Source organism: Pinus tabuliformis, chromosome X (assembly GCF_031772625.1).
Source record: "Pinus tabuliformis cultivar Carrire ecotype Pingquan chromosome X, CPIR1, whole genome shotgun sequence".
In the NCBI taxonomy this organism is placed as follows: domain Eukaryota; kingdom Viridiplantae; phylum Streptophyta; class Pinopsida; order Pinales; family Pinaceae; genus Pinus; species Pinus tabuliformis.
In genome coordinates, this window is record NC_142308.1 from 875554978 (window position 1) to 875627066 (window position 72089).

The window sequence follows — 72089 nt, forward strand, 5'->3', positions numbered from 1 at the left end:
GTAAAATATCATTCAAGGCTCAAGGTCATACAACAACAATATACTTGATATGAGCTCAACATGTCACTTTTGAGAATTGAACATACGCTGAGAGGATCAACTACCCAAGATAAATCCAATTAACTTAAAATATCTATAACATAACCATACATTTATTAAAATTAAAATTTCTACTTCTATATATAATTAATTAATATCATAAAATTTATGTGCTACTTTTTGAACTTTTCGGTGCCGGAATCTGGCAGAAAAATTTGAGGCGAAATCTTGATTTGTGTTATTTACAATGGTGTTTTGACTGTATATATGGATTCAACACCTTGAAAAACCCCTAGGGCACTTCGATTGTGCAGGACTACCCATCAAGCTTGTGATTTCAATAAATGCCGTGAGATTTTAGAGAAATTATAGCTGAAAAACCCAATTTGACCGGACCACGGGAAAAGCTTTCAAAAAGTCCCACTAAAAACAAGTTTTCGAATTAAATCATACCTTACAATAAATTATGAATAATATTATTTTAAATATTTTCCAATAAAATCATATAAAATTTTACCTACTTATAATCAATTCTCTTAATCTTTTAATATTTATTACCTGTACAATAGAATTAAATATATCAATTCTAAAATCTCACACAAATTATACAAAATTAAATTCTTATGTATAATTATTTAAAAATAATATTGTTAAAGGTCAAATTTAAATTCCAATATAATATTTATCTTTTTTTTTTTTAATTAAAATTCTCAAATTAAATTTACATTTCCAATATACTATGTTATTTATAAAATTTAAATTTAAACTATATAAAGTTTTATCTAATTATAATATATATATTTTTAATCTTTATATTGATTTAATTTTTGTATCTCTAAATTCTTTCACCACCAATTGAATTGCCCCAAGACTGTAATTTACATATTTAACATAATATAAAATACATTATTTTATAAATTTAAAAATAAAATTATATATATATATATTTAATAAATTTTAAAGATTTTCAAATTAAATTATGATATTAGATATCATTTTTGGGATTCAACTGCTTTAAGTAAGTCATAAGTCATAAATTATGATAGTTATAAAATTTATGAGTTTGAACATTCTCAAATAATTTAGAGGAAATTGAATTCAATTGTAATTCTAAAAGTTAAAATTTCAATTTAGAAAGGTTAGAGTATGCATATTTTTATAAATTTTAATAATTATATAAAATATATTCTTTATTTAAAATTCATCATTTTAAAGATTTTCGAATTAAATTATACATAAATAATATACTCTAAGTCAAACATAATTTATATATTAAAATAACATCTTAAATATATTTTATTTGATTAATGGTATTATTATATAAATAATATTTTACCTAATTTATGTCCTAGTTAAATGTAGCTATTTCAATTTAGCTATTGTAATGATTATCTCTACTTAACTCCGTGTCATGATCTGATTCTTCATCTTAACGTGATGATGAACTGGCTCGTTCGAGAAACACGTCTACAAATGATTCTTTATGTGATTTTCACCAAATTTTTTTCTTTCTGAAAAACTAAATATAGATCACAAAAACCTAAATTCCATCATATTATAAAATATACAGATTTAAATATAATTAATCTAATTATAATTTTAAAAATTAATATATATATATTTTTAAAAATTTAAATAATTAATTTATTATACTAAACCTATTTCTTATCTAGATAATATATATTTTTTTATAAATTTAAATAATTAATTTATTATACTAAACATATTTCTTATTTATCTAAATAAATAGAAAAAATCCATATTCTAAAACTTAAAATTATATTATTATTATTATAATAAAATCAACTCGGACCATATGGCCATACTTTCCTTTTTCTAAAATAACCTCAAAAAACACAAAGTCAATTATGCCACTTATTCCACTGAATATAAATGAAATGATAATAATAAATTGGAATATATATATTTTTAAAGATTTAAGTAATTAATTTATTATATTAAAATAAATAGAAAAAAATCATACTCTAAAACTTAAAATAATATTATTATTATTATAAAATCAATTCTCTTTAGTACATGAACCATGGCCCAACCAATATATTTATTTTTCTCTAAAATTACCTCAAAAAACACAAAGTTAATTATCATATAAATATAATAAAATGAAATGATATACTTGTTTTTTTTTTGCTTTTTTCAATTATTCAAATCAATAATGATCCGGTTTTAACCTTCTAACAATTCTATAGTTCAAAAACAAAGTTTTACCATTATTCAAATCGATGATGATCTGGTTTTAACCTTCTAACAATTCTGTAGCTGAAAAGACAGTTTTCATTTCATTTGTGAATCAAAAATATTTACCAATCAAACAAATAATATAATTCGTGAAATAAAACGAAATAATATAATATACTAAAAATAATTTATAGAATTACTATACTTGTTTTTTCGCTTTTTGCAAGTATTTAAATTAATAATGATTATTCAAATTAATAATGATCTGGCTTAACCTTCTAACCATTCCTGGGCTAAAAGACAAAGTCTTCAATTCCTTGGCCGAGAAGACAAAGTTTTCATTCGTGAGTGAAACGTATTTACAGATGAAACCAATAACGCAATTCAATTAATGAAAATTCATCAAAATTCTTGGTATGTGTGCATCATTTGTAACATTCCTTGGGCGTAGGCATATGCTTTCTTGGTTTTTTGGCTTTTCAATGTGTAACAACCCCCTCCTAAATTAAGTATTGCGCGTAAAACTGCTTCAAATCGAAGCGGCCCACGCGTCAAACATTTTGATTGGCTCGCACGCCTGGCCTGCCTCAGTGATACTCTATATATATCAGAATATGCACATGCCCAAGTCTTCAATCTCTCAAATTTATGTACAGAGGTTTTAATGTTTAAGAGGGTTTAAAAATGGAGAAATTCAACTCTTTCGGAGAGCGAATCATGGTGGGAGGGGCCGAGGTGGGTCGAAAGATGAGCGCTGGAATGAGCAGCGTGACTGGCAAAATGAAGGGGCTTTTACAAGTGCAGACACAGGCCGACAAGATCGTGGAGGAGGCTACTTCTCAGAACTTCCAAGAGCCCGACTGGGCTGCCAATCTCAGGATCTGTGATATGCTCAACAGCGGGAAACTCAGCGGCCAGGATGTCGTCAGGGGAATTAAGAAGAGGATCACTGTGAAACACCCCATGGTTCAATACTTGGCTCTCATTCTCCTCGAGACTTGCGCCATGAATTGCGATAAGGTGTTCTCCGAGGTGGCTTCCGAGAGAGTTTTGGATGAGATGGTCAAAATGATTGACGATCCTCACACCATTGCCGGTAATCGAAACAAGATTTTGCAATTAATTCAGGCATGGGGAGAGTCTGGCGAAGATCTTCGTTATTTGCCCGTTTTCGAGGAGACGTATAAGGTAAAGACGTCGCTTTATAATTGGAAATTCGATTTGGTCATTTCAAATAGGCTTTCTAGCTGAAAATTTAGATTGGGTTTTTTCAATTCGGTTTTGTTGGAAGCTGATTTTTTTCAATTGGGTATTTTGAGTTGGGTAACAGAAGACTAATATTCCTTCACTTGTCAGCCGAATAAATGGTTTGTTGAATATGGTAACAGAAAACTAGTATTCCTTCACTTGTAAGTCGAATAAATGGTTTGTTGAATATCAAAAGTATGTGTATCTAACACTGTTAGAGCCAAACGATGGTTTGGATTGAGGTGTCAAGGGTTGAAGTTTCCTGACTGGTTCCAAGCTTGTACAGGTGTTGTTCGTTATGACAATACGTATTGTCTGAATAGCAATGGTAAAACCCCATCTGTTGACTTTTGTCCGATTGCACATATAGACTTTACGAGTCCAAATTGCAAACCTTGAACATAGTCTCCGCCCAAACAAGCCTAGAGTCAAACTTGAAAGCATTCACTCAGTGACCTGAATTGACGTAGTGACCACGTTACAGGTATGCAAGTAGATAAAATATGTTTTTCCTAAGCTGATAACAAAAAGTAATTATCCCAGTTGATCTAGTAATTCTCAACTTAGATAAGATAAATTTAATAATGTCCAACAAATGACTACAAATTTAAGCCAGTGGGACTAAACGAATACAACCAGTTTAATACAGAGTGAGAGTTCTGTGGCAGCTCTTAAATCTAAGTTAAGATAAAACAGCAATGAGTAAATAAAGATAAAGGATCTAAACACAAAGTCATAAAGCGCCTAGTCCAACCAGTAAAGAATGCATGGTCACAAACTGAAAACCAGTACACGAGTAAAAACTCCATCACCACAAGAGAGCATGTCAAGTGGGGCTGGAGCTAGGTGCTGAGACTGGCAGATAAGGGAGGGGAGTCTCGTCATCTGCGGCCTCAATCACTGTAAAGGGTCCTATGCGGTGTCTGAGAAGGTTGTCCGCAAAATACCCGGTGTTGAGGTGATCCTGCTGTTTAATCCTGGGTGGAGTCCAGAGGTGAGAGCTGGTTTGAGATCCCTACCACTCCTACCACTTAAGGCTGAGTGCAAAAAACTTAGAAGGAATGACTGGCTATGTGATGAAGCATGGAGGCCGGTACCCTGGACTGAGGGAGTATGTCTCTGGCTCGGGGACCTCTTATTACTACACTGTTGGCTGGTCCTGTGATGTCCATCCTGCATTCTGTGGTGGGAAAATGTCTGATATGAAAATGGTGAATATGAATATAGAAATTTTAGTTTGGGAAATTGATTATCAGGAAGCATTTCTGAAGTAGATTGGCTCCACATGTAATGGCGATATCTTTCCAGTTATTTATCTTGACCTAGTAATTAAATGCGCACCTACTGCCAAAACCCACGAGCAATTGACTCAGTAGTGCATGGTTAAAAACATTCAGGAATAAAAAAATTGCAACTAGCTACATTAATCTCAATAAAAAAATGATGATACGAACATAGTTTTGATGAAATCAATGCACTGTAAATGCCATAATAATTATATCAACGAAAACTGAATGTCTTACAGACTTTGTGCTGCCTTTTTTTTCCTCAGCAAAAAACTGTAATTTCATTTCATAGAAAAAAACAAAATTACATTTTGCATATACATATCTATTAATGTGTATTCACTTGAATCTTCCCAGATTCATAGCTTGGCTGAAAGTGTTCGCATTTTGCCCTTTTAGGCCTAATTTTACATTTTAGCAGTAACATACAAAAATGAACGAGTTCCCAAACTTAAGAGCTAAACTATACAGATTATAGGACTGTCCAGTTATGAGATAATATTTTTTCCAACACAAAAAAGTTAGAACCAGAAGTAACAAAAAGGAGGAGAGATATTAGATTGCTGCAGCAGGTTCTTGATCATCCATATATGATCGGTTGTAAAAACTGAAGTGCTCAGCATCCCTGTACTCAGTGATGAACCAGAGCCCCCTATTCAACACACAATCTCTGCTACTATACACCGTGGGTTTTTTGAGTCTTATGCACCATGGGTTTTTGGAGTCTTTTGACTGTGCAAAGTGAGCAAAAATTGAGAGTCTCTCAGCTGCTATCCGATTGGGGGAGGAAGATAGATTCTGAAAAATAGCCTTATTCCTAGGCAACCAAATACCCCAACAGATAATAAGAGGAAGTGCTCAATAAGATTTAGTTGCCATGTTCTGTGTACAGTCCCTCTATGTCTCCTCAATAGATTGGCCTGTCCAGTTACAAGCCTGTCCTAAAACTGATCTACAAGTATTCCATACCTGAGCAGTAAAAGAACTTTCCATGATCAAATGATCAGTGGTTTCTTCACTCCTTTTGGATAGTGAGCACCACCCGGGTCTGATTTTATGGTGCTTTAGTATGACCTCCTAGGTTTGGACTTTTTTGGCCAAAATACACCACATAAAAATATGGGCCTTTGATGGATATTTTGATTTCCAAACCACTTTCCACCACCATTTCTATTCAACATTCCTTTCTACAACATTTAGGTGAATGTACCCAAGTTTGGGCATGTAGATCCCATAGGGAGAATGTGACCAAACCAGTTCATCCTCTTTGTCTGTAAGCCTTATATGAGACTCTGTCAATGCTTCCAAATACCTGTTCCATTCCTCATGAAGGCCTACATCCAGCTCCATTACGTCTGTCATTTTCCATCCTTGCCTCCAAACTGTAGATTGAGCTGGGTTGTTTAAATGTGACAGTCTAGAGTTCCCATTGTCATGAAGAAAATCAATTAGAGGCTATGACAGCCGGTGTCTGTCACCACTTCCTGGCCATGGATCAGCTCCAATTCTAACCTTATGTCCATTTCCTACTTTCCAGGCCAGACTAGAATCAATTAAATTGAAAGTTTAAAACAGCTCTCCAAATAACAGAAATATTAGCTTGAGACTTTTTTGTCTGTATAATCCATTCCTCAATAGAATTCAGTGCAATATATTTCTGGTAGACCACAGTAGACCAGAGACTATGTGTTGATAGCAGCCTCCATCCACATTTTGCTGCCAAAGCTTTTGAGAATTTAAAAATGTTCTTTAGGCCCCATCCTCCCAGCAGTTTTGGAGCCACAATACGATTCCATTTGATCCAAGGAAGAACAAAGTTCTCTTGATTGCCAGCCCAGAGGAACTTGAAGCAAATCCGTCTAGCCTTTTCAAGAATGCCCTTTGGAATCCAGGCCAGTGACATCTAGTAAATCGAGATTGCTTCTAATACAGATTTTACAAGAACTAGCCTACCTGCCCTTGAAGGCTGCCTGAAACTCGACCCTTTTAATTGCTTTTCCAGCATGGCAATTAGCTAGAGCCAATCCTCCTTTTTGTAGGAATTTGGTTTCAGATGGAAACCCAGGTATTTTAGCCCTTTGTCCAGATTTGTTGTCTCAAAAATAAAGACATCCCTTAGGTGTTGTACCTCCAAGTCTTCCAGGTTTTTAAATGTGATTGAAGATTTTCTGCCAGCCATACCAGTAACCTTCCCAAACAGTGCTAAAATTTCAAATAGTTTATCAGCATCCCTTACTGATCCATTACAGAAAATGAGGATGTCATCTATAAATAAAAATGTATAATGGCAAGGGCAAGGGCTATTACTGCTCCTTGAAACTCACCTTGGCATTTTGCATCTTCCAACATTCACCTTAGTCCTTCCACCACTAACAAGAACAATAGTGGAGATAAAGGGCACCCTTGTCTCAAATCTCGCTGGCATGGAAGAAAGGTGAAGTCAAACCATTGATAAGCACCGCAAAAGAAATCGAAAGAAGGCAACTAATGATCCAATTGATGAAGTCAGGTCTAAAACCCACATGGGTTAATAACAATCTGATTTATAACCAACTCACTTGGTCATATGTTTTGGAAAGATAAATGTTAGGATATTCCGACACATAGGAAATAGTTAAGTATAACTTGGTCTAGTATAGAGTTAGGTAAAGTGTGTTTCTTTACTATGTACATTTTGTAACTTACAATCCGACGGTCACGATATGTAGTGATCCGACGGTTCATTCTCTCGTTGGTATTATCGACACTTGATCCGTGGCTTAACACCCGATTGGTCCATGATCTCTATTTAAAGAGCATGGAGGTTCATTTGTATGTTAACCATTCATGAGAGAAGTTTATGTAAATTTTCATTTTTTTATTAATAAATTGCCTGAAGTGGCCGCGTTGGCTCAGGCCGTGGACTGTTTCTCTCTTTGAGGGTTTTAACCACGTCAAAAGTACTGGTGTATTGATCTGTGATCTGTTTGTGAGCGGTGTCCTTTGGTGTTCTATCTGAGGAACTTACCCTGTAAATTCCTACATGGTATCAGAGCTATTTGAGGGCCGTGTTCGTTGGTGATCCAAATCTGAAGCCGGTAGAACTGCATCCGAATACCGTTTCCTAGATCTACTGTTTCTGACTGCTTTCGGGCCGAGAGGACTGCTTTGTTGTGTTGGGAGCATCTGTTCCAGTGAGGAACCCCTTTCGTTTCACACGAAAATGTTTCCGGTAGCCCTAGCTGCGTCATTTTTAAGATCTGGAGGTATACAGTGTTTATTTTCATTTTACAATTATTTTCTCTCTGTTTATTTCGGTTTTAGTTTATTTATTACCGGATCTATACCTTTCATTTCTGCGTATGCTCTTTGCCCCGCGACTGTGCGATCTGGGCAAATCAGAAACAGAAAGGAATGATTTTTCTCATGCGTATGCTCTTTTCCACTGCGCCTTAGTGTGATCTCAGAAAATCAGGAACATTGAGGAAAATATTTAGTTTCCGGCTAAAGCTAACTTCGAGCCTCAAGGTTCGTTTTTTTTGTATGTCCGTGTTGGGTTTTGTGTTTTTTGTTTTGTAGGGAAAAAGAGCTTTCTCAAAGCAAGCACGCAACCCAAAGCTTCAACCCCCCCCCTTTCTCTCTCTCTCAAACTTTTTGTATAGCTCACTTAGTCCAAAGCTAATTTATGAGAGTAGAGGTCTTGAGTTCAAGTCTCTTTTTTGTGGGGGCGGATTTTTCATTTCCGCACATTCCTGCACTTCGTCGGCATCTTCATCAAATTTTCTTCAAAAAGCCATAACTTCTTCATCCGGAAGCCGTTTTCAGAACCGTTTTTTTTGAAACAGCCTAATTTTTAGAGATCTTTCCATTGGAACACTTAGTTTCAACATCTATAGCTTCAATTTCTGTTAAAATGGAAAGTCCATGCCAAGTTATTCTTGACAGCACCAACTACTTCCAATGGTGGTCCTACATTGTGGATTTATTTAGAAGTAAAGGTCTCTACAGAATAGCCACAGGCCAAGAAACCAAACCGAAAGATGAAGATAAGGCAGCTAAATGGGAAAGTAGGCAAGATCAAGCACGTGGGTTGATAGGGATGTCTACTTCTCCAGATCTTAGATTCCATATTGCAGAACTTGATACTCCTGATGAAGCGTTGAAACAGATTACTAAAGTTTTTGGAATAAAAAATGAACTTAGAGCCCATCAACTTGAAAATGAGTTGTTTACATTGGACCCCAATAATTTTTCTTGCATTGAAGATTTTTTGTCCAAATTCAAGACCCTTAGATTTCTCTTGGAAGGTGTTAAGGTTAAGAAAGAAGATAGTAACCTTATCTATTCCATTCTTACTAAGTTGGGACCAGCCTACTCTGTGTTTGTTTCCACCTTCCATTCTATAAGAGAAGCCTTCATTTCTCAAGGACAAGACTACAAGTCCCCTTCTTTTGATTCTTTTTGTGATTCTTTAATAAGAGAACAAGAAAAACTCTTACACCTTGGTCTTCTTAATCTTGGAAACTCTTCTAAGAAAGCGTTAGCCGCCCAGCAGCAACCAAATCCAAAGAATCCTAAGAAGTTGTATCTTAAAAGGAATGGTCCTAAACCAAACAAGGGTCCTAAGCAATCTCAGCCTCAAAATGAAAAATCATTTCAACAAAATGATAAGACAAATAAAAATAAAGGGAAGAAGACTGATAGGCATTGCAACTTTTGTAATCGAGATGGCCACTTAGAATCCAAATGCTTTAAGAAGATGGAAGCTTTGGAAGCAGCAATGAAGAAGCATAACATCCATTTGGAGCACTCTTCAACTTCAACTTCATCTTCAGGAATGACACTTTCTGCATGTGGTTGTCAAGCATCTCGGTCTGGCTATGCACTAAATGTATCTTCTTCTTCTCATTCTCATGAGTGGCTCATTGATTCTGGAGCTTCTTATCACATGGCCAAAAACAAAGCCATGTTTTCTTCTTTAAATGATTGTAACACCAAAAATATATATGTTGGTGATGATAGATCTCTTAGTGTTGTAGGGACTGGAACTGTTCATCTAGACAATGGTCAGTTTAATGATGTATTATGTGTTCCAACCTTATCCTGCAACCTTTTATCTGTATATCAGATAACTCATTCAGGTGAAGGTAAAATTGTTGAATTTTCACCTTATGATGTTGTAATTAAGGACCTAAGAGATCCTAGACAGATTTTAGCTACTGGCATTGCTGATGATTCTACAAGGTTGTATAAGTTTCACAACTTTGGGTCATCAAATCTTCCCTCAGTATTTGTTGCTCATAATGATGAAGTGAGCAAACTTTGGCATGAGCGATTTGGTCACTTAAACTATCGCACTCTTCAGAATCTATGTAAAGAAAATATGGTGACAGGTCTTCCCATGGTATCTTGCAGAGATGGTGTTTGTTTCGGATGTGTACTCGGAAAACATCATCGGGACAGTTTTGAAAAACGTGCCTCTTGGCACGCCTCAGCCCCTTTACAGCTCGTGCATAGTGATTTATGTGGTCCACTTCTAGTTGTTTCATTCTCTGGCTACAAGTATTTCTTAACTTTCATTGATGATTTCTTCAAACGCACTTTGGTATACTTCTTAAAACTCAAGAGTGAAGTATTTAACATGTTCGTGGCCTTTAAGGCCTTTGTTGAAAAGCAATCTGGACATCAAATTCTTAAGCTAAGATCTAATAATGGCGGAGAATATGTTAACAACAAATTCATCAACTTTTGCACTGAGAATGGAATTCAAATGCAACATACTGTTCCATATACTCCACAACAAAATGGTGTAGCTGAAAGGAAGAATCGCACCTTAAAGGAAATGGCTAATTGTATGCTTTAATCTAAAGGACTTAGTCTTAATTATTGGGCAGAAGCAATTAACTGTGCAAATTACATAATAAATCGCACTCCTACTAGGGTTTTAAAGAATATCACTCCGGAAGAAGCATGGAGCTCAATCAAACTAGATGTAAGTCACTTTCGTGTTTTTGGAAGTGAAGCATGGGCCCATATTCCAGATGAGAAACATAAAGCTTTAGAACCTAAGAGTGAAAAATGTATTTTTGTTGGATATTTTGAAGATGTCAAAGGATATAGACTTATTCCACTTAAGTCCAAAAATGTTATCATTAGAAGAGATGTAAAGTTTGCTGAAAATATATCGGCCTACGAGCCTAGTTCGGCGGATGTGCCACCTCTCCCTATCTCTTCTACTTTTGAAAATATTTCTTCTTTAGATGATGAAAGCGAGGATGAAAATCCTCCCCCACCTTCTCAGGATCCTCCTTCAGCTTCTCAGCTTCCAAAATGGGTCCGTGCTACTCGGGATGCAGCAGGTGATCTTGCCGGTGATCCTACAGATCAGCGACGTACACGTTCTCAGTTTGATAGAGCCTCTTATTTATTGGCTCAAGCTTCAGCGAATTATGATCCTGACACCTTTGCAGAAGCTTCAGGCCATCCAGATTGGGAAGCAGCTATGAATGAAGAATCTCATTCATTATTGGCAAATGATACATGAGATCTTGTTCCTCTACCAAAGGGACGAAAACTTGTTAGATGCAAATGGGTTTACAGAACCAAGTGTGGACTAGATGGGAAAGTTGATAAACATAAAGCTCGTCTTGTTGCTAAGGGTTTTTCACAAGTTGAAGGCATTGACTACACTGAAACCTTCTCCCCTGTTGCCAAAATGAACTCTATCCGCCTTGTTCTTTCCCTTGCTGCCTCTTTCAAATGGGAAGTCCATCAGATGGATGTTAAATCCGACTTCTTGCATGGGGACTTGCATGAAGAAATCTATATGGAACAACCTATTGGCTTTATACAAACAGACTCCAACCTTGTATGTCGGCTTAAGAAATCCCTTTATGGTCTCAAGCAAGCTCCTCGAGCTTGGTATGCCAAAATGGATAACTTTCTTTTAGAAAATGGGTTTTCTAGGTGTCATTTTGACAATACTGTCTACACCAAGAAGGTGGGCAAGTCTCTTATCATTCTTGTTCTTTATGTTGATGATCTTATCCTGACTGGTAGTGATCCCAACCTTATAAACCATGTGAAGACTAGCCTTAAAAGGAAGTTTGAAATGACAGACTTAGGATACTTACATTATTTTCTTGGTCTTCAAGTCTTGCAATTCAAGGAAGGTATTTCCCTTTCCTAGTCCAAGTATGCTTGTGATATTCTACACCATTTTCACATGGAAGGCTGTAAGCGAGCCCCTTCTCCCTTTCAGTCTGGAGTCAAACTTTCAGTCACTTGTACTTCTCCTGAAGTTGATGCTACCTTATATCGTCAACTTGTAGGAAAACTTTTGTATCTAACCCATACTCGTCCTGACCTTTCCTTTGTTGTTGGCCTTGTTGCTCGGTTTATGCAAAACCCATGTGAAAGTCATTGGAAAGTAGCTAAAAGAATACTTCGTTATGTTCGAGGTACAGTTCAGTTTGGGATTCATTACAGTGTCGAAGCATCTCCTCTATTGGTTGGTTTCACTGATTCTGATTGGGCTGGTGACCCTGATGATCGGAAGTCTACTGTAGGTTATGTGTTCACTCTTGGTTCAGGACCTATTACATGGGCTTGCAAGAAACAAGGTGCCATTTCTCTTTCTTCAGCAGAAGCAGAGTATCGTGGTGCCGTAGAAGCTAGTAAGGAAGCCTTGTGGCTTCGTCAGATCCTGTCAGAGTTTGGCTTTCAGCAGCAGCATTTGACTACACTTTGGTGTGATAATCAAAGTGCCATTCAACTATGCAAAGATCCAGTCCAACATCAGCGCAGCAAACACATTGAACTGCACATGCACTTCATCAGAAAGCTCATCCACGACCATGTTCTTGAAGTGCAATATTGTTCAACAGATGATCAAGTTGCAGACATCTTTACAAAGGCTCTCACAGAGGCGAAGTTCACTAAACTTCGATTTATGGTTGGAGTTCAGGAAGTTGTCACTAAGGGGGGATAGGCTCTAGTGCCTCCTTCCTTCTCCTATTGTGTCATATTTGTAAATCCTTCAATCCTATCCCAAGTTGTTCTTAAGGGGGGATGTTAGGATATTCCGACACATAGGAAATAGTTAAGTATAACTTGGTCTAGTATAGAGTTAGGTAAAGTGTGTTTCTTTACTATGTACATTTTGTAACTTACAATCCGACGGTCACGATATGTAGTGATCCGATGGTTCATTCTTATTATCGACACTTGATCCGTGGCTTAACACCCGATTGGTCCATGATCTCTATTTAAAGAGCATGGAGGGTCATTTGTAGGTTAACCGTTCATGAGAGAAGCTTATGTCGATTTTCATTCTTTTATTAATAAATTGCCTGAAGTGGCCGCGTTGGCTCAGGCCGTGGACTGTTTCCCTCTTTGAGGGTTTTAACCACGTCAAAAGTACTGGTGTATTAATCTGTGATCTGTTTGTGAGCGGTGTCCTTTGGTGTTCTATCTGAGGAACTTACCCTGTAAATTCCTACAATAAATTTTTAACACGACCCCTTTTAATTTATGAATTTTAATACTGTGCAGACCTTCTTGAGCTACTCCATAGCTTCATGAATCTTCCTACCTTCCAAAAACCTAAACTGCTCTTGATATTGATTTTGACAAGATTGGCTTAATCCTCCTCCCTATTACTTTGGCTATCACATTGTATATACAATTACATGAGAGATAGGGCAAAAAATCTCAAAATATTGGGGTTTATCCACTTTTGGAATAAGTGTTATGAAGGTTGAATTAAAAGCCGACATGTTGCCATTTATCCTGTATTCATTGACCACCTTTAGAAAGTCATTTCCAATCACCTCAAAAAGGCCCAGGAAAAATTCCACCCCCCATCCATCCCACCCTTGGATTCTTATCCTTCTGAAAGCTAGAGAGCACTGTCTTTAGTTCATCCTCAAAAAATTCCTCCATTAAGGCTCTATTTTCATCTTTTTCCACAAAATGTGGAAAAACTGACCAACCCTAATGAACTCTGCAATATTAACTCCTTCATCTACTTTGAAGAGATTATGTGTCAATTTTAGATAACAATCGTATGTTCTATGCTTAGCACAATTACTTCAATGTTCCTTTAGCAGCCCAATGACAATTTCAATTTAGTTTTCCAATAGCAAACACATTAACCATTAATCACATTGACAGTAAAAGTAGATAGAACATGAAACAAAATGTAGAAGACAAGCCAAGACAAGAGGACACCAGATTTGGCGGATGACAGAGGGAAAAACCCCGACAAACCATCATTTTCAATAAGAAAGCTGCTACCGGAAGATGGTGGGAGCCCTAACCCAAGGGAGCAGCCAAAGCGATATCCATTGTAAAATGTATGTATCTGGTTGATGGTGGAGAAGAAACTGGAGTAAAATCCCACAAGCCCACTGTGGTTTCGTGTTCTCGCTCTTGTGGAGATAACTCACAAAAGTGGGCCAAAGAACTCAGCTTCCGAACCCGAACCAAAAGGCCAATACTCTGCCAGGGATAAGGTCACTAGGGGGTCAAAATGGCAATCCATTTCGCCAGGGTATTGACCCCTACCTTTCCTTGAAGCATTGAACTTAGTAAAATTTACAAAAAACGGAGGTAGAAATAGGGCTTACTGAATCAAAATCTACCAAGTCCTCATACGCCATTCACCCAAAACCTCCTTCCTTGCCAGATCAGTTGGAAACCTGGACTACCCTGCTGACAGTGGGTCCAGAACTAGCCAAACTGTCATGAAGAATCTTGACCCCCTCCTCCAATAACAAAGAGTAATATAACCTCCTGATTTGCCAGTTGCACCGCAACAACTCTTTGTCGCCCTAGCATACAGATTCCAAGGCCTCCCAACACCATTGCCTCGGAAGGCTCAGATCTTAGGGAGAAGCCCTAGTTTACTTAACACTATCCAGATGCCATGGCAGTTCACATGGATTCTTCACCTCATCCACTCTTTTCCATAATTGTCATACTTAATGAGTGTGCTCCCGTTGATTTTGTCCAATGCAACTGAAAATTGTTTTTTGACTTCTACTTCTCACTATTTCCAGGCTTTTTGATTTACATGGATGTATTTTCTCTTCATGCCCTTGTTGGCCAACCTCAAACTCATCTCCTTTTTCTTCGGATTTTATTTTCTCATGTTCTAGTTATGAGATTCTGTTTGCAGTAGCTGTGACCAAACTGCTGGATAACTGCTACATTGCTAATGTTACTAGTTCAAAACATTAGAAGCTGAAGCTCCTTTTTTTTGGTTTGGTTGTCTGGAGAAATAAATTCCCTTCACCCTCCTGTGTATTAAGTGTTCAGAATGAGAAGGCTGGTACCTCGCCAATGCCCCCACGTATTTCTCTCCTCTTCCCTGGTTCTCTAGATGGAAGGCAGTATTACTGCCAGTCACAATAGCAGCTGGTCAACCCAAAGGACTCAGTGGGAATGGGTTCCTCAACCTCCTTGGGCATTATGCATCAGTGGAAAAGGTTGAACCAACAGAGGTACCACTTGGGGCTAAATCATGGTTTTGTTCTTTCTTCACTAAAGTATCTGCCAATCACAATAGCAGTTGGTCAACCTAAAGGACTTGGTGGGAATGGGTTCCTCAACCTCCTTGGGCATGTTGCATCAATGGAAAGGGTTGAACCAACAGAGGTATCCCTTGGGGCTAAACCATGGTTTTGTTCTGTCTTCACTAAAGTATCTGCCAGTCACAATAGCAGCTGGTCAACCCAAAGGACTTAGTGGGAATGAGTTCCTCAACCTCCTTGGGCATTATGCATCAGTGGAAAGGGTCGAACCAACAGAGGTTCCCCTTGGGGCTAAAGTTTAAACCATGGGTTTGTTCTGTTTTCACTAAAGTATGTAATTAATTTGAGATAAAATATAACTGAACATTAATAAATTCAGTGCCTCCATTTTATCGACCTTGATGCAACTGCATCATAGTAGTGTTGTTGGCTCTTCACCAACAACATCCAACCTCCTCAGTATTCTGTAAATTCGTGTTAGCACGTGAATGAGTTCTCCAATTCTGTTGAGTCTGTTGACCCTGTCTCCTACACCTACCTACAAGTCAGTGAGAAAAGCCTTCAACTCCACAAGGTGTGGTTGGTGGCAGGGAACTCAGAGAAGGGGTTGTCACACTAAATCCCCTCTCTCTCTGTTTAAGCTATCTCCTAGGTTAGCTAAGGGGGGTGGTCCCTAATGAAAAGTTAAGTTAAAAAGATGTGAGTTTCTAGAAGAATTGTTAGAGCAAATAGATTATTTCTTTAAGATTTATAAGCAAAACTAATATGAGCAATAACCATAAATACATAAGATAAGCATGAAATACATAAACAACCAATGCCTTCAAAGTATTGCTCTTTAAGAAATGAAATTGTATTTTGGTTAAAATGAAGTGAAATGCTTTCAAATGGAAAGCCAAAAATAACTCTGAAAAGCGAAACAATAAATTGTTAGCACAAGATATTATAAATGCTTTCAAGATGAATAAGTCTACAAATCAAAGCATGGAAACTATCTTGCCCAAAAGGATACAAAAATAACTAAAATGTTAGACCAAGATGACAACATGCAATTAAGTTTGCAAGCCAAAATAATAGTACTTGAAAGTGAAATCAACCATTCATGACAGTAAGCAATTAAACCAAAAGATGAGTCAATTTCTAAGTACAAGAAAAGTAAACTTGTTGCAAAATTAAATGAGATTACAATGCTTGTATCCAAAGTGCCTCTTGAAATAAGATTTGCACGTGAGACTTTAAACCAAAGCAAATGTGATGGAATGTTTTTCTTGGTTTATTTTATTTGATTAGTGTTAAGACAAAGTTACAATTGAACTCTAGTCTTCAGATCTCATCCTCGCCCAAATATTTGGATCTCACAATGATGAGTCAATCGAGGTATAGGGTCTCTAAAAGTCTATTCAACCAACTTAAGTTGGAGGAAAGTTTTAGTGATACTTGGGACATGTAAATAATTAACTAAACAATGAGGATTAACTTCTACTTGAAATGTATTTGCTTGACATGAAATAAAATGTTACTTTTTGGAGAAAATTTGTCCAGATACTTGATGCATGTAAAATGTACTTAATGGTAAAGCATAAGTAAACTTGGAACTATGTTCAAGCCAAATAAGATCAAGTAAAAACAGCTTGCATGCAAAAGATTTGAACTTGTTATGGATTAAAAACATGTAGTAAGTTAAAATAAAATGCATGCAAAATGAGTGTGATGCATGTTGTTTTAATTTCTCAATTAGATGATATGCATGCAAAATGAAATAAACCAACAAAGTCAGACCGCCAAGCCTCTCCAAAAGGTGGAGAGATAAGGATACCAATAGGTAAAAGCCATGTTCCCAAAATCAGAAATTTTATTAGTTGTTACAAGAAGGAAAAGACATTGAAGTCTTCTCTTAAATCCAAATTGGAATCATACTATAGACTTTTCCTCGCTGAAGATTTATGCAATTTGAGACTTACAAAGGCTCAATAAAATGCAGATTTTCCAAAGAAGAAGAGGAGAATTTAAGCCTCCTTTATTTATGGCCACGACCAAGAGAGAGCGAGAGATGGCCAAAATGAACTTGGCCTTTCTCAAGAAGGACATGACCTTATCCAAGATGAATCTGGCCTAAAGGTGGAAGTAATCATTAAATCTGAGTCCCAAGGTCTTGCATGCAAACTTGTAAGTAATTTTCTGATGATGAATCCCACAAGTAGCTGTAAGAGAACAAGTTAAAAAAAATTCTACAACAACAAATGTTAACTCAAGATAACTACAAAGTATGTTACAAAATAATCTACAAGAGGCTAGTCCAAAGAGTATGAGCAAACTCTCTTCTTTGACTAGCCATGACTTAGCTCTTTGAAATAGCCAGATATTGATAAATGAAGTACAATACGTAAAAAATATTTTTTCCAAGTTTGATATTTTGATGCAAGAAATAAACGCTTTAAGAAACTTGAAAGAATCATTGCAAGACACAAATAAGATGTAGACGAGACTTTGGAATTCAAAACATGCGGGTTTTCCTTGAATATTTTTCAAGAATGGGTTGATTTCTCTGAGAATTTCCCCTCACGCTTGAAAATATTGATCAAATAATGATTCATCTACAAAACTTCACCACAAATCATTAAATCAACATGAGATTAAATAAGTGCAGTGGAAAGAATTCCTAGAGATACATCTATTATCCACTAGAAGATTTCTTTTCCTAAAGCAAATAATTAATTCTTATGGTAATATGAGATAGTTGCATATTAACATAACTTGAAACAAGCATGAAAAAAATAATGATACGAGGAAATAAATAGAAGCATAACAACAAGTCAAGAATTTACCACACATGCAAGGAGAACACAATCACGCTTTACCCCCAAGACTGTTGTATTATATTGCAAGTAGTGAGTACAATCCTGCAGAGTCTCCTCAAGCACAATAGCTCATATTACATGATACAATATGAGAGCCCATGGCTCTATTATATAGAGAGTTGAAGCAAGTCATAATGAAGAATGACAATGACAAATGGCATTGGAGTCAATCCCAATGTAGAAGTGATTAAATAAGTGGCATGAGGTGACAATCCTAAAGAGAAATTTGAATATGTTGAATGGAGCTCCAATGCGAAGTGTAAAATTCGAATTCTGGCAAGTGGACATCATTTTCTTCTTCCCTTATGTACCAAATTCGAATTTTATGATAGAATAACAAGTGTATATGGGTGTTAACTCATGTGGGGACAATTTCGCCACAAAAACCTCTACCAAATATTCTCCCAAATCCTCCCAAATGTGCATTAATTTCACAAATTTGAATTTCCTAGCAAGCAACTTTTTCCTTTAATGCCAAAAATTCGATTTTATTTGAGCACATGTCATTTCGTTGATTTTAGGAGTCCTTATCACCTTGGGACTTCACTTTAACTGCCCCCTAATTTTCCACTTCATTCCCACAACATTTAGCATGTGTGGATATTTATTTTTCTCCATTTATTTAATTTTTGGCTTAATTAGTTGCCAGGTTTCCCACTAAACTTAGGAAAAGTGGGTTTTGATGGTTCAAATCACATTATTAACCCATCAAAGTGTGTCATAGTAAAAAGTTGAGGGTGAGAGGTGCAAATTTCATTACTCATATACCCCATACAACTTCTCTAAACATCACTTATTACATTACAAATACAATTTTATTAGCAATTTCCACAGTGCGGAAAATCTAAAAAATTAAAAAATGACTACCTAGGCCTAACCAAATTTCACGAAATTTTTTGTGTGATCTAGTATGGTAATATACATTGACTCTAGACACTAAGATGTGTTAGGGGTTCAACTTTCAAACCGTCACCCCGGATTTGGGGTAAAAAGTGAGTGAAAAAACTTAGAAAATTATCTGCCTTTGAAAAAGAAGTGATAATTAACTAGATAAAAAACACTCCAAGGTGTACTTGTTTGCTGATCGAATCCCAACATCTTGGGCCTGTTACAGACTCAAAAACTCATCATTACTAGTATTACTTATTACAATTCCCCGTAGGGTGTGGAATCTGGGTACAAGAAAGATGATGAGAAGATAGGAGTAGAGTTAAAAAATTCTGTTGACTAATGAAATATGATGGTACAATTGTCTTCTGGATCATCCTTGGGCGTGGAGTCTTCATATAATCATCAGGTGCCACTTCAGTGGTCAATAAAGTCCAATTTAGACGTTTCCATGAAGTAGAGGCTGGCTCTCTTGGCAAATGGTTACCATCCTCAACAAAAACAGCTCTTAGTTGCTGTAAGTCAGATTTGTTTCCAACTAATAGAGCCACAATATTTACACCTTTATTGTTCTTAAGTTCTTTATACTGCCTCTTAACATTCTCAAAAATCACTTGGTGAGTAATGCCATCGATCAAAAGGGTGTAATATGCACTTCTAAGGGCCCTGTACGTATAAAATGATTCTTTTGAGATTGTTACCGCTCAGAGGGTTTAGTTATCAGGGTTTAGAGGGGCTTAAAAGTCAAATTTGATGATTAAAGATTGAGGGCGGCTTAATGAAGCCAAATTGAGGGTGATGTATGCATTAGTCTAATAATTAGTATCTAAAGTAAGGTGGAGTTAGACCAAGACAATATGGATAGGAGAAAATTAGCTTTGATAATCAAGTTGCCGGGAATCTATTTCATCTTAGAGTGGGTAATACATAGGAATTGTATAAGGTAAATTCTGTATGCTATATTTTGCCATTGTGCCAAAGGTAGGGATCAAGCAAAGCAAAGGAGCTAGGACTTGCCAAGAAGTCAAAGTCAAGCATGTGGGGAGGCTAGACAAAGAAGACAAGGAGAAAGGAAAAGTCATAATCTGAAAAGGGCAAGAGTTCACAAGCATCAACCAAAATCTGATCAAAGGGAGGAAATTAAAGCAAACAATTTAACGGAGAAGAGGAATTGTCGTACGACAGAGCTAAGCATTTGTTGACCAATATGAGTCACCTGCTTGGTCCTATGAGTACATAAGTTGCATGAGCTTAGAGGTGACAATTCATTGAGGCCAACTTGTATCTGTAGATAATCTTAATTCCATATTTTAAATTTGGCATAAAAATAATGATTTTGATAATCTTTGCTGTACTTTTAAAATTCATGTCCTGTCAAATATTTTAGATCTAATTCTTTTCACTGCTCGTTGAGTCGTCACTTTTCTAGGGATAGGTAAGCTTTTAGGGAAATATAAACATGTTTAGAAATTACTCCCATTCAATGATTCTTAAGTACATTGGAGTATGCTAAAAGGAAAGGTAAGGCTATACATAGATGGCTAGAGTGAGATATTTAAATTTTATATCTTGTTCAATAGCTGGGTATATCCACTCTGGTTGAACATAATTGCCATGGAAGTGTTTTATTTTTTGTGAACACCATAATACCACTTATAATGGATATGGGTGAAAGCTGTTAATGACGATTAATTATCTTTTTAATGGGTAGAAGAAATTGCTTGTGGAGGAACAATTCAGCTAGAAGTGAGTTAATACAGCAAGGAGTTAAACAAACAACTTGTAAAGTATTATTCTGATAGACATTGTTAAATAAGAAACTTTAAATGGAGAATCTTTAGCTAGTTTGTACTATTAAGTTTTTGCTTCTATCATCAATCACAACGTTCTTAGAATTTTGATCCTATTTTGGACTTTTGTAGACAATTGCCAGACCTGATACTATGTAAAATATTTGGTCGTTATGCTTTTGGATTGCCAAATATTACAATCTTGTTACAAACTTTCATCAGGATGTTAAGTAATTTTTAACTAACTTATTCTGTATTTTTTTGCGTCTTTAAAATGCACATTTTATACGTTATTTTTCCATATATGAGGACCTGTGCACTGACTGTGTTGTATGAAAGTTGTGACTATATATATACCATGCGTATATAGAAATATGTCTTCCATTTTATATGATAGGAGTTACTGTTATTTGTAAATTGTTCTTCACAGACATTTTCTTTATTCAAAATCAAGCAAAGTGACAGGGATATGGTAGATTAACATTGTGGTATTGGTAAATCTGTGTATAGTTTGAGGGATAGCAGGGGCAGTCTTTTTTTTCATGTTACTCACAATAAATGATTGTACATTGCAGAGATTGAAATCAAGGGGGATAAGGTTTCCTGGACATGGCAATGAGAGTGAGGCTCCAATTTTCACTTCTGAACTGCCTTTTCCAAGTCCTCCATTAGGAATTCCAGTTGGATATCCCAGCGCCACCCTTGATCAAGAGCAAGCATATCAAAATGTGTTTGTTCCTCAAGTTAGTAACGTATCACAGGAACAAAAGCAGGAGATGTTTGCTGTGGCTCGAAACAGCATTGAACTTCTAGATACTGTTTTGACAAGCTCTCCTCAGCAAGAGGCACTTAAGGTAGTTTTGCATTTGTCAAACATTGTAACTCTCTTTTGAGTTACTATTTCTCTTATATTTTAAGCCCAATGAATATATTTTTGTTTGACTTGTTTGAGTTATTGGACTTTTTACTAATCTTGTTTGCAACTTCTAGCTACGAGCCATCTTAACAAATGCTTTTTAGATTCTGAAGAGAGAATTTTGGTAGCTGCATTGTGTGTTGTGATATATTATTACTAATTGCTGTCTTGGCATGAAAAGACCTGGCAAAATGTTTCCATGTTTGCATTAATGTCCAACTTAATATGTTACATTTCTCTCTGTTCCAGTACACTTGTGAAGAGCCAATAAACAATTTGCAACTTTGAGTAATTATATTGCAAACGATGGTGTTGGCATCTTGAATCAGAGAAGATGGGCAATCTATATACAAAGGAGGAAGTCCACATAGATTTATGTTTTATGAAATCCATCTCCATAGTACTTTGTTTCCTATTTGTTACAGTGCATGATAAGATACTAACCAACATCTGTTGGGCTGTAGTCTAGTGGTTGAGCTGGACAGTCACCACATAATTCATCTGGGTTCAATCCCTGGCAGGCATAGAACCCTGGATTATAAGTTGGCCAAGTTTGATGGGATTCAGATGCAGGATTGATTGTTTTAAAGAATTTCAACCAATGAGAATATGACTGAGAGGCATCTATTAGCAGCGTATGGACTCTTTCAATTGTTGGAATTTTAAAAAGTCAAACATTTATTAAGAGGTCATAGGAACCTTTTTCTCAGGGGGAGAATGAAATCACGTATTGTGAGACAGCAAATTTGCCAAGCAAAAGTTTCTGATCCATGGAATTGGGTTAAGGTCTTGTCATAAAAACTTGAAATCTGTCAAAACAGTAAATAAAATTTGAGAGGACAAACGGGTGACTGAAAAGAGAATCAGATTCCTTAACAAATTAGCTTTGTTGAGTAAGAAATCCTTTAGATCAATTTATTAAATCATGGTTCATATTTCCTATCCACGGTCTTTTGCTATCTGAATTTTAATGAAATAAGTTCACAAGTTGAGAGTCACAGCTTTAGAGTAAACATTGAAACAATTAGCATAGTAATTCATACAATAGAGGGATGGCTGGAGTTTTATCTCTTCATTATTCAAGAGGATTGTAGTAAGAAATTCCCGAAGACTCGTTGAGCTATATTTTTCCCCATATACATTGTTCTTTGAGTTCTTGCAAGTTCCTATGTCTGAGAAAGTGATTCAAGATGAGATAAGATAATTTATTAATGTCCAACAAGTGACCACAAAAGTAGGTCAATGGGACTGAAGAGTACAACTAGTATGAATACAATGTGGGAATGCCAGCGCAATTCCTAGAAAATGCCGAAAATAATACAAAGAAAAAAACCTACATAAGTGTAACATTAGAGCATATGTATAAAACTGTGACAAAGTTATGGTGGTACAAAATAAAAGTATGAATACAATGTGGGAATGCCAGCGCAATTCCTAGCAAATACTGAAAATAATACAAAGAAAAATACCTATGTAAGTGTAACATCAGAGCATATGTATAAAACTGTGACAAAGTTATGGTGGTACAAAATACTAAGTGAGTTTGTCCAAGACTAGAAAGGTGGGCAACTTAACTCAAAAACCTGTCGAGAGAGAGAGAGATATCGAGCGATGAAGCCTATGATGTTAAGGTCTCTTGAGTTTGATAGCTAAGCATGAGGGGGGTGAATTGGGCATTGCCTCACTGTTGGAGTCTTTTGGGACCATAAGGGAGCTTGATTGCATAATCAGTGGGGGAATGTATGAACAAGGAATACTACTAGCATCTGAGGTTGAAAGAAGGAAATTCTGAATGAGTCTTTGGTTGCTCCTTTGATTATGGGAGGCAGTTTGACAGGTGGGAGGTGATATACACTAGATTCGTTTAGAGCTTATCTATCCAATGCTTTGAGAATGTGTGCCTTGACATAGATGTTACCCACCAAAATGGGTAACCCCATAGGAGAAAACTTTTCTCCTACATTTGACAACCACAACTAGACAACCAGCCAGTGAGTAGCCCTTGACAACCACCATTTGATGATGATATGTCATGTGCCATCACCATTTGCATAAACCATATTGCTCTCACCATTCGACAAGGTGGGCTACTATTCAAAAGGTACCATGATCACTTTCCAATCGGGTGCTTATACTTGTTAAGTTGTTTGTTTTGGGAATTTAGTATGGATAAAAGGGTGATCTGGAAGATTGATCTATCTTTTAGAAAATTAGAAAGGCATAAAGATTTTCTTTATATAGATAATTACTTGTCATAATTCTTATGGTTTTCTTATGTTCCTCTTTTATCTTTTAGTTCATCAAGTAATTACCAAAACAATAACAAAAAGATCACAGACACACAGATGTAGGCGGACAGCCAGGGCAAAACCCCAATCTAGGGGAAAACCCAGTCAACAAATCTTCCTTAATAATTTCACGAGATGATCCAAGACTCTTGACCTAGACACAAACTTTCTCCACACCAAGTCAAACCTTTCTTCCTTCTGTAGATGATAACCCTTTCAACAATAACTTCGACCTAGCAGCAACATCTTGTAGAAGCAACAAACTTTGATCTAGTAGAACTTCGACCGAGCAGTAGCCCAACAACAACTTCGACCCAACATTTAGCCCAACAACAACTTTGACCCAATAGTTAGCCTAGCAACAACTTCGACCTAACAGTTAGCCCAACAACAACTTCAACCCAATAATTAGCCTAGCAACAACTTTGACCTTCTAGTGGTAGACCAGAAAATCCACACGTGTGAGAGAGAGATGACCTGAAAACTTCGATCTTGTCCTTTCCAGCAATTCTCCTTCTCCTCTTGGAATTTCGCACTTTTTTTGCTCTTCTTCTTGGATATCGAACTTGTGTGAGTGAGTGTTCCAAATGAATTTGAACTGCTTGTATATATACCCTTTTGGTGAGGTCGAATTACCCTATTTGAGGCCGACTTGATCTCCTTGAGGTCGACTTGGTGTGGAGGTGACAAATGACTTATTTGACTCAATAATAAATCTTTTTACATGATTCAAAAGCCCAAGAAGGGTCTCTTTTAATGGACAATAACTCTAATGACTCAGAATAAATCCTAGAAGTCCTCAATGGGGACTTTGACTTAAAACATGATTACCCAAGCATGAAACCTATGCTTTAATAAGTCTTAATAATAATAAAAAAAAAAAAAAAAAAACTTTTTCATTCTTTTGATAAATACATTGTGACTCAAATGCAATTGACCGAACCTAGTTACATTCTTCAACACTCCATCTTAACTAGGGAGGTATTCACACTTACACAAGTACATGGAAGATCTCAAAACACATGAACCATGAAGATTTTGGGCACTTATGGTGCCACAAACTAGATTCCTAACCAGGGCAATCTATCTGGGTGGGACTAAGATGGACTAAAGCTTTCAGCCTCTCTAGGTACCATTAGGCTTACTTGCTAACCATCAACCCAGGGAACTAGGTGTGTAATGCAAGGTTAGAGCTCTATGACCAACGCCACCCTCCCTACTACTTCAGGAACTAGATAATTACTAGAAAGGTGGGCAACTTAACTCAAAAACCTGTCTAGAGAGAGATATCGAGCGATGAGGCCTATGAATTTGATAGCTAAGCGTGAGGGGGGTGAATTGGGCATTGGCTCACTATTAGAGTCTTTTGGGACTGTTGTCACATAAATTGTCTGGGCAACGCGACAACGCTTAGACCAAGGGCTGTCACCCTGATCCCCAATCCCTCCATTTAAGTCGTCTCCCTGAAGTAGGCTAAGGGGGGTAGAGCCTATGGGAAAAAGGAAGACCAACTGGGAACCAGTTGGGTTGGGAGTTAATGAAAACCAAGTAATTAATCAACTGCTGTTGCTTATGAAGTAATTTAATGATTGCTTGAAAATATTTACAAAATTTCCAACATGTAACGAGCATTATATAATCCAAGCAATGATTGATTTCACCAGATACAAGATGTTCAATAGATGCACAGAGCTTTAGCAATTAAACTTCAAAAGATCAAATACTTTAAGCAACCACAAAATTTAAATGCTAACCAGTTTCAAATAGTTAATCTCCAGATATAAACATTTAAGCACATTTAACTATACCACAACAGAAAAAAGACTTTAAAGGAATTTCCAATTTTTAATTAGTATTTTTTCAATTTTTTTTTTTGTTTCTTTTTCTTTATATATATATATATATTTATTTATTTATTTATTTTTTTTTTATTTTTTATTTTTATATATAAAAATAAATCTAAATCTAAATAAAACAAATAAAAGTCTAACTTCTAGATTTTTAATTTTGAAAAAATTAAAAAATATTATTATTATTATTTTTTTTGGTTAATGATTTTTTTTTAAAGTTAAAAAAGACAAAAATCTAAATCTAAAGCTAACACCTTATCATATATACATAAAAAGAAAAATTATAAAATCTAAATTCTAAAAAAAACTTAAATCTAAAACCTAAAAAAGAAGCTTTTTTATGCCCCTTTTTATATTTTATGATTTAAAAATAAAATAAAACAATAATCAAAATCTAAACAAAAATAAAAAAAAGTCGAAAAATCTTAATATAGCCTAACCTAAAACCAAAAATAAATAAACAAAATATCTAAACTAAAATTTATTAAAAGGAACTAATTAAAATGAGAAGACCGACCATATCTTAACCCTAAATACATACGCCTATAACTAAATGCATACAAAAATTAAAAAATCGAAGTGTTTATGGCTGTGTGTTTGCAGGCTTGCGTGCGTGGGGAGCAGGGGAGATAGAATCACGGGTTATGGCAGCGTTGGAGCTGCGTGGATGAGGAAGGGATGGCGTGGAGACTCTAGGTAGACAGGAGAAGGCTGCGTATAGACAAACGGGAGAGCTGTTGCAGGTGGCAGCGAATATGGAAAAGCGTGGTTTGTGGGGAGCCGGATGAGGGATAGCGCAGAATTTTTTGCAGCTATGAGCGAGGAATGCCAGTGGACGCATGAGGAAGTAGCAACTACGGGTAGCAGCAAATGGGGACGCAAACCGATAGAGAGCATTGAGTTGCGTTGTGAGGGAATGGACAAGGTGAAAACAATGGGCCAGGCGCAGCGAGAATACATGTGTGTTTTGGATAGCTGCAAGGTAGCACGTAGGTGAGGGATACACATAGTGAAGCTGGGACAGCGACAGCGGAAGAAAAAGAGGCAGCGTGGGCAGGGTTTCAATGGCGACAGAGAGAAAGGATACACAGATTCGATGGGAAAGGCAAGCTGAAAAGAGAAGAGGTCCACGCAGCAAGGAGGAGCGCATCAAGCAGATGGAGAAGGAAGATTCAGGTAGCGTTGAATGTGAGGAAAATCGAGTAGGGATGGATGAAGGGAATACACAGAGAAATTTAACACCTAGTTGGAAGACCTGGATTGAGATAGCATGTTCATTATCCTTTACACCATACTTGACACTTTCCATGACACATTACAAGCCCCATGTACCACCTCCATTCTTCGAGTCTAAATTTTCATTGGTTCATTGGGATTCAGTGCCCACATGTCGGCACTCCTTGAGTAGGGCCAAAAAGTGTTGCCTTGGAAGTTGATGTATCTAAAAGAATTAAAAAGCATATTATGGCCCCAATAAAAGAAAAGGAAGAAAACCAAAATGCAAAAGATGTCCAGACATAAGTTAGCACGTGGGAAAAAGCCTAGCATTAGCTCAACCCTCCTCATTTGGCCATCACCCAATTCTTGAGCACATGATGCTCCATTACATCAAAAGGAACCCTTGCATGTTCCAACCTTGATGAGCGATGAGTTGTCTCATCTTAAGGGGTACTATAAAATGCTAAATCATAAAGAGAAAGCTCTAACCCTTGAGCTATGCACCGTAATACAAAGCATTATCATGAAGTAAAAGGAACACTAGAGGGGTGGAAAAAGCAGGCCGAGTAGGGTAACTCATGCCTCCATGATTGCTCCCTCCTTACATTCATACACACGATGTGGACTCCCCATCAGCTGGTGCCCTTGACTCTCACCTGGCCATGAAGCCTTGCCCCCTTAATTATCACATATTTACACTAGCACCTATTGATTGAGGGGTTGACCTTGGCATTCTCACTTCCCCTTAAGGGTTGGAAGTGCCTAATAGGGTTGACCATTAGCCACCTCTATTAAGGTAGGTGTTAAGTCCTCGGGCTTGAGCGTGCACGAAGAATGCACCTGAGTCGAATTGGTGGAATGACTTGGTGAAGAAGTGGTGAAAAGCTGAAGTCAAGAGGTGGTCACACGAAGGCAATGTGCCCCACTGAAGAAGTCATGCAATGATAGTGGAATGTGCTGGAGAGCGCACGATGGTGGAATGAAGTGGTCGAGTGCACAGAGGCACCTAGCCAAAGACATGGGTGCTCGCCTGAATGTAGGTGCTCGCACAACTGAAAGAGGGCTCTTGCATGATGGAATGACCGAGGGCGTGGACGACGCCTACTCGCACGAAGGTGATGACGCCTGACTGAGTCGATAGAATGACAAGGCAGGGAATGAGTTTGGCAAATGGGCAAAGGTCGACTTGAATGATCGTTTGAAGAGTCACGACGGTTCGTGGAGAGGCATGTCACGTATAAATAAAATGAAGGTAAGACGTGTTGAGACATATAACGAACAAGACCAACCAAGCAAAGAGGATGATCGCAGAAGCACAAAAGTCGTGCGAAGAAGGCAAGATGAACCAAGCTCATGAGATGAACTCGATGTAAGGCGAGCTGTGAAGGACGTGTAAGGGAGTCTATCGTACAAGTTTTTTAGACGAAGTACTGCCGCAGGTTTTGGATGTTGTGGGGAATTCATGCAGGCCAAAGGATGGATTTTGGGACTGTTGTGAATTGTCAGTTGAAGGGCTGCTGTTTGGTTGTAGTTTCTTTGTGAAGTACGTAGGTTGTGGCAACAAGTTGTTTAAGGCTCGATCCAATCAAAGTTTGCTGTAACTGAGGTTTTGTATATTATAAATCGAATTTTTATTGAATTATTGTGGGTATGTTGTTTTGGGAGTTCACCCTCCCATGTCATCGTGTTGTATTGCTGTTTATGGTTTGTGAGTTGATTTTATTGTTGAAGTTAAAACCGAATTGCATATAAGTGCATGGGTAATTGAATTGGACTGTCATTGAAGTAAGTTGTGATTGAACTGAAATTAAGTTGTATTGAAGTGGTTGCTGTACTGAGTCTAGATTGATTACTGATTTCACAAGTAAGACATCTGTCTCGTTCAAAGTACATAGGCTTGAGGCATAGTCCGGGTAGTAGTAAACTTAAGTTGGTCTCGCCATTAAGGAGAAACCACATCAGTGCCACACACCTCATGGGACTTGGGAAGCTTGTAGTTCATAGGGTGTTCTAGGGGCATGATAGTAGGGATTCAGGAACACCTTTACGGGACTTGGTCTAGTTAGATATCAGAAGGTGATCCTTGTTTGAAGTATTAATATGACCTTAACATTTGAGTTTGGTCCACTTAGATACATATATGATCTTAGTCTTTTAAGAATGGTTGGTTTCAATTGAGTTCATGTTGTTTTTGTGATGTGGTTCACAATAGCCCAAGCCTTGAGGGCACCCACTCCATAGGTACCTAGGCCTTTTTAGAGAGTAGATAGCTTAGTGGATGCACTATTGAGGGAGTTCTACCTCTTAATGGCTTGAGCAGATGTTGCATGTCCTAGAGCACCCTCAAGATCCAGGATGTTGGTCTACTTTGACCTAGCATAGAGGGTTCTTCATGATAATACCATTGGACCCAACATGCCTCTAGACTAGCCTTGGCACAACCTAATGGGAAAGACTTGATTCATAGCCCAAATGAGGATGGTCTCTCATTGAGAGATTTGGAAGGGCTTGTTGCACTTGGAGAAGCCCTAATGTTGGAGAGAGAAGGCTTTGTTTTGATAGTTGGAGACCCATGGAGATGACATGAGGGCACCCTAGTTGGACTTGGGACCCCAGAGGAGGATTTGAGGGATATTCCTTAAATTTTGGATGGACCTGGAACTATGACACCTTTTCACACCTCATCACACCATGGCATGGCATTTGGAGCCCTAAAAGGGTATGATGTCAGCTTTTCTAGATGCTGTGTCTCACACGTGTGGGAAATTATGGCATATTTTGTCACTTAGCTAGTGGGTTGGCTTGTAACCCAAGGTTATCTTATATCAAACTTGTTTTAGCCTTTAGGGGCTTCATTAGTCAAACATTAGTTGAGGTAGACCTCATTTGTATTTTCCTCATCACTTGTGGATCAACTCAGCCTCTCTAAGAGATTTTGACCTTGCCAAAATGGACTTGTATCTTGTGGAGATGTGATCTTTGTGGAGTATTTGCTTGTGGAGACATTCTCTTGCTTTGGAGATATCATTTTGGATAAGAAGGGATTGGTTCATGCATTTTCTTGTAAGTATTCTATATTGTGGCTATTGTATGGAATGGCTATTGTTAGGGTTTCTATGTGCTAGTTTTTATTGAATATTTTTTAATGAAAACTTGGCAATAGTATTATATGCATTACCCTTAAGAATGTGTGACAATCCCTTGAGTGATCCTTCATGTTAATCTCTCCTCAATGATTTTATCCCCTCATAAAATGATTGCTAGGGTTTGAAAACTAGGGTTTTTCAATATCCCTTACTCCATTCTAGGGTTTGATTTTTCCATAAGTAAATCTCCATCTAGACTCCATTACCCAAGATCAAGCACCGACCTTTCAACATAGGTGATCACACCATATAAACCTTCATAAACTTAAATTTTTCCCTTCTCCTTAAATTTTTGGCCCTTTAAGATAAGTTGCTAGGCTAGGGCTAGGGCCGAATTCAATTAGGGCAAGAGAATTTTACATGTGGAAGGGTTCTGCAAGTGGTTTGTAAGTCATTGCCTCAAAATCACCCCATTTCCACGATGAATTATTCTATTCTAGGGTTGACGTCCCAAGCCCTAAGCAATTTTGCCCTAGGAAAAACCCTAATCTAGCCCTAGGCTTTAGCTTGGGGCTTTTTGAAGGCTTTTCGCCCCAAATGTTGATCATATTAATCTTATCAAGCCTTTTCTTGGCCTGGTGGGTTTATCAACTTCAACAACTTTAGCATCGTGGTGATCTGTCTCTATCTAGAGTTGATGGGAGTTGACCCAAAGTTGTCTTAAAGGGATCTTGAGTGAGTGCATCCAATGTCGACACATATAAGGGTGGCGGAGGGTGATGCCATCACACAACTCCAAAAAGTGCTCTAAGTATAAAGACATTCCAATATGTACATATCCTCTTTGATAACGTGGTTCAATGCTCATCTAGTTGGCAAGGGATGGCAAGGTGCATCAAGGGAGAATTTGGGAAGATAGTGATTGATTGAGAACCAACCTTGTATTCGATGAGGGGAAGGTTTTGAAGCAAGAGCCTCTAAGGAGCAAAGTGCAGGGTAGGGATATTGTTTAGCCAGTGGCAAAATCTTGGAAATATCAGAATCTATGAAGGAAAGAAGTCGTGCAGAAAATGACCTCGAGGCGAAAAGGGTGGACGCCAAACTTTGCCTGAAGCCTTGGGTCTTACTAGTACTATATGCCCATATACATTTCCTTAGACATTAACCCATCGACACGTAGTGGTCGTTCTCTTCTATTAGAGGGTGGGTTATTAGCTTCAACAACTCCCAGTTCATGTCATGCACAAACAAGGATCCTACCCTTTTCTCTCTAGGACCCAATGCAAGGGTGTACCACACTATATGTCGAATGTTTCTACAAGCCTCTTGAGGATTCCAATCCTCTTCCTAGGCTATGTGCTCCATTGGGTTCACTCCACCTACATAAACATTGCCACAACCAAGGCATCCCTAAGTCAACTCTAGGATTCCATGCAAACATCCTAGCTACCCTTTGCTCGTTAGGACTCAATGATTTTCTCCCAAACGCCAAAGGCTCATCCTCCAATTTAGGACATGCTTGCAAGCAAGCAACTGATTGACATGTGACTAACATAATTGTTCCAAGCTACCCAGTGATATCCAATGCTCCAGGGAAGATGTCATAAAAGCATCCAATTGATGTCAAGCAACCACTAAGTAAAGCCACCCCCAATGTGCAAATCCATCATAGAAAATCAAGGGGCTAATCATACACCATGTGCCCTCAAACATGGTGTAAACACTTTGGAGTAACCTTGAAGCTAACAACTTTGCACCCAAATATCTTTGGTATATACACATCCATAAATCCTTACACTATAGTGTGATATGAAACATAAATATACATAAATATGAGGAACTGGTACACAATGATTTGATGTTAAAAATCAAGGTAGGTTGTCAAAATAATCATTAAGGAGGAATCAAGGCAATTTGATCAAGATATAGATGCTGAGTGTTAAACATTGTTCATCATGTGTAGAGTTACATTTGTATGTTACACTTGCAATGATTTGTACCCAATTGAGGTCTAACAACCATTGAGTAAGGCCACCTCTATTGTGCAAATCCATCACGAAGCATCAAGGCACTGATCATACACCATGTGCCTTTAAACATGGTGTAAACACTTTGGAGTAACCTTAAAAGCTAACAATTCTGTACCTAAATTACAATCATTGGTATATACACATCAATACATCCTTACACTGTAAAGTAAAATGTAACATACATATACAAGAATACGAGTAATCGGTACAAAATGATCACATCTTAGAAAGCAAGGCACATTGCCAAAATAGCCATTAAGGAGGAACTGAGGGAAACTCATCAAGATATAGAGATGTTATTGATATGTCAGGTGTTAAACATTGTCCTTTGTGCATAGAGTTGCATGTGTTTGAGGGAAACTCATCAAGATATAAATGTTATTGATGTTAGCTTTTGTAGCATTGGACAAGTGTTCTGGTCTCAATTTGTGTTTAAGAGATAAGGAACATGAGATCTCCAAAACCTAGAAAAGATTTCGGGAGAAAACACCTGGAGACCACTCAATTAAATTAATTGATCGATAATTAAAAAATGCCTAACTTAGGGAAATCGATTAATTAAAGGGAATTAATTGAGTATTGTTAATTTTCCACTGTTCTATGCTATTACAATCTTATCTTCTATTAGCAATCTTTCAAAATAATTTAATCTTCCAATGATCAATAGCAATTGTAGATAGAATAGTAAATGCAATGACAATAGAAGAAAATCAAGAGCAATAATGAGAGACACCAGATTTGGTCAAAGACTAGGGAAAAACCCCATAAGGGGGAAAACCCTTTCAAATTCTTATTCTTATTAGATTATCATAAAATGTTCAATAGATAGAGTACAATGGTTCAATTCACCATCCAAGAGTCAAAGGTCAATGACTTTGACTTTCCAACAACCACTATCCAAAAATTCAAGAGATGAGCCCAAAAGTCCAATTTGGCCAAATAGTCAAATTTGGTCAAAGTCAACAACAATCAACAATAGTCAAAGATGCCTTAACCAGTCATAATTCAACAGTCAAACAACCTCCAAAAGTCTCAGCCATAATGTCAGTCAATGCGGCCTTCCAATCTAGTCAAAGACCAGTGAAAATAGTATCAAAAATCCACGATCAAAGGAGCGAGAAAGTCCTTGGTCAAACTCAAATTTCCTGAGGTCAAAGTATGCGATCAACTATAGTCAAACAACTTAGAACACCTCGATCTCTGTGCCAAAGAATTCAGCCTCTCAAAATTAGATATATGCGAATCAAACCAAGTCAAACAACCAAGTCAAAGGTGGTCAACGGATGGTTAATCTGTCCTAGCATAAAAGGTCAATGCAGATTTTAGATTGTCCTTCCTTGCCTTAACAAGCGTGAGAGAGATACCTTCAATTTTAGAGGTACGAACCAATCACAAGAGGAGAGAGAGAAGAATGAATGAGTTGATGTGATGCCAAATGATTTAGATTTGCCATATGCTTCCTTGGCGACCCAATTTATCCTTACGCTGACCTGAACTTTTGTGCACATGTGGTTTTCACATTAAAAATATATTTTTCCTTAACCAAATTAAATTATTCCAAGGGAAAAGAGTGTCTTCTTTGGATGAGGATGACTATCCAAAAGAGGGAATTTGTCCCTGAGCTGTCAAATTAACAAGTATGATCGAGAATGCTCTAGAGATTCAATGGATCGAGTCTAAGATGATCTTAGCAGTCGATGAGGATTTAATCATGGCCGTTGAAGTTCCAGTGAGAGATTATAAAAGTAGATCGATGGGATGAGGAGAGACACAAGTGAGGGAGCAAGCATATAGGCAGTGCAAATTTCCTAGTGCACAGTGATTTAGTGAGGGAAGAATTCGAGCTAGTGGAGGAGCATCAGTGATTGAGGGGGCAACATAGAAAATTCCCGAGGAATTTCCCAGTAGATTTCCAGTGCTGGAGAGGCCGGAAAGAGGGAGGTTGAATTATTTTGCAACAAATCCGTCTTGTTAGTGTGAGTGAGCCTGAAACCCCATATGATTTCCAGGAAGAGATCGATCTAGTTGCTGAAGGCTGGGAGACCACCTGAAAGGCAGAGCGAGTCATTTCTAGAGCAGAGGGAGGCTAAACGGCCCAGTTGGAGGTTGTTTTAGGGGTTTTCTAGACTTGTGTAGGCCAACAATGCGAGCACCCATCAGGCAGTGTGAGCAGGCTTGAAGGAGGTCAATTGATTTGTAGAAGGAGAAAATTCTCTCCTAGAAATTTTGTCAAAGTATTTTTCCGGAGGATTGCTGATGAGACATCCAGATTATTGTACTTCGATTTTACTGTTGCATAATAAAAATATAAACCCTCATCTGTTGCACTTGTTTTCCCTTCGGGGTTTTTCTGGGGACATTAGTCCAAAAAAACTGTGTTATTTGTGTGCACAAATTTCTCAGTGCTAGTTTAATTTTTAAGCAACGTAGTTTATTTTTTGGTGAAGAATTGCAACGAGATTATTCGATATTAATAAAAAAAATTAATATACTGATAACTAGTTAGGAGAACAAATTCTAGTCGCTGCAGTGCAAGGAACTTTCACACGGTATTAGAGCATGTTTGATCAGATTTGAAGCTCAGAGGCAAGAAGAGATCTTGCAGTTTCAAAGGGAGATCTAAAGCACTCTATTTAGATTTGTGTAGGCCAGGCCTATTGAAAAATGTAACTAGGTTCGGTCTTCATAATGTCTAATGTAATCATGATTTTATGTATTTGATGAAAAGAGAGAAATTTTGTTATTATTATTTTTCAAGCATGGGTTTCATGCTCAAGGTCATTTTATTTGTAGGTCAAGCACCCATTGAGTGCTTCTAGGGCTTTGTAAAAAATTCTAGGAGTCATAGAAGTCATTGTCATATGTAAAGACTATGTAAAGACCCTATTGGGCATATTGTATCATGTAAAAGAAATATTTGTAAGTCATAAAGAGTCAAAAGACTCCCTCCAAAACCATGTCGGTCTACAAGGAACAAGTCGGCTTCATTAAGGCTATTCCACCATCATGAGAATCCTAGATAAGGGAAAACCTCGACCTCATTTGAGAGACATTCATTCAAGTTCATTGAAGCAGAAAACAAGATTGATTAAGGGAAAAAGGAAGCCTTCTATCCAGTGAAAAAGGAGGACAACATAAAAGAAGAAAAACGAAAATTTTTTGGGACTGTTTTTAGGGCTACATCTTCCACATGTGCGAAAAGTTAGGTATCATTGCAGTTAGCTTTGGTAGACAAAAGCTGGTGTCAACATAATCAAGTTTGCTGGCCGAAATCTTAAGGAAGAAAAGGTACATCAAGTGAAGGAGAGAGGTGGTCTTCTCAACCATCAATCTACTCACACGTGCAAATTTTCAGAAAGTGCAAGCAGGCCGAGAATTGCAGTCCTGTAGCAGCAAGCCAAAATTCTGAGGAAGAGGCTGAAATCTGAAGCTTGGAGTAGGTTGTCTTGGGTTGACTTTGTGAAGAGCAAGCTCCTCAAGAAGAGGTTTGACTTGGTCTTGCAAGGGTCTTTGTCAAGGGTCATAGGTCTTGAAACTCATCACTTGAAGATTTTATAAGAAGAGAAGAATTCTTGTGGTTTTTCCTCTCGGCAGGAGAGGTTTTGGCCCTGACTTGCAGCCTATATCTTGTGTCCTATTGTCTCATTCATCTTCATTGTTTGGTAGTTGTTTGATGATAAAGGAACACTATAATAATCAAGATAAGAAGAAGCTAACAACAAGTACATCAATTTAAGTAGAAGAACATCACAAGCAGTTATCAAAGTAAGAGAAATCACCTAATCAAGCTTCCCTAGATTTCTCAACAAGGCCAAGGGTTCGATTAATAGAGGAGTAGATTATCGATTTCCAGTGGAAATGGTCGATTTTGCACCAGATCTATGACCACAGGCAGTGGTATTGCTGGGTATAAATTCCAGCAGGTAGATCAGTGATTTTGCAGAGCATGTTTATCAGATCTGGGTGTAGAAGATTTGTAGTAAGTGTTCTAGTTGCAAATCTACATAGGGGAGGAAGAGAAAAGTACACTGAAGAGAGGAGATTTCCTGATTTTCTTAGATTTCTTGTTGTAGTAGGCAGTAGCAAGCTTGCCAGTCCAACTAGTGTGAGTTGTCGACGAAGGATTTTTAGAGGCAAGTAAAGCATATCTGCGCATTCTAGAAAGGGGTGCGAGTAACAGAAGAGAAGCCGAGCAGGAAAGAGGAAGGGATTTCCTGGTTTAACCTCCAAATTACTTGAGTTTCATAGAGATGGCCACAACAAGACTTAGGGATCAAGATAGTCTTGATGGAGCTTCTAATTTTGGCGTCTAGAAGGCCATACTGCAATTTCTGTTAGATGAGCATGGTCTGAAGGATTTCATGACAAATGTCATGGGAAAGCCAGCGAATCCACAACAACTGGCTACCTTCAAGAAAGAGATGGCTAAGACGAAGAGGCTGGTTTTGGATGGAGTTCAAGATCTTATAGTCCCGCATATTGCAGAGAAGGCAACAACGGAGGACATGTGGGATGCCGTAGTCAAGCCGTATGAGAATCCATCAGATAACTAACTAGTGAACAACTCTTAATGCTTTCACCAAGGAATGACATACCTTCGTCCAAGTTATTTCTGGGCGAGATACGCTACATGGTTGGGGTTGTCTATGGAGTGACTTCACTCAAGAGGTGTTGAGGCTAGTCTTGCGAATGGTTCTACCAATAGTAGTAGCAAGGGATCAAAGGAGGAGGAGGATGAGGAAAACGTGGCCCTTGTAGGTAAGGGAAAGGTGAAGAAAGCTCCTAGTCAGGGATAAGGCTCAGGAGGAGGCGAAAGAAAGAAGAACGATCTATCGACAAGAAGGGGCAGTAGGAGCAAACAACAACTTCGACAAAATTGATGAACTAACTGCCAAATTAGAGGAGTTTGCGTTGATAACAACAATACCTCTAGGAGGTGGAGAAGCTTGATACCTATGTATATCAAGATGGGTAGGGTCCAACACAGGTGTAGCAAGGAGATCAATTAGATCAGTTCCAGTTCTTGTAGCATGACCATCACCTTTGCTACAAGGGCCCACAGTTTCATAGTAACATGATTCAGTGTTAGCAAAGCTAGTTGCAGATAGATGCTTAATAGACAGTTGCAAAGCTAGTTGCATTAACACAATGTTAGCAGGATGCAGTCAGATTGACAATAATAGAGCTAATTGCAGTCAGGTGATTGAGAGACAGTTGCAAAACTAGTTGGAGTGACACAACTAGTGTGAATTGCCCAGTTCTAGGATGTAGGTGCAGTTCCAGCTAGAAGATTCTCAACCTAGAGCTACGCAGTCGAACTTCCAGTGTAGGAGGACAATGCGAGTTGCCAGGAGGGAGCAACCATATTTCCCATAGGGAGATCGAGACTCAGAGAGAGTCTAGCTTCAAAGGGAGCAACCTAATGGAAACTAATGCTTCAGGATTTGGGGAGATCAAACTCATTATTGTAGTAGCTACATTAGCAGTGCAGAGATAACAATAGAGCAGTAGCAACAACAACATGAGTAGATCAAAGTTTGCGTAGTAGCATGATGGAAAATATTCTCTTCATAGTGATTTCCAATGACAAGGAGATTGTTAAAATTGGCAACTAGGGCTAAACTCCATGTGGGTCCTCTTATTTATGGTAGCTGATATTTTTCTTGGATTCCTCTCGTCCAAAGGTGTAGGATTGATCTAAAGATCATCCGATTCCGACATGTATTTACGGAGATATGAATTTAGTTGTATTATTGACAATTTATCAAGGTCGACCAACAACCAAATTACCCCAACTTATCCTCAACGTTGCACTATAAATATAGGTGGCTTACAAGTCATTTTAGACACACATCTCTTGTGATCTCTCTCCACTTGTTTGGGTTTTGGTGGTAGGAGAGATCTAAAGGAGAATACACTGCCCTGGAGGAGATCTAGCCCTAGCCCTAGAAGCAGTCAAAGGAGGAGTCTCTTCGCAGTTAAGGAGGGAGTTCTAGTGACCTAGCTGCAGTCCTAGGAGGAGACACCTCTACGCCGTCAAGAAGGGTTTTATATGCAGCAAGAGGAGGCACTTATACGCAGAAAGGGAAAGGCTTCTATCTGCAGCATTTAAGGGTGCCCTAGCCGCAGTTTAAGGAGGCCTATCTAGAAGCAAGGAAGAGGCCCTCATCATAGTGTTGAAGGTGCCCTAATCCACAATCCTTAAAGGCCCTAATCTGCTGTCATAATGGAGACCCTAGCCACTGTATGGAGAAGAGTTTAGGCAACAAAAAAAGAAGGCTTGTATACGCTGTCTAGAGGAAGGTCATGAAGCCCTAACAACAGTGAGGAGATCTGGCTACAGGCAAAAAGGGAGACGTATTACGTTGTCAATCTAGCTGTAGTTTGATGTGTGATTCATTGGCTGTCTAAGGAACTACAATACGCTGCATAGGAAGCTCTAAACACCCTATACGTAACATTAAAAGGAGCCATATATTATCGTGGAAATCTCTGTGATATCACTGCTGTTTAAAGGCTGATTGGGTCACTGTGTGAAGGGACAAGGTTACAGTCAATTGCTGGGCTAGGCCACATGCCTCTTTAAGTGATGCGTTCAGACCCTATAAGGAAACGTATCATTAGAGATCAGTGTGAAGGCTATCTGCAGTAAATAGGTAGACTGTGGAGTATGTTTAAGGTGCAGTAGCTCTCAGATCTTGTGCCCTAACCAGAGATCAGATTTGTCAAGATATGCTTTAGTCCTGTCAGCATACACAAGTTGCCAGATGGGTAACCTTGACATGATCAGTGAAGCAGCACAGGAAGGAGAGTCTTATGGAAGGAAGGCTTCGGTATGTTGAGTAATTGGTTGCGCTATTCTAGGCCTATCATCTGCTGCATTGTGTCATCTTCATGGTGAAGATCTCTGATGTCTGATCTCCTATTTGGCAAGTCAAGTATTGACTTCAAATCATTGTACTCTATCTCTCTCTCTGCTGAATTATTGAAGAATATAAGAAGAATTGATCAAGGGTTTCCCCACATTGGGGTTTGTCCCTGGCTGGTGCCACATCTTGTGTCCTCTTGTCTTGGCTTGTCTTTTGCTGTTTATGTTTATGTTCTATCTGCACTTTACTATCCTGCTGATGTGATTGCTAATTTGAATATTGTCATTGGGCTAATATGAAAAATTGAAGTAAATTTCTCTAAGCATAGAACATACCTAAAATTAATAGAGATTGGTCAACTTGGAGAAGTGGAGAAGGTCAGATATCAGCAACACAAAATTGTCCAGGTGCAGAAGAGTAGTATTGGTGGAGAGAACACCTTCCTCGCTAAGAGGGAGTGTTAGTTTTTGTAGCATCAGACATGTGTTCTAGTCTTGATTTGTGTCTAAGAGACTAAGGAACACAAGATCTCCAAAACCCAAAAAAGGTTTTAGGAGAAAACACCTGGAGACCGCTCAATTAAATTAATTGATCGATAATTAAAAAATGCGTAAGTCTAACTTAGGGAAATTGATTAATTAAAGGGAATCAATTGAGTATGATTGCCAATGCTTTAGAGATTCACATGGATCGAGTCTAAGATGATGATCTTAATCGTTGATGAGGATTTAATCATGGCCATTGAAGCTCCAATGAGAGATTATAAGAGTAGATAGATGGATGAGGAGAGACACTAATGAGGGATCAAGCATTTAGGCAGTGTGAATTTCCTAGTGCACAATGATTCAGTTAAGGAAGAATTCGAGTCAATGGAGGAGCATTAGTGATTGAGGGAGCAACAGAGAGAGTTCCAGAGCAATTTCTTAACAAATTTCTAGTGCTGGAGAGGCAGGAAAGAGGGAGGCCAAATTATTCTGCAGGAAAGTTGTCCAGGCAGTGCGAATGAGCTTGAAACCCCAGTGCGAGTGTCAGGAAGAGTTCGATTTAGTTGTTGAAGGCCAGGAGACCACTCGGAAGGCAGATGGAGTCATTTCCAGAGGCAGAAGGAAGCTAGACAACCCAATTGGGGGTTGTTTCAAGGGCCGTCTAGACTTGCGCAAGCCAGCAGTGCGAGCAAGCCAAAAGGAGGTCAGTTGATTTGTAGAGGGAGAAAATTCTCTCCTAGAAATTTTGTTAGATTATTTTTTGGAGGATTGCTAGTGAGGCATCTAAATTATTGTACTCAGATTTTACTGTTGCATAATAAAAATATAAACCCTTATCTGCTGCATTGGTTTCCCTTCGGGGTTTTTCCGAGGACATTAGTCCAAAATAACTGTTATTTCAAATTTGTGAGCATGAATTTCTTAGTTCCAATTTAATTTTTCTGCTGTGTATTTAATTTTTTGTGAAGAATTGCAGTGAGATTTATTCGATATTAATAAAAAAATTAATAAACTGATAACTAGTTAGGAGAATAAATTCCATTAGTTGTAGTTAAAAGAATTTTCACAATTGATATGCTAGGTGTTAAACATTGTCTAGTGTGTGTAGAGTTACATGTGTAAGTTACACTTGCAGTGATTTGTACCCATCCCATATTTGTGATATGAATAGTTTGGAGTTTGTCCTTTTTGGCTGGCTTGTTGGGTATCTTAATTTGTGACCCTATTATTACTTCCTTTCACATTTTATAATTAAGCCCCTATACTTGTGAGCTATGCATGTGGTGTAATGCCTATACTCCCATTTGAAGCTTGGATCAACAATACTCATTTCAAAACTATGGAAGAATGGGAGCTTACCAATCCCTTAAAGTGTGATGGTTCCGTTTGATTCTCGATCTATTGCATCAAGAATTAGGTCTACATGCAAAAATACTTGCGATATTTTTATCATTTAAGTCACAAATATCTTATTTGAAAAGAATTAGTTTATATTTCAATATATTATAACCTAATGGTTACTTCATTTGACCTTTCATAACTTCACTATATTTATGTGAGTCATGCATAAACTTGCATCTAGAAAAACAAAATTTGTTTCAAACCTATGGAATAATGGAATCTATAAAGTATGTCTGCTAGAAGGATGTTGTAGGTAGGATGATGAGAAAATAGAAAGATCCAATAAAAAGTTTGACATGGACAACAAAGTGAGGAACATTTAGCATGCAATGCAAATAAGCTATCTTTGATGAGACTAATGATAGGCAAGCTACTTAAATTCCTGAAGCAAGGATGAAGTCCATGAGAAAGAGGTGTTCTTAGTTGTGAAAGGCAACCTTTTGGAGACATCAGAAAAAATGTCTAGCAAAAGGTTTCAAAGCAAGGATTTAATACATGTCAAGGTTCATATTGTATAGTCCTATTGTAGAATGTGAGATTGAACATTTTTGGTTGTTAAACCTATGCTGTGGGGAAGCAACAACACTTCCCCCCTTTACATCCTTCACTCCCAAAGGGATTGTTTAGGAAGATTCCCGCAGAGTGGGCTTTCTTGCAAAAAAAATTGCCCTTGCTCGTTTAGAGAGCATTTAGGAATTGTTCATAGGAGCCAAAAATGCTCCCTCAATGCTTGTGTGAGAGGGTGAAATTGGCTTCTTTTTCGCTTGTGGGAACTAAGACAAGGTTCCAAAAGCTTGGTTTAGGCATGGCTAGGGTTCCTTTGTGGGTTAAAACACTAAATCACTCCATTTACTATCATTTTATTTCTCATTTTTGCTTTAGTTTTGAGTGAGCTATTTCCTAGTTGTTGAGGATTTGTTGCATTCGTGAGAGCTTGGAAGGAATGATTGATGTTTGATGTTTGTGAGATCTTAGAAGGGAGATTGAAGGCTGCCATAGTTTCTTTCAACCTACATTGGACAGTTGAAGAGACAAGCTCCAAAGCCTACTCTTGTTTGTTTTTAATTTGTTTCCAAATGTGTTGTAAGCTAGTATATTTACCATGTTGAATGCTTGAGTGCTATCATCTCAGACTCTTTCCCATTTTTCCTTCCCCATCATTCTATTGCAAGCGATAAGTTATTCTCATTATTCAACAAGCATGATGGGTATGCCAACGTGGTATATCCTTTTGGTTCATTCTTGTTTATAATGGTGATGATGAGGAAGAATTAGAAGTAGGCATTCCATACCATGGAGGGGAGGAGGAAATGGAGGGGATGATGATAATACCACACCATTAGTGTGTCATTGTGGTATATCCTTTTGGTTCATTTTTTATTATGATGGTGACGAGGAGGAATTAGAAGTAGGCATCCCATACCATGAAGAGGTAGGGTCCAAACCCTACTCTTGTTTGTTTTTATATGTTTTCCAATGTGTTGTAAGCTATTATATTTACTATGTTGAATGCTTGAATTTTGTCATCTCCTACTCTTTCCCATTTCTCTTTCCCCATCATTCTATTGCAAGTGATAAGTTATTCTCAAGATTCAACGTGCATGATGGGTATGTCAATGTGGTCCTTTTGGTTCATTTTTTATTATGACGATGATGATGAGGAAGAATTAGCAGGCATCCCATACCATGCAGAAGAGGAGGAAATGGAGGGGATGATGATAATGAAAATGATAGTGTTAATGGATAGAAATCCAAAGAGAGCTCAACACCCTTGTGGAAGTATGTGATAGATCTCGGGGGAGGGAAAGGAGGTCGAACCACAAAATTTATATGCTTCCACTATTATACAGCTTACAAAGGTTCATATATTGGTGTGAAAAAAGCATGTGTGTGGGACCATTCCCAAGGGATGAAGGTAAGACTATAGGAGTCAAAACCCATGAGCATGTGCCAATCAATGATAGAAACAAATATAGTAAGGAAGAAGCGATTGCACAAAACAAATCCGAAACATCAAGGTTTGAATATGAGACTAAAACCTTAGGCTCACAACGAATTTTCCATAGTTGATCCCACCTCCCTGCCCCCATGCTAGTGGATTCTCTCGTGCATTTGAGTGCAAAATAATATCAAATTTCCTTGACCATGATTGGAGGGATGATGTGGATGCAAAATTTTTCATGTTTCTCTATGCAAGTGGTGTATCATTCAATGTTATTTACTCACCCGGTTGACATAAAATGGTAGAAGCCATTAATGGTTCTCCTAAAGAATATGGGAGCCTTGGGTATGATGAAGCTAAAGCCATGGGACTGACAAGGAAAGAGCCAAAATCCATATTGCTCTAGGACAATTTACAAATGATTGGAATGGATATGGGGTATCCATTGTATCTAATGGTTGGACAAATGTTAAAAGCAAGCCATTGATAAATATTCTTGGGGTGTATGCTAGTGGTGTAGTCTTCCTTTCAATCTACAACTATTTTAATCATTAGAAGGCTAATTGTAGAACCATTAATTAAACCATTTAAGATATTAGGCCATACGATGTACTCTAACATATTCTAGTTAGGGTGTTTGGTTCAAACTTCACACATTGAACTTTTTGATGCATGATGTTGTTAAGTACCATGATTATAAATCAATTGGTGCATTGTACAAGAGAGGGAAGAAAATGATAAAATTTATTATCAATCATAGCATGGGCCACAACATTTTTCTTGGAGCTGCTAAAGATTGCAAAGACCAGATTTGCTAGTTATTACCTCGCTTTTAAGTGTCTTTTTAAGGTAAGAGAGGCATTGGCTAGTATGGTCTCAGGTGATTCATGGTAACATTTGAAAGATTGGGTTGCACCCACATTTAATAGATATGAATTTTGGGAATTGGAGGATATAATGCTTGATGGTTAGTTTTTCCAATAGGTTAAGGTATGTTGAAAAATTTACCAAACCCATTTATAATATGATTTTTGGTTTGCAGATACAAATCAGCTAGTGATTGGGGAGGTATATGACTAGATGGACATCATGTGAGGCCAAATAAGACATTATTGAGCCTAGAAACACGGTCATGTGTGATCATGTTCATAAACATGTAATCAAAAGGTGGGATAATATGGATGTTCCACTCCATTCCCTAACAGATTTCCTTACATGAAAATATTTTTCTCCATCTTGGTCTAGGCCAACTAGCACCTAGGGGTGGGGTTAAGACATTGTTAGCCCAAATAAAAGACATTATTGAGTCGAGAAATGTGATAATGTCTAATCATATTCATAAACATTTAATCAAAAGGTGGGATTATATGAATGTTCCACTCCACTCCCTAGCATATATCCTTACATGGAACTATTATACTCCATCTTGGTCTGGCTAAACCAACACCTTGGGGAGGGGTTAAGAGAAACCCACACACAAATCTAAAGGTACAAAATTAGTATATGCTTGCATTAGACAAGTTGGTCCTTGATTAATTGAGCAAGTGCATCTATGAACATGGAGTCTTTTCTATCTCGCATGCAACTAAAGATCGAGATCGGTTGAATTTTATTGAATGGTGGAACATGTAGATTCATGATGAGTGTTTTCATAGGTTGTTAACACTTCTACAGAGAGGTTTTGGTGTTGAAAAGTGTAACTAGGTCTAGTCTTTATAATGACATGTAATTGTATAATTGTTGTAAAGAAGAAAATAAAATTATAATAAGAAAGGTCATATCACTTAGATCTGATCTACACAAATTGAAGGTATCAAAGGATGAAGGGATATCTACATGTCTCTCAAAAGCATCTCAAATAAGAACTCAACTGCAAGATCTAGGAGAGATGATATCTGATAAAGAAATGGTCTCCATTGTTCTAAATGCATTAACTGATGAACAAGGTAACCTCGTATCAAATGCCCGTAAGGAGAAGAAAGCTATCCCATTCAACAACTTGTGGTTTCTATGCAAGATAGAAGAAGACAGGTTGAAGGCAAAAAGTGATGAAGGACCAAGTGAAAGGGGTCAAACATTTACTAAAAGGAAAGGGAAGTTTGGGAAGCATAGTTCTCAAGAAAACATGGCTAAGATTCAATGCTATGGATGTCAAGAATATGGGCATTACAAGAGAGATTGTCCTAAGATCAAGAAGGACAATATCAAAAGAGGAAGAGAAGAAGCCCATATCACCGAAGAAGTGGAGGAAGCTGAAAAGAAGAAGTCCAAGAAAGAGGAAGTAAGAGATCTCTACTATGACTGAGATAGTCTTCCTCACCTAAGTTCTTTTTTAGTTTACTTTTTTAAATTCTTCTGTTGTAAGATATGGCTATCTTAAAAATAATGGAATGCATCATGGCATCATAGAAGCATTAAAATCTAGAGCTCATGACATCATAAAGAATCATAAAAAATGGTTGAAATTGAGGTCCATGGCAATCGGCTATGGAAGGATATAGCTCTTGGTAACCTCATTAAAAGCATAAATTGCACTTATGGGAAAAAGGGAAAAAGTCATCTAGGACAAAGGCTCATCATACATCAAAAGGAATCATTTGCTAGATGGGGATACTCAAGATCCTCAAGATTCTCTGATGGAATCTTCATCGGAAGATTCACTAATCTAGAGGGAAAGCAAGTGTTTCATCAGGAATTCCAACTTGTGGAATTCATGGGATGATGGTATGATATCAAAGGAGGTGAAGCAGATTAAGGGATTGAAGTTCTTTCAATCAACGAAGCTACTGAAAGAAAGTCCAAGATGACTTAAAGGAAAAAGAGGTATGTATGTTTGTATTCGATATTTTAGAGTCATGTCATATGGTTGCAGGTATCATGAAGAAATGCTCTATCTCAAGAGCATGATCAAAAGAAAGGATCTCCTCCTTCGAAAGGATGCAGGAAGGCATAGGTCACACATTCACTAGATGAAATCAAGATAATATGTCCTCATATGTAATATGAGGTGGTTGACAATAATTGGAGGAACTCTGATTGAAAGTTCCTGGGAATGAAATGTGTGAAGAAAGGAAGGAAGAAATCATGGAATATGCAACCATGGAAAAGGCAATCAACATCCAAGGACTAGAAGATTTGACTAGGATATCTCCATGAAAGATATGAAGACTCTGATGAAGTCTGAAAAAGAAAGAGACCCTTGACAATGTATATCTTTTGGAAATGTGTCAGTGCATATGCAGGATGCTGATGCAAACTGTTGGAAAATGTAACTATGTTCGGTCTTCATTAATGTACTTGAGTCATCATGTAATGCACTTGTCAAAAAAATAAAGAAAATAAATTTTTATTATTGTAACAATGACTTATTAAAGCATGGGTTTCATGCTTGGGTCATCATTGTATTAGTCAAAGTCCCCATTGTGGACTCTTAGGATTAGTATTGAGTTTATAGAGTAATTATACATTCAAAGAGATCCTTCTTGGGCTTTTGAATCATGTAAAAAGGTTTAGTACTGAGTCAAATATGATTTATGTACCCTCCACATTAAGTCGGCCTAAAGGACCCTAATTCAACCCACACGAAGCCTATAAATATAAGCTAGTTGAAGTCATTTGTAGTAGCATCTCTCAAGCTAGTTAGATATCTCAAGAAGAGTTGGAGAAGTGCGAAGTCTTGCCAGGAGGTCGAAAGAAGTGCGAGTTTGGGGAAGTCTAAGGAGAGGAAGAAAATCGGACTTTTGGTGCCTCTCTCTCTCTGTTTTGTGGTCTGGATTGGGAGATCGAAGTCTCTTAAGTTTCATTGTTGTCGGAGGCTGCTGCCTGGTCGAAGTCTTTGGAAGGGGTGGAAGATCTGGAAGGCTGACTTGGTGGGGAGGGAAGGTCTGGTCTTGGTCTAGGGTGAAGAGTTTCAAAGATTACTATTGAAAGGAAGAATTATCTTCATAGGATTTTCCCCTTGAGGGGGGTTTTGCCCTGGCATAGTGCCTATATCTTGTGTCTTTTGTTTTGTGATGTTCATACACACATAATATGGTAATTGCTTGATGATAGATAAGATAATAAAGAAGTAAAAGAAGTCAACACACTCACAAGCAATTATCAAGAAAGGAGAATCAAACCCTAATATAACTACTTTGATTTTCCAACATCGAATCGGAGCTAAGGTCAAGAAGAGTGGAAGATCACCTTGTTGGCATGGATTCTCCCTCTATGATGAACTACATAGGAATGGGTTGCAACATTGCTGGAAACTGGATCAAGAATGTCATCTATTACTTATTCCACAAGGTCAAGAGTCAAGGATTCTTGGCTGTCCTTAAAGGTTCTTTTACTGATGACAATGCATGCATCATTGATAGTGGAGCATCGAGACACATGACAAGTGGAAGTAAGCAACTTCATACACTATCAAACGAGCCATCCTCTCATGCAGTGGAATTGGGTGACAACAAAATCTATGTTGTTAGAAGCGTGGGATCAACATTGTTGAAGTTGGATAATGGATCAAAGATGCATCTCAACAACATTCTATATGATCCAGATTTGAAAAAGAATTTGCTATCTATTTCTTGTTTAGAAGATAGAGGGGAAAGAGTTGCTTTTGTTGATGGAAAAGTATTGGTTTGGGGAAAAGACTCTAGCATTGATAAAGGTATGGTTATTGGAGTTCGTGAAGGAAGTCTTTATATGGTCATTACACCACCTCCTCAAGCTTTGGTTCATATGGAAATAAGTCCCATTGAGCTTATGGCATAGGAGGTATGGTCATCTACATTATAAGGTCATGCCTACTCTTAGTCAACTAGTTCATGGTATTCCTAATATGAAGTTAGATTATGAAGGTGTGTGCAAGGGATGCTCTTTGGGAAAATGTACTAGAAAGCCATTTCATAATAGTGAAACTAGGTCTAAAGAGATATTAGACACCATTCATTCCAATTTGTGTGGGCCCATGTTTGGAAAATCACTTCGAGGCCATCTCTACTATGTGACATTGATTAATGACCATTCTAGAAAGACACGGTTCTACCTCCTCAAAACTAAAGATGAAGTTTTTGATAAGTTCAAGGAGTTTAGGGTTGAAGTGGAAACCCTAACCGAAAGAAAGATAAAGATTTTGAGATCTGATAATGGTGGGGAATACACTTCTAAGGAATTGATTGCATATTATAAGGAAGCAAATATTAAGAGGGAGCTCATTGTTCCCTATTATCCCAAACAAAATGGATTGATCGAAAGGAAGAATAGGTCAATTGAAGAAGGCATTTGAACTTATGCTACTTGATCAAGATCTACCGAAGTTCTTATGGGGAGAAGTAACAATGACTGTTGTATACATTCAAAATAGAAGTCCTCATAAGAGTCTTGATAATACAACACCCGAAGAAGTATTCACAGGAAAGAAGCCAAGTGTGGATCACCTTCGAATCTTTGGAAGTCCAACATATATCCATGTTCCGAAAGACAAGCGAAAGAAGTTGGACTCTACAAGTATCAAGGGAATCTACATAAAGGAAGGAAGACACATTGAAGTAAGCAGGGATGTCATATTCGATGAAAATCAAGCATACAAGAAATCAAAGGATATTCCTATTGATTCCAATGACGAAAAAGTTTCCATATTTGAAGAAGAAGTTCATCATGAAAACTCTACTACAAATCTCGAAGAAGGACCAAGTGAGCCTATTCAATCGGTGGTTGTCCCAACCACAAGGAAGAGGCCAAATTGGTTGAAAGCTACAATAGAAGATGTTGAAGGACATGAAGCTGTGAAAGGTTCCTTTAAGGAAAGTAATTAACCTAAGAGATACTGGCTATGGTGCATATATCACAAATTTAATTGAAGCCGAACCATCTACATTCAAGGAAGCTTAGCATGAAGAGGTTTGGAAGAAAGCTATGCAGGAAGAATATCAATCCATCATGAAGAATGGGGTTTGGGAGATTGTTCCTAGACCTAGTGACAAATCGGTTGTCACATCTAAGTGGATCTATAAGATCAAACATGTTATTGATGGAAGTATAGACAAGTACAAAGCAAGATTTGTTGCAAGGGGTTTCTCAAAAAAAGAAGGCATTAATTATGAAGAAACCTTTGCATCTACAACAAGGTACACTACCATTAGATCATTACTTTCATTGGTTGCTACAATGGGGTGGAATATCCATCAAATGGATGTTAAGACTGCATTTTTGAATGGGACCATTGATGAGGAACTGTACATCAAACAACTCAAACAACCCAAGGGCTTTGAAGTGAATAAACAGGACTCTCATGTTTGCAGACTTAAGAAGGCCCTATATGGTTTGAAGCAAGCACCTAGGGCATGCTATGTAAGGATGGATGCATATCTACGTAGAATTGGGTTCGTGAAGAGTTTTGCTGATTCGAATCACTACATCAAGGTCATGAATAGTGAGCCCGTCATTATTCTACTATATGTGGATGATCTATTCATCACAGGTGTAGAGTGAAGAATTCAAGAATGAAAGAAGATGTTTGTAGCTGAATTTGAAATGAAGGATCTAGGACTGATGCACTATTGCCTAGGTCTAGAAGTATGGTAGAGACCTAGGGAGATATATTTGGGGCAAGGAAAGTACATCATCAAGTTATTGCAGAAATTTAGGATGATAGATTCCAAGCCGATGACTCTAGTCTCGTGGATCACCAACCTCAAGAAGTTGAGGAGCTCTGACTCTAGTCTCGTGGATCCTACCTCATATCGACAGTTGGTGGGTTCCTTGATGTATCTGGTAAATACTAGGCCAGATATATGTTTTGCAGTGAACATTCTTAGTCAGTTTCAGTTGGAGCCTTGTCATGATCACTGGATAACTGCCAAACATATATTGAGGTATCTTCGTGGCACTATGCATCACTGCCTAAAGTATGATAGTAAGGATGTCAAGCTAATTAGCTTCACAAAGTTTGATTGGGGTGGTAGTGAGACCGATGGAAGGAGCACTACTGGAGGATTCTTTAGTCTGGGTGCTGCTACAATCTCATGGATGAGTAGACAGCAAGTTCCCGTTGCATTGAGTAGTTCCGAGGCAGAATATGTGGTTGCATATGAAGGAGGAAAAGAGGTTGTTTGGTTAAGGAAGCTTTTGATAGATTTGTTCGAGAAGTCTTTGGGTCCTACTGTGATTAATTGTGACAATCAAAGTTGTATCAAGATGTCTGGAGATCCCGTGTTTCATTCGAGGACGAAACATATCAATAATAAGTTCCACTTTATTAGGAACTTGGTGCAGGATGGGATCGTGAAGTTGGAGTATGTCTCGACAAATGAATAGGTACCAGACATACTGACAAGGGCTCTTACTAATAAGAAGTTTGAATATCTAAGGAACTTGCTTGGTTGGTAGATATTGTTGATTGTATTGGTGATAAGAGTGTGGAAGAGATTTGTTGAGGCTTTGCAAGTGAAGCATTGCCTGCGAAGACATCTGGCCAACACTTTATGTTGATGCCTGGGTCTTGAAGTTGGAAAGGTGGTGTTGGTTATTGAGCTCTGTTTTGGATACACACCTGGATTTTTGGGTTGGTGGTTTGCAAGTAACCCTGATGGTACCTAGAGGGGCTGAAAGCTTGAGTCCACCTTATTCCCATTTGGATAGATTCCCCTAGTCAAGAATCTAGTCGGTGGCATTGCGGTGCCTAAATTGTTGAGTTGACCAATTGGATAGATTGCCCTAGTCAGGAATTTAGTCCATGGCATTGCGGTGCCGAAAGTTCTTCACTGTTCTTATAGTTTGAGATCTTCCATTGTATTTGTACATTATGAATACCTCCCTTGTTAAGAGGGAGTGTCGGAAAATGTAACTATGTTCGGTCTTCATTAATGTACTTGAGTCATCATGTAATGTACTTGTCGAAAGAATAAAGAAAATTATTTTTATTATTGTAACAATAACTTATTAAAGCATGGGTTTCATGCTTGGGTCATCCTTATATTAGTCAAAGTCCCCATTGTGGACTCCTAGGATTAATATTGAGTTTATAGAGTCATTGTACATTCAAAGAGACAATTCTTGGGCTTTTGAATCATTTAAAAAGGTTTAGTAATGAGTCAAAAATGATTTATGTACCCTCCACATCAAGTCGGCCTAAAGGACCCTAATTCGACCCACAAGAAGCCTATAAATACAAGCTAGTCGATGTCATTTAGATCATCATCTCTCAAGCTAGTTCAATATCTTTAAAGTAGCCTATAAATCATCTTTCAAAGTTGATAATTTACACGTGCTAGGGTTTATGAAGGAAGTCGAGAAGCTATAGGTTTGAATCAGAGAAAAAGGGAGGCCGAGATCTGAAGTATAGTTGAGGTACAAAGGAAGGGAAGCAGTTGGACCAAGTGTTGACTTGGGCAAGAAAATAGAAGTAGTAAAAGGAAACTTGTGTCTTGGTCTTGGAGTTGTAAATAGGTGAAGGGTCTTGGTATTGGTATTTGTCAATTGAAGTCTCTACAAGAAGAATTCATTTGGGTTTTCCTCTCAAGTGGGAGAGTTTTTGGCCCTTGCTGATCGCCTACATTCTGTGTCCCTTGTCTCCTTTTGGTTTATGCATTGGTAGCTGTTTGATGAAGAAGAACAATATAATAACTTGAGCAAAGAAGATACTAATCTAAGAATTAAAAAGCATTCACAAGTAGTTATCCAACGAAGAGAAATCACCTAATTGATATGCCCTAGATTTCTTAACATGGTATCAGAGCTAAGGTGACAATCTCCAGAAAGGGCATCTTATCAAGGGACACTTAAGCACTCAAGGATCTAACCTCGAAAGAAAAGTAAAAAATCTACAAAGAAGTATCAAAACCCTAGATTGAAGTAGTCTTGGATCATCATCAATAGAAGGCCAAGACCTTAGAACTACTCAAGTTGAAGAAATCTACAAATCCAAGCAACTTGAAATCTATTCATCCAAGAGAAGCACTTCAAGGACAAAGATCACATTATTATCTTGAAGAAAAACCATAGTTCAATCAAAGAAGCATTCTTGGGATCCACACTTAATCTTTGAGTGGAAAGTATCTCAAAAGACTACTCATCCAAAGGAAGCTAGATCAAAAGGCATTGTCATCATCAAAAGGGCAATCTCCTTTTTATTGAAGCAAAGATTTCGTCTAGAAGAAGATCATCCAAGAAGCATTAAGACATATTCATCAATCATCATCAACAAAGGGATCAAGTTGAATATTTTATCTTCACTTGACAAGTAAGTACCTTTTCTTCTATAATCTTATCTAGTAAAATGACTTCATTTTGCAAGGAAATCTATAAGCTGGTTGGGTCATTGAACTTTCTTGCATGGAAAAGGAGGATAGACATAGTCCTCGAAGAAAATGAAGTTATTGATCATGTAAATGGAAAAGTCCCCAAACCATCTGAAGATCAAGCACTATCTTAATACATGGAAAAGGATCTAAGGGCTAAAGAGATTCTTGTGGAGTCTGTCAAAGATTCCCTCATTACCTATATAGCAGAGTTGGAGACATCAAAAGAGATATATGGTAAGTTGGTAGAACTATTCTCTGAAAGTGCAATAAGAAAGGTCATATCACTTAGATTTGATGTACAAAAATTGAAGGTATCAAAGGATGAAGGGATATCTACATGTCCCTCAAAAGCATCTCAAATAAGAACTCAATTGCAAGATCTAGGAGAGATGATATATGATAAAGAAATGGTCTCCATTGTTCTAAATGCATTAACTGATGAACAAGGTAACCTCGTATCAAATGCTCGTAAGGAGAAGAAAGCTATCCCATTCAACAACTTGTGGTTTCTATGCAAGATAGAAGAAGACAGGTTGAAGGCAAAATTGATGAAGGACCAAGTGAAAGGGGTCAAACATTTACTAAAAGGAAAGGGAAGTTCGGGAAGCATAGTTCTCAAGAAAACATGGTTAAGATTCAATGCTATAGATGTCAAGAATATGGGCATTACAAGTGAGATTGTCCTAAGATCAAAAAGGACAATATCAAAAGAAGATGAGAAGGAACCTGTATCATCAAAGAAGTGGAGGAAGCTGAAAAGAAGAAGTCCAAGAAAGAGGAAGTAAGAGATCTCTACTATGGCAGAGATAGTCTTCCTCACCTAAGTTCTTTTCACGTTTTGTTTTTAAATTCTTCTGTTGTAAGATATGGCTATCATAAAAATAATGGGATGCATCATGGCATCATAGAAGCATTAAAATCTAGAGCTCGTGACATCATAAAGAAGCATGAAAGATGGTTGAAATTGAAGTCCATGGCAATCGATTATGGAAGGATATAGCTCTTGGTATCCTCATTAAAAGCATAAATTGCACTTATGAGAAAAAGGGAAAAGGTCATCCGGGACAAAGGCTCATCATACATCAAAAGGAATCATCTGCCGGATGGGGATACTCAAGATCCTCAAGTTTCTCTGATGGAATCTTCATCGGAAGATTCACTGATCTAGAGGGAAAGCAAATGTTTCATTAGGAATTCCAAATTGTGGAATTCATGGGATGATGGTATGATATCAATAAAGGTGAAGCAGATCAAGGGATTGGAGTTCTTTCAATCAAGGAAGCTGCTGAAAGAAAGTCCAAGATGACCTAAAGGAAAAAGAGGTATATATACTTGTATTCGATATTTTAGAGTCATGTCATATGGTTGTAGTTATCATGAAGAAATGCTCTATCTCAAGAGCATGATTAAAAGAAAGGGATCTCCTCGTATGAAAGGATGCAGGAAGGCACAGGTCACACATTGACTAGATGAAATCAACATAATATGTCCTCATATGTAATATGAGGTTGTTGAAAATAATTGGAGGAACTCTGATTGAAAATTCCTAGGAATGAAATGTGTGAAGAAAGGAAGGAAGAAATCAAGGAATATGCAACCATGGAAAAGGAAATCAACATCCAAGGACTAGAAGATTTGACTAGGATATCTCCATGAAAGTTATGAAGACTCTGATGAAGTCTGAAAAAGAAAGAGACCCTTGACAATATATATCTTTTGGAAATGTGTCGATGCATATGCAGGATGCTGATGCAAACTAGATGTCATGATGAAAAACCATCACAAAGGTAATTTTGATTTAAGTGTTCATTTCTTATTTTTGAACTAATATCTGGATGGGCTAATGTAAGGCTGCCAAGGGAAGAACTATGGATGTCTTCCACCACTGTTGACCATGTAGCAGGAAGGAAGTTCCTCCTGGAAATATGGGATGAAGAAGGCAACATGGCATGATGGAAGGCCATGATATGGACTGATGGATTACTTTTCAATGAAAGGAATGATGATATGACTGACTTATGGATGAAAGTGATGGATGGTCTATGCCCTATGAAGAAGTCCCTAAAGATGTAGACTCTGTGACAAAGAAGAAATTCATGACATCAAAGGAAAGAGTTCTACAAGGAGTTGGTTGTCCCATGATCTCCACCTGAAGAGATGCTGGAAACAAGTCCCTGGGATCTTGGTCAAGTCCCTATTTAAAATGGAACTTGGGTACATTCTTTTATAGGAATGGGTACATTCCTTCGTTGGAATGGGTATGATCTCCCTAAGTTGTGGGAGAGATAGACACATCATTCTTGTCTTCACTTGGGATTCGGGAAGACAGAATGGAGGATTAGGGAAACATCTGGCATTCGGTGCTCTTTGAGGATGAGTTGTGGAATCCAAGATAAGAGTAGTCGTAGAGGACCGATATTCTTTGATAACTGGGAATCCAAGATAAGAATAATCGTGATGGAACACCCTGAGAACTTGGGTGAGGTATGTTCCGAGAGAGATAATGATGAGGGTGTCTATACATCATTGGTCTTGCCAACATTGAGCTCAGATCTTGTGGAGAGATAGAGCTATTAGTCAAGGCCTTGCGATGTGACAATGCTGGTTGATATGATGCTATACAGATGAGTTACCAATCCAACTCTTCTTATGAGAATTCTTCATATTGAGAATGTCCAAGTACCATTATGAATACCTCCCTAGTTAAGAGGGAGTGTTGAAAAGTGTAACTAGGTTCGGTCTTCATAATGACGTGTAATTATGATTTTGTGTAATTGATGTAAGGAAGAAAATACAATTATTATTGTAATGCTTGTCACATGGGTTTCATGAGCAAGGAATTTTGTTTTTAGTAATGGCTCCCATTTTTAGCTCTTAGGATTGATCATAAGTCAAATTAAGTCAATGTAATGTATGAAGGATCCTTCCTGGGCATGTTACATTTGTATATGAGTCAATGAAAGAGCCAAATAGACCTTCAAGACCAAGCTCAAGGATCTCATTCAAGTCAGCCTTAAATGAAATAATGAATTTGCTCCAAAAGACATGTCGGCTCACCCACAGTACAAGTCGGCCTATTATGGATGCTCCAACCACTATAAATATGGCAACTCGACTTCATTTCAGAGACAAAATTTCGGTCAAGAAGAAGTCTGCAATAGGAAGTGCGAGAATTACCCAGAAAGGAGTCTCATAACCAACGAGAAGAAGGAAGGAAGAGCAAAGGTGTTTTTGGGTTTGTTTCAGGGTTGTTCTTTTGTAACATGTGCGAAGAAGAGAGGGATCATCTGCTTCAAGAAAGGCCGAGAAGATTACAGTGATCTAAGCCTTAAGGTAATCGAATTGGGAGAAGGACAAATCAAAGGAAGGCCGAATTAAGCGAGAAGGAGTCTTTATCCTAAGCAAAGGGAATCAAGGTTTCAAAGTTGATAATTTACATGTGCTAGGGTTTCTGAAGGAAGCCAAGAAGCTATAGGTCTGAAGCAGAGAAAAAGGGAAGTTGAGATCTGAAGTATAACTGAGGTACAAATGAAGGCAAGCAATTGGACCAAGTGTTGACTTGGGTGAGGAAAGAGAAGTAGTGAAAGGGAACTTGTGTGTTGATCTTGGAGTGGCAAATAGGTGAAGGTTCTTAGTCGTGGTATTTGTCAATTGAAGTCTCTATAAGAAGAAGAATTCATTTGGGTTTTCCTCTCAATTGGGAGAGGTTTTGGCCCTCTCTGATCGCCTACATTCTGTGTCTCTTGTCTCCTTTTGGTTTATGCATTGGTAGCCGTTTGATGAAGAAGAACACTATAATAATTTAAGTAAAAGAAAGATACTAATCTAAGAATTAGAAAGCATTCACAAGCAGTTATCTAATGAAGAGAAATATCTTAATTGGTATGCCCTAGATTTCTTAACAGTTCAAGCACCTATAGCTTCATCCATAGCGTGAAGAGAAACAACTTGAATGAAGACTAGGCAGAAAACTTGGTTTATGTGCACTACAATTTTAAGTTATTGCTTCAATATTGTGATGCTGCGAAGAATGATAAAACATATGTGACTTGGGACAACAACACAGAGAAGGCTAATTTGGAGGATGGGGCCATAGTTTTAGAGTGCTTGGAAGCTGAACTTTTAGGTGATCATGATGGTGATCATATTCATGGAGTAGACATGCCACCTCCATCCACTAGCATGTTTCTAGATGGAAAAGCCTTACCTTTAGATTCACAACGTCTAATGTTACATGGGACCCATGTAGTTGCTGGTCGTGTTTTATTAACACTTTCACCCATTCTTGCGCCTCTTCTTCATAGATCATAGGAAAAGAAATTGGAAGTTTCTCATGGCAAGGGAAAAGCTTGGTAGATACTAGATCTCATTTTCCTTTTCCTGGTTAGAATTAGTCTCTAGAACTTAGTACTTTGTCTTTATTATGGCCTATTTTGTAATTATTATATGACAATTTAAATTTGAACCTTGATCTTTAAACCTACCTTTGAACTGATGATTGAATCTGAACTGATGACTGAATCTTATAATATTTTTGGTAATGAATATAATGCTCTATTTCATTTCATGGTTGATGTTATTTGTTACAAGCTGTTGATGACAAATTTTATATGTTGAAACTTGAAGGCTGATGTTGTGGTTGATGAGTGATTATTTGATGACAATGTTATAACCAGTGTTATCAATTTCAGATCAAACTAGATTGAACTAGCTGGTTTGACCATTGTTAGGGAAACCCAGTCCAAACCAGTGTCACAGACCCGAAAAAGGCTGTTTCAGTAGCGAACCAAACAGTTTTGTACAATGCTATGAAGGATGCTTTGAATGCAATTTAAAAATAAAGAAGCAATTATTTATGACTGAGGAAGCCTAGTATTTGACCATATTGCCTTACTAATGCTATGCAATTAATGGTAGTGTCAAATTCTCCTTTTAGTTAAATTTTTGATATTACCATTAATTGATTCGGGATGTTTGAGAGTGGTTCTGACCTCATTGGATTTCATATGGAGAAAGTAGAACTTTAGATCCCACTCAAAATCCGACAAATGTAACAATTTTTCAGGATTTTAGGTTTGGGGGGATTGCAACATTTACATTCGATTTTGTTATGTACGAGGCGATGGAACTAGCATTTAATCAAGAGAACCAAACGCTCTATGTACCTTGTTGTTAGTGGCATTGATTGTTGAACTCCTCTCTCATGACCCTACTAAAAATATAACCATCACTCAAACAAAATCTTGACTTGACATGCTAGGCTTTTTCTATCTTATTTTAATGCTTATAGGTTGATATTGGTGACAAAGATCCCAATACAGCCAAAGATTTTAATGATATGTAGGTATTTGTTGCGGCGTGATTTTTTTTAGATGCTAGAGGCCACCTAGGGCCTATTTGTTGATGCGTTTTCAGTTTAGAGATAGATTGCACTCGATGCTATTTTGGAGGCCATCTAGGGTCTGTTTGTTGATGCATTTTCGGTTTAGAGATAGATTGTACTCGGTGCTATTTTGGTTATGTGCACACTTACATGCTATATAAATGAAAACTTTTGCGTATTTGTGTATATACAGTTTGAACTTTGTATTCATATTGATGCACATGAAATATATGTTTTTCTTTAAAATTTGAATATTTTATTGGTTTTTGGTTGACCCTTTTTTTACCGTTTCTGGTCCGGTTTTGACCAGTTTGGTTCCGATAACATTGGTTATAACTACTAGAAGATCGATGTTATATGTGTATTAAATGGCTGATGCTTTATTGATTCATTTATTCAGTTGTTAAATCTATGTTTTCATGTTCTCTGCAGTTGATTCAACATTTTGCATGTTTTTTAATATATATATATATATATATATATATATGCATCAAAACATATAAAAATATGTATTATATAAAATATGCTGTGTTCCTGGAAGCTTTTAAAAATTGTAGTTTCTGCATCCACTCCTTGTTCCTAACAGCCTTTGTTGGACGTTGGGTAAACTAGTGCTCCCTGTTTGTTTTGTGACATGGACTAACTACCTCTGATGGATCCTTATCTCTGGTGATGTGATGTTGACTAACACCTGTGGGTTTTGGTCTAATGACAATCGTGATTCCCATCAAGTGATATCAGAGCATAGGTCACAAGTTTGATACACACTTAGCTTGCACTAGGGGAAAGATTGTTGGACATTGGATAAACCAGCACTCCCGTGTTTTCGCGACATGGACTAACAGCTTCTCGTGGATCCTTATCTCTGGTGACGCGATCGTTGACTAACACCTGCAGGGTTTGGTCTAATGGCAATCGTTATTCCCATCAGCCTTGGGTTAAACTGTTCAACTTTCCTTACCTGATTTGGTAACTTAACTTATACCTAATTTACAGATTTGGGCTAGGAATTTCTGGCTGTCAAAGATTTGGTTTAAGAATCTAGGATAATTCCTTATCTACATAATTAAAGATTTGGTTTAGGAATCTAGGATAATTGTTGTGTTTGAAACATCTTTCATGTGAGATGTTTAATTTTGGACTTGATGTAATTTATATGTATATATAATGCCTGATTGCTTGTACACATACTACTGAGAAGCATTGTGCACAGGTTCTGCACCTCTGTTGACTGCTGAAGTTTTTGCAGTGATTCTGTTCATTTCTAAATTGAACTTGACTTCAATGCTCATTTCTATCTAGTCCTTATGTCCACATTTGTGAAGACACTATGTTTGCTAAGTTCCAATTCCCTTATCAAGACGGTTGCAATACACTAAGAAGTGGTTCATTGATTGAGGTGTCTTTTAGTACGAGAAAAACAACTGGATTTTCTCGCCAAGGACGAATTAAAATTTACTCCTTCTGTCTGATCTTTGCTGGGGGAGAGCCAAAGTGGTGCTCTAAGTAAGCCCTATGAAGTACCGGTGAACAAAGTAAGATTTTTATATTTGTTACAGGTACAAGGTCTAGTGGTCTTGTGTATAGCTTACTGTTATTTGCAATGACATGCTTTCCCTCATATGTTGTGTGTCTACTGATTGTTAATAATAAGTAGGTAAAAACATATCTTTATAATAGATGTGGTCCATTCTATTAATATTTTTTTCGTGTTAAGTTTGTAAATCATTCCCCCTTTTTTATGGATGTGAAAGTGTTGTGCACTAATAATTACATTTCGTGCAGGACGACCTTACAACTACATTGGTAGAACAATGCAGACAATCTCAGTTCACTGTACGAAAACTAGTGGAGGGTGCTGGTGATAATGAACCCTTACTTTTTGAGGCTTTGAATGTCAATGATGAGATCCAACGTGTTCTTTCCAAGTATGAAGAAATGTTGAAGGTTCCAACATCCAAGTCTGCCAGTGTTTCTGAACCTGCATCTATCCCTGTTAATGTGGAAGATGAAGCTTCACCTGGTGCTGCCCAAGAAGATACTCTTATTAGGAGCCACTTTTCAAAACCCTTAAAACCTCATCCCAGGCTTGGTGAGGATGTTGCAATATCAGATCTGGATGACATGATATTTGGTAAGAAGGGAGGAAATTCTGGTGAGCGGGATTCTCACAAGGATGATCATCATAGTCTTATTTAGGTTTTCTTCGTCTTCTAGCTTGATCCCACAGAGTAGGGAGCCATAAGGAGTGTTACTTTTTACTTGTATATTCAGATTTGGACCTCCTATTTAAAAAGAGTATGGTAACATACATACATTGTAGTGTGTACATGGTTGCTTCTCCTTTATGTAAATTTTTATTCGTTCATTTTGGTTTTTCAACAATTTTTGGTGTTTGTTAAGGACCAACTGCATTGTACATGGATGTTGTCCTTAGTATGTAAATTGATTTTAGCTTATAATTGATTAGTCTGAAAGGATTTTTCTTATCTCATTCATTGGTATTTGAACTTTTCAATTGATGATGGAACCAAATTTGTGTACTGGTTGTTAATTCCTTTGACAATTTGCTGGACATGATTGGTAAGTATGAACGTTGCTTTGTGATGAACCTTGCATTAGATTAGTTATGTTGGACCTTTTTCCGGTTGTGATTTCACATATAGAACTACTGTTTACTGTAAAATGACTGAAGATTTTGAGTAAACAATCTCTTGGTCTTGGCCCTTGAATGGAAAATGGTGAAAGCAACTTGCATGTTCCCGAGTAAGTGGATCGCAAGTTAACCTTGATAGGGGATATTTGTTTACTGCTTTCTTTGCTTCTCTCTTACGGAAGGAAGATCCTTTCGAGGCCTTCCTAAGTTGATACTTAAATACATTTTACCCTGTGCCATATTTTAGTTTGTGCAGTGTTGATTTTTTTCATAAACATGATTTTGATAATGATAGAAGCGTTGGAGTTGGATGGTTGCAGATTCAGGGATTATTTACATCAGTGATGAAGAATCCTCCGAATAAGATTAGAACTGCATAAGCAATTCCAAAATTGAAGTGAATATGACCAAGGAAGAATATTTGATGGTTGAAAGCAGAAGCCTGCTTGATTATTATTTCTGTTTCAATCCTCGTTGAATTGTCTATTACTTTCATATCCTGTTTGTGGAAATATAATTATCAAGTTTGATTGGCAGGATTGAGGACGGTAACAACTGGCTGGTAATCTGTAGTAGTGAATTCTAAATTTCTATGTGATGGTTGTTTTACCTGTTTCCATGAAACCTGATTCAGAGACCTGAGACATTTCATGTCTGGTAATATTGTTTTCCTAAGCAGTTCGAAAGATAAAACAAGCCTGACTCTTCAGATGAATTGATATTCTTACTATTCAATTGTTTCAACAGAAATAATAGCATCATGGTTGGAGCATTGGAATTGAATAGTTGCAGATTCAGGGGTTCTTTACATCAGTGATGAACTATCTCTAGATAGGCTAGAACTACAAATGCAATTTCCAGAATTAAACAATTATAACAAAGGGAGGAGATTTGATGGGTCTACTTGATTATTATTTTGTTTCAATCTTCATTTATTTGTTTCTTTCTGTTTTCCAAGGGAACATGCTTCCCATGTTTCCCATACTCTGGGGGCAGGAGGGGCAGCCAAAGAAGCGTTTCCCCATGTCCTCCTTATGGGGAAACTCAGGGAAATACATGGGGAAACATTTCCTCTGCCTGGAGGATGTGTTTCCCCCAAAAGGAAGGTGTCTAGGCATTCCTCCAACCCGACTATTTTTTCCTAATAAGGCTTAATATAAAAGAAATAAAAATGAGAAAAAATAAGAAAAACCAAAAACAACTTATAAAGAAACCTACCTCTACTTCAATTTACATTTAATATTTACGTATTCCTTGAGCGGTTGTGTAATTTCATCATTTCCTTGAGCTTCTGTGAGATTTTTTTGAGTAGCTGCGTGATTTGCTTGAGCCACTATGCAATTTTCTTAGTTGTCATGTGATTTCTTTTAGCTTCCGTGTGATTTCCTTCACCAGATGTGAAATTTCCTTGAGGTGCCATAGCAAGCTGTGTGGCCATCTGGGCGATTGGCCAATTTGGGCAAGCAATTAGAGGCTGGAGCATTGATTTCACTGAGTGATTGGAGTGATTGCAGGCAGGAGGAGCAGTTTATCATTTCATGAGGGCTAGAGTTGACTCTTGAGCGATTGGAGCATTTTGGGTTCTTCCTCCAACAGATTGCTACATCGAGTAGTGTGGAGATTGTTGAAGAATGTAACTAGGTTCGGTCTTCATAATTGTAGTTGAGTCAAAATGTAATATATTTATCAAGAGAAAGCAAAATAAATTTTATTATTAATTAAATTGACTTGTTAAAGCATGGGTTTCATGCTTGTGTCAATTGTCATAGGTCAAGCCTCCATTGTAGGGTTTTAGGATTTTTATTTAAGTCAAAGTCAAATTTATTTTGTTAAAAGACCCCTCCATCAAGTCACATTGCAAAGTCAGCCTCCAAATAAATCCTCCAGAAGTCGGCCTCAAAACAACTATATATAGGGATTTGGACTTCGCTCAAAATGGCATAGATACAAGTTTGAAAATTTCAGAGAAGAATTCGGTGAATCTCAGTGAGGGAATCCGGTGAAGCTACAGTGAAGAATAATTTGAGGTTTCAAGAAGTTGAAGTGTCAGTGGAAGCCGAAATATTTTAGGGCTACCACCACCACAAACCAAAGTCTAGGCTGCCACCACAGGACCGAAACTTATGCTATCACCACAGGACCGAGGCATGATTGTATTGCAGTGTTTGTTACCATTACAGGACCGAAAACTTGGGCTCTCACCAGAGGAGCGAGGGCTGAAACTTGGGCTACCACCACAGGATCAAGGCATGACTGTATCATAGGACAATGATTGGTATCATTACAGTATTGAAGTTCACTGAAGGACTGTATGATCATGTTTACTAATTCTACAAGATCGAGGTGTATTATGTCACCATATGAGTACTACCATTACAAGACTGAAGAACATTTGGAATATCACAGAACTAAAGAGTATCGAAGCTTGTTTGGAACTGTCATGAGACTGAGCCATAATTGAGAGGCCACAGAACTGAAGCACGATGTGTCAAGGTTGACTTGATGGATGGAAGTATTCTTTAGTCTAGGTTATGAGGGTCTTGGTCATCGCAATTATGTATTGAATCTACTAAAGGAAGAATTTTTGACTGGGTTTTCCCCTATGTAGGGGTTTTTGCCCTGGCTGTGTGCCTACATCTCGTGTCCTCTATTTATTGATTGGCATTAGTCTTGATGATCAGAACTAGAGAAATCAAAAGAAGAAAACTAATAATGAAACATCACAAGATAATGTCATAGTAAGAGAAATCAATTAACTTGCCTCCCTATTGGATTTCTCATCAGAGGTAGGGTATGTTGAAAGTTGTAGCTCGCCAGGTACTTCTGCACATGCCTCGTGTCTAGGCATGCAGAAGTCACAGACATTCTCCTTAGAACGGTTGCTCAAGTGTGAGCAAGTTGCTAATGTAACTTAGCCTAAGTCTAACTTGGAAAAAAGTTAAAACACATATTAGTATGTTGGATTATTGAGCTAAAAGAATCTTAGGAAAGTAAAGTAATTTACTTTAGTGGTTTTGTTTTAATGTTAATAGTTGATCTCAAGTGAGGTGAGATCTAATCTCAATTGTTAATCACTTTGAGATTAGAGTTAGGGTTAGGGATTTAGCTCAATGTAAAAGTCATAAAAGCAATGCTTGGGAGAGGGAGAAGACACATCATACAACAACTCTCGCCTCAAGAGGAGGATGAGTGTGACATTTCGGGTCCAAGGAAGTAGAGGGAGCCTAGAGATTTAGATATGCCAAGGAGATCAAGCATTGATCCATGGAAAATCTATTGGATTAGATCCAAGGCATTTGTATTTTTGTATTTTCGCAGTTGAGCCATTATCCTAGGACAAGGGCCAAGTAGGTTTTGAGTCATTGGTAATGAGGAATTGATTTGATTGGATCGAAATCTATTTGGAATTTTCGTATGTGATCGGTTATTTAATTTTCTTCCATCGAATTGGTGTTAGGAACCTAGCTGTGTAATTATTCAGTAGATTGGTTTCTACTGGGAATTAAGTATTGGGTGCTAGGTTCGCAAAGAATCTCACATGGTATCAGAGCAGGAACGTTGAAAAGCAATCTTTGAATTGCCTAAGGAGCAAGGTTCATATAGGATCGTCGGGGCTAATTTGGGGCCACAATCATACATGGCACATTTCTTTTTTAGTGCCGAAGGAGATTGGCCATACAAATCCATAGCGTTGTACAAAAGTGAAATTTTTTTCCACTGCGCAACGGGGCCAAAGATTTTTTTTTCTTTGCACCGAGTATTAAGTTAAAAAAAAGGAACGTTGGGGTGGTGGGTGGCAAACAAATTGGACAACCCAACTAGCCACCATACTAGTTGGAAACACAGTTTGGTTTGGGCGGCAATAATCGCTAGTAACGATCGAGAAGATGGTGGGGATGGTAGAGAATCTCCCTGATAGATAGGAGTTTGTGACACGACTTAGTAGTAATGGAGGTTGGGGAGTTGTGTGTATGTGTTTGGTGACAAAGTGGGCCGATAGGGCAATTGCTAGCAACCCACATAATTGGTGGCAGTAACAGGTCGACAGGTTCAATTACGAGACCTAGGCGGCCAAAGGGCTTGAGTGTTGACAAAGGAGCAGTTTAGGGATAGCCACCTAGGTGTTTAGATCTGGGTGGAAGAGATGGCACAAGATCGAGGGCACGTGATCGGCCACAGGCTGACAGTGAGACAAGGACTGCACGAGTAGTAAGAAGGACCCAACGGGGGTCGAGCAACAACCTTGTAAACCGATGATTCGAAGGAGGCACGAGTAGTAGTAGTGCTACTGCTTATAGAGAACGAGACGAGGGAGTCATACTAGCTGTCGAAGCCAAGACAAGTAGTGAACCACAAGGAGTTGGAATGGGCCAACTCGTCATTAGGGAGCAGAATCCAGTGCCATGGGTTTGAGTAACAAATCAAGTAAGAAGCTAGCCAACATAGCCGCCAGGCAGGGGAAGGATCAATAGAGATGACTGACATCTAAGTGGGTTGGGCCAGTGTAACAACAGGTGGTTGCATGGGCAGACAAATCCTGGCCATAGGACGAGTGTTGCAGGTTGGGACAATCACAACGCCTAGATAAGAGTGCCATGAAGTCGTCGAGGTCGTGGGTTGACAGGAACAAACCCAAAAGTTACCATAGCAGAGTGCCGCATAAGTATGTCGACGAGGTCACACGTGTTGCAGTAGAAAGCAACTGTGTGTGTGGGTGCAATAGTGCAAAGGATGCAAAGAGGCCAAGGCGAGACTGTGAGCAGAACTACAGATATGACTGCGTGAGGTAGCCATTGGGACTTGGTTGTGGAAGTCATGTCTGGTGCAAGTAGTGCCACAAAGTAGTGAGAAGGATTGTTTCACAAGCAGGGTGCCATCTTGGGCATGATCAAGTAACTGTGGGATGTAGTGGGCAACAAGGAGTTGTTGGGTAGGGGATTTTCCACGACAAGCTATGAGTAGAAGTGTCAGTGGGTGTCTCAAAGGATCGAGACAGACTCATAGTCGTGCTAGAAAGACTTAGCATAGGTACAATGGCAAGAAACATTGCAATGGTAGAGAACAAGGAGCAGGAGGCTATGAAGGTTGAGTAGCTCAGAGGGATTCAACCTTCAAGTTCAGGTAGGAGGAGCAACTGGTAGATTCCTCAAAGTCCAGTCAAGAAGGATGTTCAAGAGTAGGAGGCTTCTAGGAACAATGCCAAGGGGAGTTGGGCTTCAAGGATATTTCCAAACCAGGTGGTAGAGAAGGCTTCCAATTCAAAGGGAGCAACCAAGTCAACAGATATAGGTCCAGGATTGAAGACAATTCTCAGGGGTAGAAGTACCTCCCTCTCTAAGAGGGAGTGTTGAAAGTTGTAGCTCAGACAGGTACTTCTGCACATGCCTTTTGTCTAGGCATGTAGAAGTTTCCCACATTACCCTTACAACACTTGCTCAAAAGTGAGCAAGTTGCTAATTTAACTTAGCCCAAGTCTTAGGAAAAAGCACATATTAGTATGTTGGCTTATTGAGCTAAAAGAAATTGAGGAAAAGTAAAGTAATTTACTTTAGTGATTTTATTTTAATCTTAGCCCGTTGATCTCAAGTGAGGTAAGATCTAATCTCAGCCATTAATCATGTTGAGATTAGGGTTAAGGTTAGGAATTTAGCTCAATGTAAAGTTATAAAACAAGGCTAGGGAGAGGGAGAAGACACCATACAAAGGCACTAGCCTCAGGAGGAGTGTAAAAGTCCAAAGTGTCAGGTCTGTGGAAGTACAGGAGGAAGCCTGGAGATCTAGATCTGCCAAGGAGATGAGCACCGATCTAGGGCAGGTTTGCTGGATTAGATCCAAGGCATTTGTATTTTTGGATTTTCTCAGTTGGGCCATTATCCCAGGACGGGAGCCCAAGTAGGCTCTGAGTCATTGTTAATGATGAGTTGATTGGGTTGCACATAAATCTATTTGTTTCATTGTTTTATGAGATCGATTATTTAAATTAGCTTATGCTAAATTTGTGTTAGGAACCTAGCTATCTATTTATTTAGTAGATCAATTTTTTGCGAGGAATTAAGTACTGAGTGCTAGGTTCCCAAGAAATCTAACACAATGTTAGAGCAGGAACCCTGAAAACCAATCTTTGAATCACCTAAGGAGCTAGGTTCGTATAGGATTGCTTAGGCCAAGTTGGGGCCATGATTGTACAAGGTCCATTTTTTTAGGGTTGAATGAGATTGGCCATACAAATTCTTATGGGAATGATTTTTTTTACTGCATAGGGGGGCCGAAGGAATTTTTTGTTTTCGCTGAGTATTAATTTTGAAAAAAGGAACGTGGGGGTGGTGGGTAGCTGACAGGATTGATGGCCCACCTAGCTGCCGACATAGTCCGGTCTGGGTGATGGAAACGACCGAAAGGAAGGTGGGGGTGGTAGAGAAGCTGCTCAATAGATAATAGGAGTCTATGACATGAGTTAGCAACAACGAAGGTTAGGGAGTTATGCACACGGGTTTGACTGTTGAGTGGGCCAACAGGGTAGTCGCTAGCAACTCACATAGTCATTGATAGTAGCAGGTCAACAGGTTCAATGATAAAACCCAACCAGCCAAAGGGTCTATGTGTTATCCAAGGAGCAGTTTGAAGATAGTTACAAAAGTGTTCAGGTTTGGGTGGTAGAGATGGCACAACACTGAGGGCCCCTGGACAAGACACAACTGCTAGCTAAGCAGATGATTAGCAAAGATGATAACCATCTAAGTAGGTTAGGCTAGTGCAATGGTAGGTGGTAGTGTGGGCAAAAAAATTTGGGCCGTTGGATGAGTGTTGCAGGCCAGGACAATTGCAATGCCCTAATAAGAGTGTTGCGAGGAAGTAAAGGTTGTGTGCGGAAAGGAACATGACCAGAAGTTGCCACAACAATGTCGAGGAAGTAGAGGCTGGCAAGGCCACATGTGCTGCAGGAGAAAACAACCGGGTGTGTCAATAGCACACATACTACAGAGAGGCTAGACTGAGATAATGAGCAAGATTGCAAATAGGGTTGCATGAGGCAGCCGTCGGGACTGGGTTGTGGAAGTCAGGTCTGGTGCAAGTAGTACCACATAACAGTGTGAAGGATTGAGTCATGGGCAGGGTGCCATGTTCGGCATGATCGAGTAACTATGAGATGTAGTGGGCAACAAGGAGTTGCTGGGCAGGGGAGCTGCCATGATAGACTGAGTAGAAGTGTCGACAGGGTTTAAATAATAGAGCATGGTATGGAGGACAATACCAATAGTGTAGCCAACAAGATTGGTGGAGGTCACCCATCAGAGGGAGAGAGGGAGATCATACTAGTCAGGGGATTGGCAATAGAATGCATGGGTGTCTCAAAGGATAGGGACAGACCCATAACTGCGCTAGAAGGACTTAGCACATGAGTAGTGGCAAGAAACATTGTAATGATAGAGAACAAAGAGCAGGACACTCTGAAGGTTGAGCAACTCAAAGGGCGTCAACCTTCAGGCTTAGGTAGGGAGGAGCAGCGAGAGGATTCCTTCAAGTCTGTAAAGAAGGATGTTCAAGGGCAGGAGGCTTCTAGGAAGAATGCCAAGGGAGTTGGGCTTCGAGGATCTTTCTAAATCAGGTGGTAGAGAAGTCTTCCAGTTCAGAGGGATCAACCAAGACAACAGATACAAGTCTAGGATTGAAGATAGTTCTAGAGGGCAGAAGTACCTCCCTCACTAAGAGGGAGTGTTGAAAGTTGTAGCTCGAGTAGGCACTTCTGCACATGCCTTGTGTCTAGGCATGCAAAAGTCACCCACATTCTCCTTACAACACCTGCTCAAGTCTGAGCAAGTTGCTAAAGTAACTTAGCCCAAGTCTTAGGAAAAAGCACATATTAGTATGTTGGCTTATTGAGCTAAAAGAAACTTAGGAAAACTAAAGTACTTTACTTTAGTGATTTTGTTTTAATCTTAGCCGTTGATATCAAGTGAGGCAAGATCTAATCTCGATAGTTAATCACTTTGAGGTTAGGGTTAGGGTTAGGGATGTAGCTCAATGTAAATATATAAAAGCAAGGTTGGGGAGAGGGAGAAGACACACCATACAACGACACTAGCCTCAGGAAGAGTGTGATACTCTAGAGTGTTGGGTCCAAGGAAGTACATGAGGGAGCTTGGAGATCCAAATTTGCTAAGGAGATTGAGCTTCGATCTAGGGCATATCTGTTGGATTAGATCCCAAGGCATTTGTATTTTTGTATTAACCTAGGATGGGAGCCCAAGTAGGTTTTGAGTCATTGATAATGATGAACTGATTTGATTGGGCATAAAGCTATTTGTGTCATTGTTTTATGAGATAGGTTATTCAAATATGCTTTTGTTGAATTTGTGTTGGGAGCATCGCTGTGTATTTATTTTGCAGATCAATTTTTTGCTAGGAATTAAGTTTCGGGTGCTAAGTTCGCAAGAAATCTAACATTGTATCAGAGCAAGAATGTTGAAAACCAATCTTAAATCGCTTAATGAGCGAGGTTCATACATGATCGTTGGGGTTAGGATGAGGCCAAGATCGTACGGGGCACGCTTGCTTTTTAGTGTTGAAGGAGACTGGCCATATAAATTGATACCTTTATACATAATATTTTTTTTTGTTATTTTGTGTAGGGGGGTCAAAGAATTTTTTTTCTTTGCACTGAGTATTAATTTAAAAAAAGGAACGTGGGGGTGGTGGGTGGTCGACAGGGCTGATAGCCCACCTTGTTGCCACACCAGCCACAGACATAGCCTAGTCATGGCAGTAGAAATGGCCAACAACGATCAAAAGGAAGTTGGGGGCGTGTTAATGAAAATCAAAGCAGTGCTAATCCATCCCCACCAAAGGTATTGACCGAATAGGCAAAGGGAATAGTTGATCCAAAAAAACCAATTTTGATATATGTCACCATGGTAATTGGTCCCTCAACCAACAAAAAACTTGGAAGCAAAAGAGGTGGGTGATGCCATTGGACATGTAGCATTTGTGGCCTTCCTTGGGTTGGGAATTATAGTTGGGTTAGGATGCGCCTTTTGGATGGAGGTGGCAAAGTGGTTAATGGATGTACAAAATTAACCATGTTGCAAAAAATCGAGCTTTTGACTCTTGAGAATACAAATGGTAGCAAATGCAAAGGGAACCTTCTCTAGCCAAAATGTCATGTGCCAAGCTTACTAGAATGTGAAAACCGCTGCAAGTTTCGAGAGAAAAAAGACAAAAGTAATCATCCATCAACCTTATGCCTTTACCATCTCTCGCTAGGAGTGGGATATTCAAACATAGAAGGTTCTCATTCTTGTGCAGCGGGATATGTTATCATAAAATTTGACATCCTAGTGCAAAGCCTAAATAGGTAAACATCGAGATCAACCACCGTTGTCACGTTAGTGGCTTCTCCCTTGCTGTGTTGTGGTCAGATATTATCTCCACAAGGGAGGCTTCCCCAACTAGTCCTAGAGGTTAAATGATCAAGGATGCTAGGCCAAATGGCTCTCTAAGGAGCTTGCAAAACATACATCCTAGAATGATCTTCAATTAAGAAAGGATCGAGGTGAAAAAGAGATGATAGATTGGAGGAAACCACTGACAAATCCTAGGAGATTGAGATAATGTCAAATGATGTTCAAGTAGGTTTCCTTACTAGCCACCATCAACTTATAAAATGCTATTGTACGTTAGGGTTTGAAGAGTATGCAAGCTTACACATGCAAAATGTAAGGACAAAAAAGAAAAAAACCTAGTTAGGGTATGAACAACAAAGGATTAAGGTCTTTAGAGAGGGTAAACAAGGGATAGGTCATGTTAGAAAATTAGAAAGGCAGAAAGATTTTCTTTATGTTGATAATTACCTATGAGGTTCTTATGTTCTTATTGACTTTCTTGTGTTCTTATTTTATCTTAGTTCATCAAGCAATTGCAAAAATAATAGCACGAAGATCAAAGACACCAGATGTAGGCAAACAACCAAGGCAAAACCCCAATCTAGGGGAAAACCTCGTCAATAACTCTTCCTTCAATAGTTTCACTAGATAATCCTAGACTCTTGACCTAGAAACAGACTTCCTCCACACCAAGTCAACCCTTTCTTCCTTCTGTAGATGCTAACCTTTTCAGCAACAACTTTGACTTAGTAGCAACAACCTCGACCTAGCAACAACAACTTCGATGCAGTAGTAGAGACTTCGATCTTCCTAAAAAGTTCATACGTGTGAGAGATAGATGGCTAAAAAAACTTCGATCTTGACCTTCCCTGCAATTCTCCTCCTTTTCCAACTTCGCACTTTTTATCTTCCTCTTCTTGTAAATTGAACTTGTGTGAGTGAGTGTTCTCCAAATGAATCGAACTGCTCCAATATATAGGCTTCTGGTGAGGTCGAATTACCCTATTTGAGGTTGACTTGATCTCCTTGAGGCCAACTTGGCGTGGAGGTGACAAATAACTTATTTGACTCAATAATAAATCTTTTTACATGATTCAAAAGCCCAAGAAGAGTCTCTTTTAATGGACAATGACTCGATATGAATCTTGGAAGTCCTCAATGGGGACTTTGAGCTAAAGCATGATGACCCAAGCATGAAACCCATGCTTTAATAAGTCATAACAATAACAATAACAATTTCTTTTTCTTTCTTTTGATAAATACATTTCATTACGACTCAAATACAATTTATGAAGACCAAACCTAGTTACATTCTTCAACACTCCCTCTTAACTAGGGAGGTATTCATACTTACACAAGTACATGGAAGATCTCAAAACACATGAACCATGAAGAGTTTAGGCACTTACGGTGCCACTGACTAGGTTCCTGACCAGGGCAATATATCCGGGTGGGATTAAGATGGACTAAAGCTTTCAACCTCTCTAGGTGCCATTAGGCTTACATGCTAATCATCAACCTAGGGAACTAGGTGCGTAATGCAACGTCAGAGCTCTATGACCAACGCCACCCTCCCTAATACTTTGGGAACTAGTCATCAACACATATGCCGACTAGATGTCCTCCTAGGCATTTTACACACACAATGCCTTAACACATCAAATCTCTCCCCTGATCAAACAGATCGGTAACAATGAGCATGCTTCCAAAACTTTGACAGATTTACTTGAACAATCACAACCCCAATCAATAACAACCTTTCAAATACTCATGAGTAAACACAAACCTTCGGGGTCTTCAAACATCTTGATGCTGCTTCATAACTTATCACAATAGGACTTAGAGGCTTCCCAAACAAATATTGATAGAAGGTTCCTCAATCATACAACTTCCTTTCCTACTTTACATGCAACAACATATTCTACAACCAAATCGTGCTTTCCTTCTTTCAACAACACCTCAATATGCATTCTCCAATTTCTTTAAGGTATCCATTATGACTATAATATGCCCTCCCTCTCAACTCGGGAGATATCCTTCCTTTTTATCTCAGATCCTTCTTAACTTAGGGAGATCAACTTCTTTCTATGACAAGAATCTTTCATGGCTTCCATCCTTCTCATCTTCCTTCATCATACTTATCAACCAAAACTACTTTGAATATCTTCAGCATCTTGAAGATTATGTACTTGCACAACTTATATAGCAAGTACAACCAGATACATATATGGAAGCATGAACTTAACTATATCAGAATCATATAATAATGGAAGCATTAGACTTTAGACATCAAATACCTAAACATAGTTAGGTTCACAAACAACAATAGACACATACTTTTATACTTCAACTTCTTGCTAGAGTTTTGTCATAAACCCTAGACTTCATCATCAAGACTTTTGAGCAACTCAATCAGGATAACAATCTTCATTATATCTAGGGTCTCAATATTTCTTCTAGAGATATGACATATTCT

General features: G+C 38.2%; 1 protein-coding gene across 1 annotated transcript; it reads left to right on the top strand.

Moving 5' to 3' along the window:
• The first annotated feature begins 2691 nt into the window (after nucleotides 1-2691).
• On the top strand, nucleotides 2692-60071 carry LOC149142500 (TOM1-like protein 1). Its single transcript, XM_089452472.1, has 3 exons — nucleotides 2692-3426; nucleotides 21398-21676; nucleotides 59363-60071. The coding sequence occupies exons 1-3, from the start codon at nucleotides 2923-2925 to the stop codon at nucleotides 59774-59776; spliced, it is 1197 nt and encodes a 398-aa protein (XP_089308598.1). The 5' UTR covers nucleotides 2692-2922; the 3' UTR covers nucleotides 59777-60071.
• Nucleotides 60072-72089: the final 12018 nt, after the last annotated feature.

Excerpts from the sequence above, each read along its gene's own strand:
- LOC149142500 (XM_089452472.1), top strand. The coding sequence starts at position 2,923 with ATGGAGAAATTCAACTCTTTCGGAGAGCGAATCATGGTGGGAGGGGCC. Across the intron at positions 3,427-21,397 it reads TTTTCGAGGAGACGTATAAG|AGATTGAAATCAAGGGGGAT; the intron begins GTAAAGACGTCG and ends TGTACATTGCAG. Across the intron at positions 21,677-59,362 it reads CTCAGCAAGAGGCACTTAAG|GACGACCTTACAACTACATT; the intron begins GTAGTTTTGCAT and ends CATTTCGTGCAG.